Consider the following 53,295-nt stretch of genomic DNA (forward strand, 5'->3'; position numbering starts at 1 on the left):
GAGACTCAATCCTAATAGTGTTTCCTAAGGTGAATCAACCCTCAAACCCTAGTGTTTGTTCCAAAGAGACAAACTCTACACAAACCCTAGATTTGTTGTTGCCTTTCTAAACCCTTGTTTCAGCCCCTCTATCTCTCTCAAAATAGTCTGATACAAGGTCTATATTTATAGTAAAAGTTTTGCTTAAAATTTGGAACAAATCTGCACCCAAAAATACGTTTCTGTTTTTCGCTGCCAGCGCACCATCGTGCCACGTAGAACATCCATCGTGCCACGAAAAAACCAGTGTCTTGCCTCAAAACTGAAACCTCCCATCGTGCCACGTTGCCCAGCCATCGTGCCACGTTTGCTGCAGACTCCTGATTTTAAGTTAACTCTCACAATTCTCCACCTTGACTTCAAATCAGTGATGATGTCAAACCATCATCCACCTTGCTGCTCTTTCCCTTTTTCCTGTAACACCCCGTTTTCCCAACATAAAAATTTCATATTAAATCAGAGTATTTAAATCATAAACGGAATGTCACATACTACTTTAAATTCATAAAATAGATATTAATAAATATCCTTCCAGGTTCAACATCATAAAAGTCTGAAAATACGTAGCGGAAATAGTTCGACATGAATAAAGTCTTGGCACGCAGGCCTTATCAGAAAATCTCATAATTTGGTTCAATACTTATTCATAAAAAGTTTATAAAAGACACGTAAGGAATAGATATGAAAGTAAGTCCCATCCCGTTACGTATCAGAGCACCTAGACACAAGTGAGGAATCCACTCACGAACACTTCTAGTCTTTATTACCTGCAAGTTACCCATACGAAGGGCAACATTTTCAAGCAGAAGGGGTGAGATTTCTCAAACAATAATATTAAACATATAAATCATATAAAGTACATTCAACAACTTAAACATCATTAACATATCTTATACTCCATTAACTAGCATCATTAATCTCCTACATTAGTTATACACTTCATCTTATATCATCTTAATTATAGACGTAAACATCATCATATAACATCAATTACTAATTCATAAACATCAGCATACATCATCAAATATTAATTACAAACATCAACACATATATTAATCACAAACATCAACACATATAATGATCATAAGCATCAACATCTAACACCAAATATAATCATAAGCATCATCATGTATTTCACATAAGTATCATTATCAAAGCATATCATTTATCGAAAACAACTTCATAATTAAGTTCGTAATCAACTTATTAAACAAACATCATCATTAAATCATCATCAAATATAAGTTATGACGACTCTACAATCCAACAACATCTTCAACAGCAACTTAGACAACTTCAACAACAACTTAGACAACTTCAACAACAACTTAGACAACTTCAATATGCATGTGGTACCACCAGGGCATTAAGCCCCCTTCGCTAAGGTCATATTTGGACCTGTCGGGCATTAAGCCCCCATCGCTAAGATCATAAAGAATATGTCGGGCATTAAGCCCCCATCGCTAAGGTCATAAAGAACCTGTCGGGCATTAAGCCCCCATCACTGACTATACAACGACACAATCTTCCTACAACTTGGACAACAACGTGAACATCTTATACAATTCCATTAAAATGGACAACTTCTTAAATCATGACAACTTAGACCGGCTTATACATCTTCACTAAGATTCAGCAGCAACAAACAACAACAATTACATCATATAACAGTGCTAGAATATCATATCATCAATAAGAAATGAATCATATCAACTTAACATCATAGAACATCATAATATTATGTATCATACAATACTCACATAATGTATTCCAACATATCAACAACAATAACCACATATACATTAATCAATTACATTCATATCAAAGTCCAAAACATTCTTCAAAAGCAAATCAATTTTGATCAATGAGACATAAGCCAAATACTCATAAAACACCTCAACTAAATCCCTAATACTTAAGTAGAAGTTGGGAAACCAACCATAAGTTTTTGGACTAACTTGGGATTAGTTATGCTAAGTTTTCTTAAAGTTTTCTGAAGACCCACTTGGACTATTTTCATCATAACTCAAAAATTATGAATCATTTTCATGTCAAACCAAAACCATTAGAAAGCTAACTCAAATATCTACAAATTTTATGTTTACACCGAAAGCTAATTCAACACGGAAAGGGGTGAAAAAGACACAAGAACGCAACAATCGACGTTCTGACAGCACGCAACAAAAACACAACAAGCAGTCACCCATGAGGGGTTGCCTTGCTGCGCCCAGGCGTGGAAAACTGCGCCCAGGCGTGGGAAGGCAGTAGCCCACCTGCAACGCAGCTCTGTGCAGTCCCATTTTTTTCGGTTTCACCGTTTCGTCCGTAAAAACCTAACCGTTACTCCGAATCCGATTCCGTTTTCGCCTACGCGTTCTATCCGACAAATCCTATCATATTTTACAGAAAAATCATATTTTTAAATCTCCAAAACAGCTTATCCTAGAATCACTTATTTCTCAAAAACACTTAAAATCACTTTTTCTCAGAATCTCAACTTTTCATCCATTCTCATGTTTCTAACCATCAAACTACTTCTAATAACATTCTTATAGGATATCTAAGGTTTGTTCATGATTCTCTCATCAATTTTACGGTTCTTCATCATCTAATCATCAAAATCGCTCATAAACCCTAATTCTTAAACTCACCGACTTCTCATCTAATCATATGTTTTAAACCTCAAAACTATTCCAATAATCATTCTACGGATTATCTAAGGACTGTTCACAATTTCTACATCAATCTAACAATTTTCATCCATTAATCCTCAATTCTTCACTCAAAACCCTAATCATTTTAATCTCACAAACTCTCCTCAACTTTTTTAGATGTAATCTAATGATTTACAACTTAATATTAAAGCAAGATAGTCTCACCCTTACCTTAGATTAATTCCTGAATCAGCAGCAGCGTTCTTCTTTCCTAAGATCTTCTCCTCTTCTTTTGACTTTTCTCTTCTCTTCTCTTCTTTCTTGTTCTCCTCTTTTCCAAAAAGCGATTTTTGGTAAGCTCTTTCTAACCTAAGCTTCTCTATTTATAATACTAAAATATTGTTCCCAAATCTATTTAGGCCCAACAACTTATTCTTCTTTCTATTCTAACCTCCAATTTTACTCACACTAATAATTCTCATATTCTAATAAATAATATTTCTCTACTAAATATATAATAATACACCAAATAACAAATATATATCTATAACAATTAACAAATATATTATACTAGTAAATACAAACATATAACATAACAAAATATCACTCAATAAAATATATTAACTAAATTATAAAAAGACATCTAATCTCAACAAATCATATATCCCTCATATACATCATATAAATATATAAATATATTCTAAAACTAATTAAAATAATTAAATAAAAAGGAGGGCGTTACAGTTCCCACTACACCAAGTAGCTCCACAAGTTTACACCCTAATCCCTTCAGTCATCGGAATGTCTTCCGCCTTCTCGAAGGTACTTGCAGTCCAACTACGCTAGGAATTTTAGGTAGTTCCACAAGCCTTTACCTAAACCTCTTCAGCCATCGGAACATCTTCCGTCTTCTCGAAGAGTCCTTGCAGTCTAACTACACTAGGAGTTTTAGGTAGTTCCACAAGCATTCACCATGACATCTTCAACACAGGACATCTCCCGCTTCTTTGAAGATCTCCTTGCATCCAATCACCCTTGGCCTTCTTTTAGAGTAATCTCGCAAGTTGTTTTATACATTCTTCAACCTTATGAAGAAATCCCTTGCTCACCATAGAGCATAGCACCCAAGGTCCTCCATAGTCATACCATTACCGGTGTGTTCAACTCCACCTCAAGCTGAGTGTACTCTACCTCAACTAGCAAATGCGTACATCCCACTATGTCTTCAACCTTGAAACTCCACCTCAACAGGTAGATCATGAGTATTGTTGCATCCGCCTCTCCAGACTGATCATGAGTATTCTTACCACCGCCTCTCCAGGCTGATGTTGAGTGTTTAACGTCTCTCCAGACGAACACCGCTCCACTAGGCATCAATCCCAAGGTAACCAACATCACCTTCATCCTCCAAACAACACCACACCATCAGAGCACCTGCATCCTCATAATCCTCAGTGACAATTTGTGCGGAGTTACCCTTAATCTCCGGACAATCCTTCATGAAGTGACCCATCTTGTGACAGTTAAAGCATTCAGACTTTGACTTCTTACCACTCTTTCTCCGGTTACCTCTACCTCCACCATTCCCTCTTGAGACACTTAGGCCTTCACCGTTTTCATGAACTCTCAAGTCCTTGGACTTGGTCAACTCCTTGGTTCTCAAAGCCGCTTGAACTTCTTCCAAGGTAACAGTGCCTTCTTTGCCATAGAGCATGGTATCTTTGAACGATTCATAAGATTTCGGTAGAGCATACAACAAGAGTATAGCTTTATCTTCATCCTCAAGTTGCACCTCAATATTCTCCAAGTCATCAAGGATTTTGTTGAACTCCGTAAGTTGCTCCATGATGGCCTTTGACTCCACCATCTTGAATGAGTAGAGTTGTTGCTTTAGGAATTGCCGATGAGCCAAAGACTTTGTCATATACAAAGATTCCAACTTTGCCCACATTGATGCCGCGGTTGGTTCCTTTGCTACTTCTCTCAAAACTTTATCCCCGAGGCACAAGACAATGGCACTCCTGGCCTTGTCCACCATCTCGGTCTTCTCCGCTTGTGACATGGTGACCGGTAACGAACCTTCACCCTTCAAAGCTTTCTCACACTTCTGCTGTATTAACACCGCTTCCATCTTTACCTTCCATAACCCAAAATCGTTATCGCCGGTAAACTTCTCAATATCCCACTTCGAACCCATGGTACTTGATTATCCTTTGACCCTTGCCCCACGGTGGGCGCCAATTGTTGCGGATTCCAATGAGAAAACCACACCAATAACAACTTGATGTGTGGAGCAAGGGATAATTAAGAAACCAAAATCAAAGTGTATGGAACAGTTATAATCACAAGCCAAAAGTAGAAAACAACAGCGAGAGAAAAGAAGAAGAGAACACAAAAGAATTTGTTGACCCAATTTGGTCTAAATTGACCTAGTCTGGGGGAGAGAGCAGCCCTCCGTTTCACTATATGATGAGTAACGTTACAAAAGAGATGGATTACAAGAATAAGTCTCCCGCCTAATTCTACCCAAATCCCAGCCTCTTCCCGTAACCAAGAGACTCAATCCTAATAGTGTTTCCTAAGGTGAATCAACCCTCAAACCCTAGTGTTTGTTCCAAAGAGACAAACTCTACACAAACCCTAGATTTGTTGTTGCCTTTCTAAACCCTTGTTTCAGCCCCTCTATCTCTCTCAAAATAGTCTGATACAAGGTCTATATTTATAGTAAAAGTTTTGCTTAAAATTTGGAACAAATCTGCACCCAAAAATACGTTTCTGTTTTTCGCTGCCAGCGCACCATCGTGCCACGTAGAACATCCATCGTGCCACGAAAAAACCAGTGTCTTGCCTCAAAACTGAAACCTCCCATCGTGCCACGTTGCCCAGCCATCGTGCCACGTTTGCTGCAGACTCCTGATTTTAAGTTAACTTTCACAAGAAAGATATCACTACCCTGGTCGTTCAAGGAAAACATTCACCAGACTATTCCTCGTTGTTTTACTTTGATCGACGGTGGAAGTGTTGATTTGATTGAATGTCGAATTCATATTTCCTTTCCTTCACTTTTTAGGTGAAATGGCAAAGAAGCAAACTCAAATCCCAGTAGGGGGTGTGATTATGTCGTGGATTGCGGTTGAACCATTAAAAACTTCCTTAGTCTATGCTAATTCTGATGTGATCGGGTGTCCTTTTATGGACATATATCCTACTACCTCTATTTATGGGAAGTATAGATTCCCTCCACTGACCAAAGGATATGCTCTCATTACAAGGGGAATTTGATTCTTGTACGAGGTTGTTTTCAAATAGATGGGTTTTAGGGTGCGCATTACCCTTTTTCAGAAGGATGTTTATAGTTGGTTGATGTTTACACCTTCTTATTTACACTTGAACTCATTGGCCTTTGTGTGTGCGTTTGAGCTTATCTGCTAGCATCTCAAATTTACTCCCACCATCCCTATATTTTTCTCTATCTTCAACCTCCAACGTAGCGCAAAGTCACATTATGGTCGTAAGAGTTGGCTCTCTTTGAAGCAATCATCCAAGTTATTTGAGATCTTTACAGACTCTGTTCCCAGGTTCAAGGATAAGTATTACCTTATCCGTCCAAACACGTGAGTAGCTTTGGAGAATGTTCTGAGGACCCGTCATTATGCCCAACTTAACGGTAAGTTCACCATTTAGGAGGTCCTTCATTTTTCTTTCTACTAGTCGGAGGAACATTATGAGTTTCAGACAAACATTTTACCGATAGTTATTATGATAGCCTTAACAACAAAGAGCGCGAGGACTATGATAGCCTCTGGACTTGTGAGTCACACGACGCTTACAAATACTACGGGAGAAACCTTGTTCAACAACGAAGGAAATGCAAGAATGCTCTATGGACACCTATAAATTTGTTAGGTGTTTGAATATTGAAGAGGCTAATACCCTTCTTGGTATTCTCGTAGCTTTGCTTGTTTATTTCGTGTTGTAAACTTGGTGCGATTTTTGTTGTTTTTATTTTCATAGAATAGCAATTTATTGTTATGGTGTTACCAACTTAATTATACAACCTGCAACCACGTTTTGTAAAAAACTAAAACCTGCAATCACGTTCTAATAAATACTCTTTATACCTTTTATTTATGATATGCATCTTGTTGTTGAGACCACAAAATTTCAGATTTTTTTTATTCAATTATGTGTTTGGCTTTGGCTAGTTAAGCATGCGTTTATTTTAAGGTCTTTTCCTAATTGGTTTTGCCTATACATTAGTTAAAATGTTGAGTGGCAGATGGTTTTATGCACAACCACATGCTGCAATATCGATATTAATCTTTCCAATAACATGGGACTTAAGTTTAAAAGGCTACATATGCTTCAACAAAAAAGAAAAGTTTAAAAGGCTACACAGCAACTAGGAAAATTAAGTTAACCTCATTTAACATGATTATATGATATTATGCAAACATGATTATTTGTGAAGTATTTTATGTTATGTTGTATGATTTGATTTGTCTGATTGATTTACATTGCCACAAATAATCTTCGAGAGGGTGGCATTACTCTTGCCTTTGTCTGATTTATGCTATCCCCACCAACACTAACTCCATTACGTAACTTCTAGTGCATTTCATTTTCTCATCTTGGAGAAAGAAACTTTCCCGAATGTTCTTTCAAAAAAAAACTTTCCCGATGTAACGTTTTTTTTTTTGTCATTTGGTACATGTTTTTTAGGAGATTTTTCTTTCGTACATAGTATTTTATTAATTAATTAGAGAAAACAAACATATCAATGAACTAAAACAAAAATAGTCTTAAACCAAAAGTCATTAAAAAACATTGAATAAATATATTTTTAAATAACTTTCATGGGTGAATTTGAAGTTTTTTTTGTTGAACAATTTAGTGTTTATTTGTTAAGATACATCTAGGATAAACGAATTTTGAAACATGTAGTAAATAAGGGCATTTTAATAATGTAATCATTTCTTTCAAAAAAAAAAAGTTAATCAGTTATTCTTAGGAATATAAATTACTAACCAAACACATTATAGTTATTCTCAGGAATTTCTTTCTCAAAAAAAAAGTTATTCTCAGGAATTTCAGAAAATCATTCCCTGGAATTGAAAGTATCACAGAAACACTTTTCTTAAATTTTTCTTGGAAAAAGATTTCATCATCATGTTTCACAAGGGAAACTAATTCTGGGAATAAGTTTAGAATCCATAAAAACACCCCAAAAAAAATAGTGAAAATAGAGCTCTTGTGAAGATTAGAGCTAATGTGTCCCTCTTTATGATTTTATTGACAAAAAAATGATAAAACGGTTTTTTTTTGACAAAAAAAAAAAGATAAAACGTTAAAAAGTGATTAAATAAAGGGTAAAATTAGAAGAAAAAATGTTACACACAAAAACATAATATTTTTTATATTAGGTTAAAATAAGTTTTTTTTAATGTGTTCAATATTTTTACTATTTTTTAGGGGAATATTTTTAATATTATTGTGAGGGTTAAATATGTTTTTGTTCCTTATAAATATATCAACGTTTTGTTTTAGTTCCACTAAAAAATTTCTTCAACTTTATAAAATTTTCAATCGCTGCTTTTGAGAAATTTTTTATATCCTCAAAAACATGTTATATCCAGGACTAAAATTTAATAAACGAAATTTTTTATATCCTCAAAAACATGTTATATCCAGGACTAAAATTTAATAAACGCTTGACATTATTTTTTTAATTTTTGCTATATTTTTTTTTGACAAAAATTTATGCTATATATAAAGGGGGTTTCTATTTTATACTATGGTGGGGGATTTCGGGCGAGTTTTTCATTATTTCAATTATACATCTAAATATATTTTTCTATATTAATATTATAGTGTTGGTGTGATTTAAAAAGATAAATTTATATATGTTTGATATATTATTCAAGTCATTGAAAAAGATAAACGTGGTTTCTTAGTTTTTTTTAAGGGTTGTTTGGTTTGTTACCGGTCATAATCTTTTCGTTTGTATTTAATAGAAACATTATATTAATGTTGATATTTTTAAAATAGTCATGAATTTTGAAAATTTTATCAGATCTATTTTCTCATGTTGATACATAAATTTGCTTTCTTAAGGATATAAAATGTACAACGGATGCGATGCAAATACTCAACGGTGTTTTGCTTAAAAAAATATATTTAAAAGAAACATAACATTAATGTTGATATTTTAAAAATAGTAATGAGTTTTCAAAACTTTATCATATTAATACATAAAATTTATTTTCGTAGACAACAAATAAAATCTGCAACAAATGCAGAGCAGATTTAACATATTTTTGCATAAGAAAGAAACAAATATTCAATAGAAACATTGCATTAATGTAGATAATATTTATTTGATCCCTCTAAACATTTCGCAATATTATCAATGTAATCGTTTTTAATATAATTACTACAATATTACTCGACCCATGTACGATCGACATGTCTTTTACTAGTATTCATTTGACTAAATTACATCAGAGGTCCGTTTACATATAAATCATTTAAGTTATTTTGGTCACACATAAGTTCTTTTAAGTGTATGATTTGGCATGTTGATGGATCAAACACGGCGTTTTTGTGATTCGATGTGGCTAGTGTCATCTCCTTAACTACCGCATCATACAAAAATGCAATGTCACATCATCGTTTTTGTAATGTTTGGTTAACAAGAACTAAATTAAAACCGTTTGCAAACTTAAAAGATTTATGCGTGACCAAAATAACATAAATGACCTATTTATTAAAAACTTCAAACTTAAAGGAGCTCTTGTAATTTAATTTATTAATTTATTTTTCTAAGGATATTAATTTTCATACTTTTTGGTACAAAAATTGGTTATTATTTTCATGTGAAACCACATAATGATGAGGTAAATAACAAAAAATTCGACAACCAAAAACTATAAGAAAAAAACCAACCCAAGCCCAAATTTGAATCCTTCTCCAATAGAGAACTATATAACCCCTTTTCCTCTTGTTATTTTCTTCACATCTCTTTCTCTCCAATTTCCCTTAGATCTTCGTGAATGGTAGAAACCCTTTTCCCCTTCGATTTCATGCGCTCCCTTTCACCTTCAACAACGGCGAGCGTTCTTCTTCCATCCCTTTTCCCTTTCGCTTCTTGCATGCAAGGTTGGCATTATCGCTGCCTCGGCCTTGACCCCTAAATCATCCAAACCCTAACCCTAATTTTCAACAATTTTCCTCATTCTTTCATAAAAATTCAATTTTTTTTACACAATTCATCATTCCATTGCCTCAATTGCGTTTTTAGATTCTTGGGTATATACGATTCGTTTGTTTTTTGATTTTGTGATTTGCGTCAATTGAACACGATGTTGTTGAGTAAGCAGAAGAAGAATCAGAATGCGAATAATGCGAAGAGGAGGTTGTTGATTAGCATCAATGTGCTTGGAAGTGCTGGGCCGATTCGATTTGTTGTGAATGAGGAAGAGCTTGTTGAGGCTGTTATTGATACTACGCTGAAGTCTTATGCACGTGAAGGGAGATTACCTGTCTTGGGGAATGATCACAGTGCTTTCTTTCTCTATTGTCCTCATCTTGGATCTGATGGTATTGATTTTTTTATTCAATTGCATAATTTTATTATTCTCTTAATACTCGGTTTATGATTATTTATTGAAATGGAAGATGAAACCAATAGTTTTGTTTATGAAGATATAGAGAGATGAATGAAAATTATAGGTTAAGTTGTAAGAAAGTATTGATGATAAATGATTTATCTTTGGACTAATGGTTAGTGAGAAAACATTTTGGTTGATATTGTTGAATGGTAGAAATTATGTTGTTTACTTTCTCACAGAATGTTGGTTTGAGTGGTAAGGGACTTGGGTGTTGTAGGCAAGTAGTCGATGGTTCAAACCCCGACTCTTGTTTGTTGAAAAAACTTGGAAAACATGGTGCACATCTTGCGTGCCAGCAGGTTCCTAAACTGTGAAATATGTGATTAGGAGCTTGTTTAGTGATCAAGAGTCTTGCGTGTTATGTTAATTATTCAGATATTGATGTTTTATGTTATTGAAACTAATTCAGTCTTTACTTATCTTGTTGTTAGTTCCGAGCTAATTTTGCATTGACATTGCATTGTTTTAAATCTTTTGACTTATTAGATTGTGGTGAAATCAAACAATTAAACATAAGTTTATGGTGAAATCACCATTACTTCCATCATACTTGTTTTTTAATGCTTAGAATTGATTTCTAATCAAGCTAACCCTCTCTCTGGATTGTGGTTTGATGGTGCAGCGGCTTTGAGTCCTTGGGATAAAATCGGATCACATGGAGCTCGGAATTTCGTGCTATGCAAGAAGCCACAGGCGGCTACAAATGAGGCAGCTGCTGAAGATGGAAGTGGGACTTCATCACTTCCACGCAGGGGAAGTGGTAGTTGGAAGTCTTGGTTCAACCTCAACCTTAAAGTTTCTTCCCATTAATTGATCAAATTGAGAATGTGGGGAATCAAACATTTGCTACAATGCTTTATACAATTGTTTGGTTTTTTTACTTTAATGATCCATCTTGGCTGTGTTTGTTTCTAGGTTGTCTCTGTTCACACTATCCAGAGACAACAACTTTGAATTCTGGCAAGAATAAAGTATTTCTGATTTTTTATGTATTTGGTGATAAGCCATTTAACTATTGATGGAATACAATTGAATTGATGTTTTGCATTTTGCCAATTTTTGGCTTGAAGCTTTCTTATTATATCTGGATGTTGTGCGTTGGATTCATCGAATGTAGTTTTATAAAGATTTCCATTCAGTTGACAATGTGGGAAAGAATATAAGTTTTACTTATCTAATCTTATAAGTTAATAAGAAATCAGATATGTAGGTAATGGTGTACAAGTTCTTTGCTTGGACCAGAACACTAATCATTTAATGTGTTACTTATATATTCTGTGGTTGATGGACCAAATGTGGGACAACAGCAGCTGGTTTTTGTTTTTATTCAAATAATAAATCTGCGAACACTTTGGTGGTTAAGAATGTAATTTAGCTCCAATGTTGACCATAATAGATTTTTTTTTTTTTTCGACCCTGTTCCCAAAAAAATTTCCAAATCTGACCCCCTTTGACAATTATAGACAGAAATGACCCCCTTTCTGGTAATTTTTTCGTTCTGACACACACGAAAAATAAATGAAAATTCATTACCGCAATTCCAAACTGCGGTAATGAATAAAAAAATTTAAAAAAAATAGACAAAGCCTGCTCCCCTCTGCCGAGCCTGCCATGTGTGTCAGAAAGGTGGCTCATTACCGCAATTTGAAACTGCGGTAATGAGGAAAACGACAAAATAAAAAAAATACCAGAAAGGGGGTCATTTCTGTATATAATTGTCAAAGGGGGTCAGATTTGGAAAATTTTTCGGGAACAGGGTCGAAAAAAAAAATTCACCATAGAATATTGTTTCTTGGTTTTTGTATAGGACATTTTAGGATTCTTGGTCTTAATTTAGCTCCAGCACAACTAAATGTCTCCACCTATCGACAGAAGCTAAGAATCTTGCAGCACGTGAAGTGCTATCTCCTCCCACTGACCACAATAGGAGCAATACGGCTGCACTATATTCCAACTAGCCAGTCTAGAATTTGTCAGCAACCTGTCATGGACAATCAACCATTTAAAAAACACGTACACGCTCCATGCTGATCTCAATTTGCCAAATTTTGATTAATTTGAGTACTATTCGTAACCAGAATCCCTGCAAGAATATGATAAGCACTGCTAATCGTGAAATCACCTTTTCTATCATCCAGCCAAATTTTTGAGTCTGCGCCAATATTATCATGTGGAGGAGCAATAGCATGGAGTTTGCTAAGAATTTCTGCAGGAATTTATTGTTGCAGCTGTTCTAAGTTCCAATCCCCAATCTCATTAACAATATCACTCAAATTCCAATATTTCATGACAAAACATACACAAGAACTTGACTCCACAGACTTGATTCCCCTTTTTAAATAAAACCTAACTCAGTTTCATTAGGCGAGCATCATTCATGCAATCTAACCTTCTCAAACCCAAATTAGGATTCTCTCAAGCGGAAGAAAAAAAACAGGAAATAATGTGAGAATCTAGACCTTTGAAATATAAAGAGAGGATAACGTGAAAATTGAGAATGATATGGAGAAACTACAGTAGCAAGATCGTGGTTATTATGCATGGATAATGTTAAGATTATACAGTGTATTAATTGCTTATTATAACTGTTTTGGTCGATAAACCATGCCATACTAATACTAATTGGGTTGGTTGATATAAATGATCCTGAATTTGAGATAGAAAGGGATTAATGACCCTAATAAAGGCACTTAATTACTTATGAGTTGTGTTATTTGAATAACCATTTTAATGACAACTAATGGGACAAATAACACTTGGACGACATATCATTTGGTGACATTGGTGACATTGGCCAACCACAATGTCACCAAATACTATGTCACCCAAGTGTTACCTGTGAGTATGAAAAAGAAAGTTGTCATAAAAATTGTTAAAAAATAGTTGTACGAATATCATTTCTCTTTTGTAAATTGACATGATTTTTATTAACAATTCCATTACAAACTTACTGTTGGGAACAAAGTCACTGATAATAGTTCGCTTTTCTAACGATTATAAAGATAACAGTAGGCTTTTCTATCAGTGCTACCGATACAAAACGTTTTTTGTTTTGCACTACAACAATGCCTCATGGTACACAACAAGTGAAAGTTGAGAAACGCATGAGAGGCAAAAAGTGAGATGATCCATTTCCCTCGAACACAGATATATTGATGACGTGAAAGGAGTTGTAACTCCTCATTTAATTCAATTGTTTGTTTTCTTTTTTCGTTAGGTTCTCGGACAATATTCGGATTTATTATAAATGATTGACAACACGTCTTTGAAAACAATTGTCAAAGACTTTTCATAAGTGGTTCAAGATAAACTATACTCCCTCCGTCCCGGAATATCTGACCCATTTTCTAAAAAAAAGTGTCCCAAAATAACCGAGTCATTTCAATTTTCAATACAACTTTCATCATTCTCAATACAATATATTCCACTTTCCCCTTTATTTATACATTTTTTTTAATCTGTGTGAAAAACCAAACTGGCTCAGATAAAACGGGACGGAGGGAATATATTGTATTTTGATGTTGTTTGTCACTTCGTCTATAAAAAAAGGAAAGAAAAAAATATTGTATCTTCTTTTGATGACTACTATCGGATCATACAATTTCACATGATAATACAACAGACCACCCCACTCCAAAAAATAAATCTTTCTATTCTCTTTCTCCTCACTCCTACATCACAGCGATGCCTCTTCCTTCTTGTTCCTTCAAAAACCAAGGCAAAAGGAACACGGAAGGTTAGGTGGGTTCTTAAGAAGCTTGTCTCACATACCTCAACTGGAATGCGCACTAAAACTGGTTTGAATTCAACCCATATTTTAACCAACCCATTCTTTGCGATAAGTATAACAATTGTAAACTACCAGAAGCTACTAGATGAAATTTTTGTTGAACTTTTATATCCAAAAGCCCTTATAATCACAGCTTAAGCAACAGTCATAAATGGTGCTAATTTGCTTAGCCTGTAGAATCAAGTAAGTAAGTAACTTTATCAGGGTCACTAATCCCTTTTTTTCATCCCAAATTCATGACCATTTACATCAACAAACCCATTTAGTGCTAGAATGGCATGGTTTATTGACCAACACAATTCTAATAAGCATAAATAAACAGTAAATTTCAACATTATACATCAACAAACCCATTTAGTGCTAGAATGGCATGGTTATTGACCAACACAATTCTAATAAGCATAAATAAACAGTAAAATTTCAACATTATCCATGCACAATAACCACCAACTTGCTACTATAGTTCCTCCACATTCCACAACCACTGTCAATATTATTCAGTCTTCCATTGCAAACTTACTATTAAGAACAAAATCACTGATGATAGTCTGCTTTTCAAAGAATTATAATGATAACAATTGGCTTTTCTAACAATGCTACTGATACAAAACGTAGTTGATTGGGGTTTTGAACTAAACAGTGCCACAATAGTACAAAAGAAAGCCTCACCAAACAAGTCTGGTTTTTCCTTCTTTGGAATAAATAAGATTCAAATAGTAAGAAAAAAAACCCAATACTCATCTATTTGAATTCATTCATAGATTTTTGCGTTACAGAATTTTCCTTTAAATTAATATCACCTCAGATGCGTGTTTTCAATAGTTTTCAGACGCAAAATATACAGATGTAACATACAAACTGCAGCCCTTCTCTCAACAACCTTTGGAAGACAAAATCCCCGCCCTTCGGACAAAATAAATATGTTACACATAATAGGTAACGAGGAGGACTAGAACAATTACCATTGAAAGCATATCACTACCCACGGATTCAAGATCAAGCGGTATCATTTTGTGAAGGGCTATACTCCAAGTCAGACAGGTACCTAGGCAAGTATACTTTTCTAAACATTCATCTACAACTAGCCTTGGGCGATATCAAGTTCTTCTTCAGGCTCGCACTCCGTTGCTGAGATTAAGGAAGCAGTCTGAATCTTTCCAGCATGATCAAGTCGCATCAAAATAACTCCCCTGACCAAAATTCACCAAATAAAATAGTCATTACAGAAGCAGTAGGTATCCAAGACACTTGTCATAAGCTTATAGCTATAATCTCAGAATCAAATAAGAGGGAAATATACAACATGGACATAATTCAAATTTACCTAGCAAATCGGGATTGAATTGAAATATCCCGAACTTTAATCCTGTTGACTGTACCACTTTGGCTAACAAGAACCACTTGTTCATCACTTTCACCATCCTCTGTTGAGACAATGATTTTTACAATAAAATAATTTTGTAGCAAGAAGTAAAATCGGTACTTCTAAAGGTTCAACTTCAACCCTGGCGAACCAGTGATAATTACATATTGCTAATTTTTCAAATAATATTAAGTAATTATTTAAGATAAATATTTAGACATAGTAAACCTTATATTAACATATAATAATCATATGCCTTCTACTTGTAAAGATATAAATAAATAATCATATAAGTTATGTAAGATGAATAAATAATAGAAGTCATGTGTGTGTCCAGAAAAATCATGTGCGTATGTCAATATAACTTGTTAAGTATTTATTTGGCTAAAAGAAATTATTAATTAAAAAAATCAATACAATTTTTTTTGAAAGAAAAACAACTCCAACTTTAACCAGTTTTTGACTGATTCTTAATGGTATTTTTTGGATAAAAATAATGTACACGTGACCAATTTTCTGCTTAAATCACTACACCATCTAGTCTAGTCCAGTCCAATTTTTTAAACAATGATCAGAACTACAACCAAATTATAAATGATAAACTAAGTTACATTGAGGGAATACCTGCTAATGTGAATCCTACTACAAATACGGCAGCAAGGCGATCTTCCGCAGAAAACTGAAACATAGGTGAGAAAGACAACATATTTATTTTTGAATGAACAGTTTATTGTCAAAAGGATCATGGCAGTGAAAGGAAAAAATACCTTGTATCCAATCAGACCAACTCGATTCAAAGAAGACATTCGGAAACGGCTTAAAGGAACCCGTTTTCCATGACCACTCTCGGAAATAAACAGCAGCCATGGGCCATCGTAGCTCTTTCCACTGTGGAAATAAAGTAAATAAATATATTAAGAACAAATGTAATAAGTTATTCCCAAATAGCATTTATATGAGAATTAGTGCCAAAGGGCACAAAGAATAACAATAATTATAACACCGATGACAATAACTATACAAAGAGATTCCCATCATTTTTATTATATAAATAAGGCTATGCATGCCAACAAGAATATTCAAACCACAATGCCATTTCATAGCTAATATTTTATTTTGTAATTTAAATATATTTAAACCTTCCAAGGAATTCCAAATTTTGAGCTTTAATTAATAATATTAAAACTACAAAATTAATGCCCAGTGCCAATGCAATTCTTGTTGACAGAACATCCCAAAAATATACCAATATCATTTAAAATGAATTTTATATCAGTAAATATACAAAACATTAAACACAGAGAAACGACATGATCATTTTGTTGACCTTAAAACATTAACATTATGGAAAACAGGCAATTATGAGCACATCTGAACAATTAAAAAGACCAAGGACAATTTTCTAAACCAGATCACCCCGAATTCTGACATAAAAAAGCAAGCAAGGTCTCATCATTATTACTTGCTCTCAGGAAGTTTTGATATGGTTTCCAAGTTGTTCCACATGGCCGCTGGAATAATGTCCACACTTGCCATCCTATCCCCTTCTTTGAGTCTCATTGCCAGTGCACCCCTTGTATTTCTTCCTAGTGTACGAATCTGAACTTAAATCAAGACAGAGTATGTAAGAACAAAATTTTACAGCACATGGCAATAAACTACAAACCAGACTCGGCAAAGAAATATTGGCATTTATAGCAGTTTACTTCGATAGAAGTACATCGGATTAGCTTGTTTGAGAGGTTTAAAACATACGATTACAATGTGATTTCTGTTTTTGAAGTTATAGGGTTTACTCCTTTAGAAAGAAAAATAATACCTGATAATAAAATAAAATTGATATTGATGTGAATGATATATTAGGTATTCTTACAAAAGACAAAGCACTAATCTTTATTTATTATACTAAATACTACCTACCAAATGCCTAATATTAACTATTTAAGAAAACATATATAGGGAAAAATGCAAACTAATCCTAGGATATAATCTAAGATTCTCTAAATTACTTTTATGATACAGTGAAGATATTACAATATATTTTACACATATCCCAAAAACAGTAAAAATTTACCTATACTAAGTATCACTCTTTCATAAGGAAATACATGTTAGTTGAAGAAAAGATTACTTTGTAGTCTACCAAATTCAGGGTGCAAATGTCATTATATATATAGTCATTTAGCACGAATGAAGATTAAAGGTCAGTTCTTGACATCAGACATTCAAAACTTACTATGAACTTCGCATTTTTATATTATATCTTTATCCTCTCCTTTCCCCTAATGCCTAATTCTAAATTTTCAAACACCAAAATTATTCTAAAGAGGTAAAAGATAGCAACTTGAGGTAAAGGTTTTAGTGGTTGTTTAGAAATAATAAAAGATAGCAACTTGCCTTACTGCATAGACTCAGTATGACCATTCCATTGTGTGAAGCCATAGCCACAAAGTCATCATTTGTGCAGCAACGGACCCATTTCAGCTCATCACCGGGAACCTTTGAAGTTAAATGATATGTATGAAGATTCATAGACGGATTTTAACCACTAATCTAGTCATAGGACAATAATATGAAAACTTAGCAGTGTAGACAGAACACAAATTTGAGAACAAACCAATTGAATTGCAATGATTCCAGTCGATCTGATAGACGAAAATGAATTCAAGGGTACTCTCTTGATATATCCTTGCATTGTAAGCATCAGCAAGAACTGATCTTCGGTGAACTCGCTCACAGGAATTATGGATGTTATTCTTTCACCATCAGATAAAGATAAGATCTGGCTCAAATGTAGCAAAAGAAAAACAAACATGTTATTTAAGGCAACTTGTGTTTCAATTCCTTTGTTCAACTGTTTTTATAAAGAGGCACAATTAAAAGTGCATATATAAAAATATTGTTTTAAAGATGGTGAATAACTCCATTAAATTTTACTATCTCAATCGCCACTCTCTAAACCATTTTACGTGCCCATAGGTAAATTAAACACACAGACAAATGTATTTGTTTCTCATTTTTCTCCATCATCCCACTTTCAGCTGAACCTTTATGTTATTGCATACAGGCATTGTATACAAGTATACCGATTATTGTGGTATATGTGAGGGAATGTTGGTGTGTACAGAGAGAATAGGAAGAAAGAAATACCTGAACCAGGGGTGTGCCAGAAGCAGTCCGGCTACATTCTGGTATCTTGTAGGCACGAGCTGAGTATACTGTTCCCTTATCGCTGAAAATTGGATTTCACAAGCCAAATAATATTCAAATGTGATGTAATTAAATCAACTGCTAGGCGATAATTTCAAAGACTAACAGTAATATAATCAACCACAACCAAGAAAAGAAACAAAAACTAAGGATTCAAAATAAATGACCAACTCAGATAAAGAACGACTGTTAATAACAACAGCTAAACCGTCCAACAACCCCCCTACATGTTCAGTACTAGCTAGAGAGCATCTCCAGAAACAAGTCAGGACCCAAAAAAAAATAGAGAGCATCTCAAGAAAGAAGGTGGCACCAGAAAGAAGCTAAAACATAAAGCCATTAAATATAGATTTTTTTATATATGTCTCCTAAAAATAGAGTATCCTATATTTTTCAAGTGCGACAAAAAATTTCAATAGGCAGTGAACAAAAAAAATAAAACCAAGTCTCTTCATGTTTTTTCTGCATTGACCAGTGGGTTTGCACAAATTTCAATAGGCAGAGATCAGCTCACTTTAGGAACCACAAAGAAAACATACCTGAAATAAAGGACAAAATCATGTGCACGACAAACGATGAAATCAGACATTGAATCATTCATTTTTAATTTGCCTACTGACTTGCCAATTGTTCCACGATGTTGTAGGTTAAAAGTATTTGGCTTCATACGCTTCAAATAACCTTTTTCACTAAGTGTCTGAAATTAAAACACATTGTCATGAACATAATACTCATTTAGTGACCAATAGATAGAAGAAAGATGCAAAAGTAAGATTTAAACTATAGTTGCCAATACCAATAGCATTTCTTCATTTGGGATAACATCAATGTCTTCAAGTTGACCATTATCAGTGTCCTCCAAAATTGAACGCCTTGGATTAGCAAACTTATTTTTCAGATCAATTGCTTCTTGTTCTATAACCTAAACACGAGAAAATCAATAAAATGGTCAGTCCCAGATAAATAAATTATTTTTCAGCAATGCTAATAGCCTCTCTATTGAGTCATGAGTCGCCCATACAAAACTTAAAGAGAAGTATGGTTCACTAGATCTCCAATATAAAGTTCAACTATAAAGAATTGTAGTCAAACCCAAACTTTCACTTACAGGTTGTTCAGAATTGTTTACGACAAAGGCCTATTTGTGACATCTTTCTTTGTTTTTTTTTTTTTTGTTTACCCTAACTACAAAAAGGACACCTTATTTTCCCTTTATGTTATAGTATAAGGAGAGAAATTAGAGATTTGGGGCTACAGTAGAAGTTGTTACCATGTAACTAAAAAATGACGGGTTTGTGAAAAACAAAAAATACTTTAGTTGTCACTTTGCATGATTCAAAACATTAAAAATAGGAACCAAAGTGAAAGCAAAGTCACATTATTCCAGGCTTCCAGCCCAATCATTTTGGTGAAAAGGATAGATGATGGAGATTCTGTTTGTATTTCAATGCTGTAGTAACCTTCACCAACGTCCAATGCTACAGTACCTGGATGCTGCTGTCCAGTTGCGGTTTCAAGGCCAGTGCCATTAACACTTCTTGCTAAACAAGCCAAGGATATTCCAAACAAATATTAAGTCTAGTGGAAACACACCATTTAAGAGGCATTCCCAGCATTTCAGCTGGACGACAAGGTGGCTTCGTTTTATTTTATTAAAGAAGTGGGGTATTGGTAGGAGACCCCTGAATAGGAAGTTGTATGATGAAAGCAGAATGGCAGTAACAGGGAAACTAAGTACAGTTGGGAGTAAGATTATGTTGGAAAAAAAAAATGAACTGAGTAAGGAGGGATACTATGAAGAATTAGGATGTCTGCGAATTTTTTAATCTAATAGCCTGGATGATTCTTTCAACTCTTCATACTGTAATTCTGTATTTCTAACTAGTCATAACAATGCACCACTGGAGCACATTGGAACCCGGATTGCCTGCAGTCCCGGACTGCAATCACAGTTATGGGGTCATTTACCATCCAGGTTCAGCATATTTGGACCTAGGAATTTCTCAGAAAAATTAATTCTTTTTATAATTTGTGATCCAGTATTATGATCTATTATCCTCTACTTATGCATAATATTTATTTGTTAATTGTAGGAACAACGTTAAAAATTTACTTGAAATTGAAACTAATACGATTTCATAATTTTTCATACCAGCACTTGGGTAATTCCAGTATTACACTGAATAAATAGATTTAATAAGCTAACTCAGTAATTAGCCTAACCAACCAAAATTACTAAGCTAATTCAGTAAGTTTTGAATGAGAGGAATACAGATTCAAATTGATACTATACCTCCAGTATATTTTTCCTGCTGGACAAAAGTTCCTCTAACTTGGAAATCTGTTCGCTCAGAGATTTATTTTCAGCCACAAAGTTGTCACTCTGCACAGTTCAAAGCTTATAGTTCTAAATATGCTCCTAGCACAGGTAAACTTAAAGAAATTTAAATAAAATAGAACAACAATAATTCTAGTCTAGTGAAAGGTATGATTCAAGTGCACCTCACGAAGGGTCAGTCTTCTTAGGCTCATGTCCAAAAGAGCTTCAGCTTGTTTCTCAGAGATATTGAACTCTGCATAAAGATATTCACATTCACATTAAACATCCAAAAGATAGACAATTCCAAGTCATGATTACATGGATTTAATTTCAATAAAAAAGCATTTTTCAAAAGACGGATGAAAAATAGAGTTTCCAACAACGTCTAAGCAGGTAGCCTCTCAATATCATGTCTTGGAATTCCATATTCCAATGAGAAAATTTGGAACAATGAAAATTAATAAACAAGCTTAAAATTAGGAGTTCACCATTCTGTAGCCCGGCTGCAGCAATTGAGTTACTTGAAGCTTCGCGTATTATGCGAATCACCCCATCAAGATTATCAAACCCAACAAGAATACCCTGAATGTCACATAACATACATTTACAGTCAAAAAGTTGATTAGACAAGTGCACTTTCACTAATTAGTCTAATCATTCATTCATCTTCACCTAATTGCTTACGCTTTTGGGATAGTTGATTCTTGACATAATATCAAATGCACATTGACATCGGTCTAGAGTTCAATATTGCCCACAGAAAAAGAAAAAAAAAATCCATATGTCGAACTTGGTAGCTTCGCATTGGGCATTTATTTGAGTAAAAAGTATTTTTTTGTTAAATTCATAACTTAGCACCAGTTGACCCAATTCCTAAAGATTGTGATCAGTACATTTTTTTGGTTGAAGGGACCAAACCGAACATCTTGTGGTTCACCAATTTCAGCCAGACTAGTTTCCCAGCTTTCAACCGAATGATTGTAAACCACTCTACTGATGACATATGTACAAGCTTTATACTAACATCACAAATTGACAGTACAGATACACAAATAGATCCTATGTTTTTTGTGACATACCTCGACAATATGCCTTCTCTGTTGTGCTTTTGATAACTGAAATCTTGCACGTCTCTCAACAACAGAGCATCTGAAGTCTAAGAATGCCTGAAGTAACATTAAAAAGTAAGCCAGGAAAATAAAAAGTAGCACTCCAACTTCAAAAAACAAATGCATCACCTTACACACAAATGACCAAAACCAAATAGGAAAAAAAATAATTACAGGATACACACCGGTATAAGATGCTAAAAAATATCAGTGACTCCTAGCAGAAAGAATGGGTCATCATGGAAAATAGATATTGAGTGTAGTTTTCAAATTAATAATTGTGGCTGCATTACAGGTTAAGTTTAGATGCTTCTATAGCTAGTACAGGAAGAAAAACTGAAAATCCATAATACATCACCAAAAACTCAAAAGAAGGCTTGTTGGCTAGAGGCCTTTTAAAGAGAAAAGAAGTTAAAAGAGCAATTTGATAATGAAGCTTGGACATGGAAAAAGTTACTTTACACCAACTGTGAGCAATAAATTTAAAGATAGGTTGAACAAATTGCAGTTACAGTTGTGATAGCTAATGGTTAGCTATTCAGTTGTTACTGGAAACTAACTAAATTGACTAACATCTGAATAAACTAGGACCGAGAAGATTATTCTCTCACAGATTCATGTAGTTTGGTCTCTCTCTTAGAAATAATCATTTTCCAAATAACCATGGATATGGCACAAACTGTAGACTACTGAGGCCAGTAAGTACTCACCTGCAAAATTTCTTTCAGTCCCATTTGTTTAGGTTTTCCGTTAAGAATGCTACAAAATTAAGGCAAAAAAGGTATGTTCAAATTAAGATGTAAAGTATTAAAAACAACAATAACACAAATTTAACAAAATCAAGAAGTGAGAAAAAATAAGCTAACAAATTAGATAGAACCCACAGAGCTCAGATCATGAACAAGAACAAGCCATATGTATTTGGTTTAGTGTATAAAGAACCAATGGAGCTTTCCCTTTCATCACGAGTAAAAAAAGAACCATCTATCAAATGGAATAAGATAGAGGTCTGGCTCTGGCCTATGCTATTCCACAATTCATAATCAATATGTTTAGTCTAACAAGCTTTTCCTCAAATATCCCAAGTACCAGAAAGACCCCCCATTAGCCCCCAGGGGGTTCAGTGAGTGCAGAACTATAATCATTCCAAAAGATATTTATTTATTAAAATACAATTCCTAGACATGAGGGGAAGTAATAACAATCAAGTGTCAGAATGGCATCAACGATCAGAGTATTTAAATTGGTTATTTTGAAGAAAAGAAAAAGGTGAAGGCAACCAACTTACCCCACCATGTTACAACTAAATGTAGACTGCAGAGAAGTTAAGCGATAAAGATTATTCAAAACAATCAATGGATCTGATCCCCGCTTCAGCTGCAAAGTGGGTGAAATTAGTCATTATCAAATACAAAACAATCTTTTTTTCCATCTCTTTTTGGTTTCTTGCATGTGTCATAGAACAAGAGAATATAGGAATTAGGACTGGCTTATTTATATATTTCACCTCAATGACTACACGCATTCCAGAACGATCACTCTCATCCCGAATATCACTTATCCCATCTAAACTCTGCATAGAAAACAAAAAAACAATAAAAAAAATGCAAAAGGAAATTTTTTAGGTTATAGCTGCCTGTTAAAAAAATGCTTGGCACCCTTCAAAAAACCAAAGAGGGCAGAAAACACCAACAATATTTGAAAACATACCAAGTCGAAACCTCTTACGTATAAACATAAGATAAAGATATGAGCGTATGAGACAAAAATCATATGCAAAGTCAAAAGGTTTAAAAAAGTGTTAGAAGAGGGAAAACAAGAGAAAGTAAAATTGGTATTTCATACATTCATTGAATCTTTTCTAAACTGAAGAATGTCATCAGATTACAAGATCTTTTCTAAACTGAAGAATACAAGAGTTTATATGAATCTTATTCTTCACTCTATTGGGGCTAAACCTGGACTCATTTCTAACTAACTAAGAGGCAGTTAAGACTGTTGGTGCTGATGTAGCACTTTAACAAAACCAACTATTGCCATGTGGCCCTATAACAAGCTGTCATATTGGATATGAACAGCAAACCCTGAAATAACTATCTCAAATACCCACGCAACAAGATACAAGGCCAACACAATATCTCTAAAATATCTACAGAAAATTGTATTACCTTTGAGAAGGCTCTACTAGTGTGTTTCCAACTAGAACTTGGGGTTTATCTATAAGCTTCTGGGAAACGAGAGATCAGAAGTTTGGCTGAAGTTCAAAAGGAGAGCCAACATGAACCAAAGGAACAGGTAGAAGTCGATAAAGAAAAATAATCAAGGGCAGTGTCCAATGAAGAGGCCAAGAATGTGGAAGCAAAAGCAAAGGCATAAAATGGTCAAGAATCAGAGTTATATATGAGCTATCATGTATGGGGATAGGTCATGGAAAGTAGTCTAAAAATGCAAGAACCTGCAGAGCCAAAGGTCATGCAACGGATGAGGGCGACAAAGGTATGTACTTTTTTGTGAGGTACACTGATAGCATCAATGTAGTGTGGGTGATGGCGCGGATAATATTATGCGGGTGTCAAAAATACAAGAGCGGGTGACAACCATGAAAAGGGGATCTTGTGCATGCCGGAAGACCCACCACCACCCCCTAAACCATCTGACTCAATGTTAGCATGTAGGGAAGACACCAATGGCGACAAAGTTGAGGATGTCAAGGGCGATGACTGGTAGAAAGACTTTGGAAAAGTTAGGCTGGGAAAGAAAAAAAGCTTCAAAAATTTTTTTATATAAATAATAATCAGTATTGTCTCAAAAAATTTACAAGCCCCAGGTTTCAAAATGTAAGGTACAAAACACCTTATTTAAAAAGTGACCTCACAGCAGTTAGATATCTAGTTTTAGAAGTCATGGCTATCTTTATCCCTCAGACAGTGCCTTATTTCATTTAAACAGAAGTCTGTTACATGCAATGTCTGGTAAGAAGAGATTTACTACATTTGGATGAAAAAAAGAGGAAACAAAAAAATCTTATTGAAACACATTAATACCTTGCTTTCCACAAGGTCGGCAATCTTCTCAACCAAAGCTGATTTGTTTGTCTGGTAAGGAATCTATTCCAATCATAAAACAGAATTTGTTAGGAATCTTCCAAAGCAAGTATTTCAAATGTCAGAATCTGAAAGAATCTAGAGAACTACCTCTTTAATTATTATTGCAGACCGTTTTGACTTAGAATCAAGCAGTTCAACATCAGTCTTCCCTCTGACGACAACACGTCCACGACCAGTACGGTATGCTTCTAAGATCCTTAAGAAAAATAAGTATATATCATACCAGACATCACATTGCATAAATTTTGGGAAGGCACAAAGTCAAAACAAGGACACAAAAGGATCACAAAATTTGATACACCATACTCGTGAAGGTTTAATATCAAACTTATGGATTAAAACAAGGTCACATAGCTTTCAAGTGCCACGGACTTCTGTAACAGAAATTTTCAGCTTCTCTTCAAGGCTTGTTTTATTTTATGAGTGAAGACCCATTTTGGTCCCTCACAACTTTCTGATGGACCAATTCAGTCCCTGACAAAAATAAAACCCAAATTAGTCCCTAATATTTTCATACCGGGGACAAATCAGTCCTTCTATTGTAATGAATCAGGGACTACTTCGTCCACATTATGAAAATGTCAAGGACTAAATTGGGTTTTATTTTTGTCAGGGACTGAATTGGCCGGTCAAAAGATTGTGAGGGACCAAAATGGGTGTTCACTCTTATTTTTTATTTAAAACCCTAAATTTCTATTATGTAACCAACATTCTTGACTGAAGAACGAAAGAGATGAAAATGCAAATAATGTATTATGCAACAAATCAACTATCCATATACCATCACCAAAATATTTGTCATGTTTATTAATTTGCAACTGACAAGTAATCATAATTAGATTGCACTAGGGGGGCTGGGTAGCTCAGCAGGTTTGAGCTAAGGGTTAAGGAGTTGGAAGTCCAGGGTTCAAGTCTTGGCAAGGAGAAAAATAAAAAACTAACATAACATACTAACATTTGCCATTCAAACAAACAAATAAATAAATAATTAGATTGCACTACCAGCTAAAAGGAATGTTATGAGCAACATATTTTAAGCTTGTATCGACACAGATAATGCAAACTTGTCACAGCCAAAATAAAAAATTAAATCTTTATGAAATATTCATAAAAGGGTTAAATATGTTTTTAGTCTCTATATATATACCAACTTTTCGTTTTAGTCCCTCTAAATTTTTCCTTCAACTTTTAGTCCCTATAAAATTTTCAATCACTACTTTTGGTCCCTATTTTTAAGTTAATTTTTGTATTTTTTTGATGAAATTGTGCAAAAATGTGTAGAATATTGTAAAAATCTCTCCCAAAAAAAATTAGAATTTTTTAACAAAACATAAATTAAACATGAATTTTTAACCGCCAAAAATATAAAAATTCATGTTTTTTTAAAAATTCTAATTTTTTTTGGGAGAGATTCTTATAGTATTATAAATTTTTCTGCAAAATTTTATTCAAAAATATGAATTTATACATATGAGTTTACTTTAAAGGAGGGACCAATGAATTTATACATATGAGTTTACTTTAAAGGAGGGACCAAAAGTGAAGATGGAAAACTTTTGGGGGACTAAAAGTTGAAGAAAATTTTAGAGGGACTAAAACGAAAAGTTGACATATTTATAAGGACCAAAAACATATTTAACCCTTCATAAAAAAAGGGATCCTTCAAAAACTTGATAGACTTACCCAAGGTTTCCCATAATCAGCCCTCCTGTTGGAAAGTCGGGTCCCGGCATGTATTCAAGTAATTCTTGCAGCTACAACAAACCAGGAAAAATTAGAAAGTTTAAAAGGAAAGAAGGGAGAAATTAAAAAGATTTAAAAGCATACAAAATAGCAACTAAAAAGTAATAATAAAATAACCATGCTTTCATTTCTTACGAACTCTGAATTGGCCATTTGTGTTACACAGCTATGCGAATGAACAGTTCAGAAGACAATTCTTAATTTTGTTAACTGGCAAGTTTGTTGTGGAATTAGCTCTTTCTAGTTAGTGGAGAAAATGTGGTTTGTTGTAACAGTGACTTTCTAGTTGTGACAACCACCAACACATTCTTCAATACATTATTATGATTGATCCATTGTCAAAGAAGCTGACAAATTTGACTCATAAATTAATCACAAAGTATAATGTTACAGAGAGCGTCCGGAAAAGTGTAATGCTAGTATTCTTTTTGCAACAATAATGTTAATAAAATCTGAAAGAAAAAAAGAGGTCAAGACTCTGAAACTGTGCTTTGTTAGCGTTTTGTGGTGCATCTGGTTGTCCCTGTGTTTTTTAATGGATTTCCATTTGATCAAAAAAGAGAGTAAGATTTGGCACTCACAGTGGCTTCTGGATTATGTATCATAACACAGAGCACATCTACTACTTCCCCGAGATTATGAGGAGGGATATTAGTCGCCATACCAACCTGGTGAATATAAAGAATACAGAGCTCTACATAAGAAGATGCATACTTTAACAAAGAAAAAATATCAGGAGTTCCAATATGCAAAAGGGGACCGAAAATCACCGCAATCCCAGAAGAACCATTCAACAGTATGGTAGGAAGACGAGCAGGTAGAAGTGATGGTTCTTTCTGTGAATTATCAAAATTTGGAACGAAATCAACCTGCAATGAGGAACAAATACACATAAAAAGTAGTCAATATTAATGTCAAAGTAAATCAGAAAACCCAAAAATTGAATGACAAAGAACAGCAGTGACTGACTGTATCTTGATCTAGATCTGCCAACATCACTGCTTCAGCCAATTCCTGCATATTTAGACCAAGAACCAATTAAATTCCTTCAAACTGTATGCCAATATGCAAATCAATTCAAAGAACATGAAAGAAAAGCAACAACCGCAAATCCAAAACTCTAGTCAATTTGTTTAAGGCTAACAAAACTTCATGACAATCCCATAAAGCAGTGTTTGGACAAGAAAGACTCCTAAAAATCCCCTCCCTTCGAGTATCCAATATTTCATTTTCATATCTATGCATACTAGATTTTTAAAGCAATTAATGGACGAAACTTTTACTTAGAATCTATTATTTTTAATAAAACTCCATACAATATTAAAAAATCTGATAGATAGAAAAAATAGATAGATAAAAAAATATTCGAATTTCTTACCTCGATCTGCAAAAAAGGTATACTTTGTAATTTTTTTAATCTGAACGAAAGAAAAATACAACTAAAGAGGACAATAAAAGAAATTAAAGTAAAATACAAAGTAAAAATAGGATTCTATAGTAGTTTCCTAGACATACAAATTAGAAGAATATATAAAACTTTTTTTTTTATTATTTCACGAACAAGATTCAAGAATAATATTATTTAATATTATTTGATAAAAGGAGAGTAGTATGTCTGGGGATCAGATACCTACTACAGGCCAAGCAGCTAGGAAGAAATGTAAAGAACGAGAATTGTTGAAACTAGCATATTGGAAGATCAATCGGCCAAAATAACCATGAGCCGCTACAATATTATAGGTTTCTTCCTCTTGACCGAATCTGTAACCTTCATTAGCAGATTCATTTTCTGTGGTTTCCCTGATCAAACTAGAAGTTACCAATTTCCATCTAACCAAGAACTATGTAACAAATTCTACCAATCACCAAATTAATATGGAAAAGTACACTTCCACCACCCTCTAGTAAAAATGATTAAAATGGTAGTGAGTTGTTTGGTTTAATTGAACACAAAGTTCTTAAGAAATTGTCTTTTTAACACTCCCTTGCAATAAGAAAAATTAAAAAACAAAGGAATAAGACTCTTTGAAGAAGAGTATTTCAAGACCATAATCATTTGTTAGCAACAAAGATTTAGATCAGGAATATGTATAGGATGTCCAAGCAACACAAATTTACCAAACAATAATCAACTAATAGTCAAGAACTGATCATTCATGTTTAGATTAATCCTGCAAGACCCAATTTTAACAATTCTTTTCAGCACATCATGCAATAGTTTCTCAAGAACAGACCCTTCAGACTTCAGATCTTTAGCTAAATCAAGTACAAAAAACATTATTTTAAAAGCAGAATCATTTCAAAAACGGTTTGATGTACGTTACACGGTCTTTCAATTTACTTCTCCTTCTCACACTTCTGAAAAGGAAACAAATCTCAAGAATATAAAATTTCAAGTTTGGTGACTTGAAAGTTTGATATTTTTCAAACAAACATGGATAAAAAAAATAACTGTTTGTTTACTGACATCAGAACTCTGGCATGAATAAAAATTAGTGCACATCTTCTTTACCAGTAATTAACGAGAACAAACAATTATTGATTGGAGAGTCCATTATATAAAACTTTTTGGCATAAAATTGAAAGATTAATTAACAAGAACAAACAATTATTGATTGGAGAGTCCATTATATCAAACATTTTGGCATAAAATTGAAGGTAAAATTATTACAAAAGTAGAGTTCAGACTTAAAGAGTAAGTGGTTAAACATATACCTCCAATCTGCACTCTGTGTAACGCATGGCAGCAGGAGGGTCAGCATCAATCGACCCAAAATTTCCATGACCATTGACCAAAGGACTTCGTAAAGAAAAATCCTGAAAAACATTGGAAAAAATATAAATATAACAGCAGAAAATAAAATAAGATTACAAGTCTAAGAGAGAATCACAAGGTTACTTGTAAGCTAAAAATAATAGAAGCCTTAGATAAATCATGATAAGATACATAATCTTAATAAGTTTCCATAGACTAGTTATCTTATCATATATAAACTCCCTAAAAGTAAAGAAAGATATAATTTATAAATAACCTAAATAATAATACTATTATCAAATCCCTAAAAAAAAACGCAATCAATCATGGACCAATAGCCATGGTCAACTACAAAATATGATAGCAATTTTATAGTAAAAAAAAAAAGTATGATAGTAATTTAGAGAAGAAAAGCAGTTATTGAGTGTTTGGATTAGCATATTTTACGGATATAAATTATTATATTGGCTCCTTTTATCAACTTTCTATGATACTACAGTTATTGATAAAAAAAAACATGATACTACAGTTAAGTAGTCATTGACCCAGCAATCCGGTATATCTTAAGATGAAGAGAAAATAAAAAAAAATAATGTTTTACCTGGGCCATCCGAACCATGGAATCATATACGGCAGTATCTCCATGAGGGTGGAATTTGCCTAACACCTACAATAATAATGAGGTATAGCAACATATATCAAACAGTAAAAATGGCAGTCGGTAATACACTACCCAAACTTCAAAATCAAACATACTTCTAGATGAATCTATTGAGATCTTCATTATTATTAACTAGTATTTAAAATTTCGATATTAACCTCCCCGACAACTCTTGCACATTTCTTGAATGGTTTTTTGGACGACAGACCGAGCTCGTGCATTGCAAATCTGCATTCCAAAAATTAGTGTCATGCAATAACATCTCAATTAAGAAGTGTCAAATTTTAGCAAACTCAAATTGTCAAAAGTGTGACGCTATTTGCAGTACACTGAATGATGTACAATGGATCCACATCTTGATTAATTACTTTTTATTATAATTTCCTATTTTCCTAAATTCCCCTCAATTCAAAGATTATGTATTTTATATAATATTACAATAAGTGGTTAGTAGGTTTATTTGTCTATTCACATTTGATATTAAGTTGGAAAATGACAATGAAAAGAAATAGGTGGAGAGTGTTAGTAGACAATTAGGAGTTCAAATTACGTTCCCCTAGATTATTGCTGCTTTGCAAACTATTAGTGGCCATCTCAAAATCATCCTATAGAATCAATGAAATAAGGAATGGCAGGTTTGAACTAAACATACAACAAAAAAAAGATTATTACAATTAATAAACCAATGCAAGGAAAGAAGCTTTTGACCGAAAATATCACATGTAACCAAGGGTTGCTTGAATCAAAAGCATCATGACTAGCAAAATGACAACAACCAATAAGTCACAAAATTAAAAACAGCACAATGGCTTGCCAGGCATAAATGTGAAAGACCAATTTGACAGTAAGCTGCAACACAATCACATATACGAACATAAAACACAAATTTGCATTGTACCAAACAAAAATCTCAATGTGCAAATTTAAAAATTGAGATGAGGGTTACTGGAAATTTCTAAAAATTAGAAATTTTAAATGTGCAAACATAAATAATTAGGGTTAAAAATTTTGACCGAATAAATGTGCAAACATAAATACGAAAATTGTTTGAGGGTTACTGGAAATTTCTAAAATTTGAGAAAATATGTAAAAAAAAAAGAAAACAAAAACCAATTCAGTTCACAAATTTCTAAAATTCCTCACAGCAGAAAAATCACTGATCACAGTTTCCATCAAACAGAATTTTCCCACACTCACACAGTCGGTCATCATCAGTAGTCATTCGATCAAGATTGGACGGTCCAGATTTAAGCTCAGTATTTTAAACATAAAATAAAAGTCCACTTTTGTTGGACCATCAGATTAAGATCGAACCACTGCCAATGAGGGAAAATCCATGTCTGCATAAATGCGGAAAAACCCAGACCGCAGGGAATCCAAATCTCAAATATCACATTAATTGTTAAAGTAGTACAAGACATTCAACAAGAGAAAGAAAATTAGGGGAAAAACAATCTAAGCTATTAAAGTTTCCCCCATTTATATTTTAGGTGTGGAAAGTTGTGTTCGTGTCTGACACCAACACATGTGATTACATTCAATTCAGTCATTTTCTCAAATTACTACCAGCGTCAACGTGTCAGTGTTTCACAATTTCTAGCTAACATTAAATAATATAGTGAACAAAAATTCTAAAAATTAAAAAAACATATACTTCACAAAATTCTAAAATCTCTCAAACAAAAAATAAAATACTAACAGAATCCTTCGATGAACAGGCTTTAACCCATCCCTCACATCAGGTAAAGCTCTCCCAAGCAGCACAGACATAGCATACGCCATATAAGCTTCCGTCGCTTCTTTATGAAGCTCCGTAAGCACAATCCTCCCCTCACTCCTTTTGACAACATCACTGCCGTTATCCACAACCGTCACGCTACCATTTCCCTCTCGTTCCGGTTCATCCCGCCGAACGGAAGCAGCGGCAGCCTTGATAGAAGTGGAGGGACGGCGTCGGGTGGAGGCGGAGAGGAATCGGAGGTCGGAGGTAGTGCGGCGGAGAAATGAGAGGCGTGTGGTGGGAGTGAAAGGGGAGAGTGTGAGGAGACGAAGTGCGGAAGAGAATGCCATAGAGGAAGAAGAAGATGAGGAAGGTTGCATAGGGTTTAGGGTTTTGACATTGGAGAGTGTTTTAGGGATTTTGATTTGTGAAAACGATTCTTAAACCCTTTTCTCTTCAGATTTTGATGCGCGCCAAGGTCTGGATTTTTGGATGCAATGGAAATGGAAAATATCTACAATTTCTATCTTGTTTTTTTTCTTTTCAGTTTTTAATTTAATAATAAATAAATGTATGCAATGGGTTAAGTGTTCTAATGAAATTTAATACTCTCTCTCCTTCTCTAAATAATTGTCGTTTAAGGTTTATGCACGATTATTAAGGAAATGATTAATTATGTTGATTTTAATGATAAAATTGGTATCATTTACTAAAACACCCTTATTAATTGTAGTTAGTTGAGTAGTTAAGTTGGATGAAATTAAATAAATAAGGGTATAATAATGGAAAAAATAATAAATGTTGCATTGATATTCTAAAGTGACAATTATTTTGAGAAAAAAAAAAGTGGCAAAAAGACAATTATTGTGAGACGGAGGGAGTATGTTAGAGCGTGATTTTGAATATAGTAGTACAATCATTCATTTATTGGAACATACTTTTTGGATCAGTATTTCTTTTTATTTTGTCTTACCCTTTTCTCTATTTTTTGGAGAATGTGTCATAGTAATTTGGTATTCACCTCGACATATTATGCACATTTATATCTTGGAGCAAACTAAACTAAAACTCGAATCTATCTTTTGGATGTCATTCTACTTTATTCAAACAAACTCACAACCAAAAAAATCATTTAGGGTTTGTTTGGAACCACCGATAGTCTAAGGAAAGAAGCACGTGAGGAAAGAAAGTTTATTGATCTTTGTGATTCCACAGTTTGGTTCCCTTATAAACAGCTAAGGAAAGAAAGATTTATGTGGGTCCCATGCCAGAAAATGTTTCTCTTCAAATTGGTGAGGAAACTGCTTGGATATACTGTTGGTTAAAAAATCATAAAAACCACTCAATTAATACAATAAAATAATTAGTATAGGATTAAAATAATGCAGCTAATATCATTTATCAAAATTTACGAATTAAAAAATATGAAAAGAACATATAAGTAAAAATATCAAAAACTAAAAAAATAAAATATTTTGTATTAAAACATAATTTTATTTAACTTTCTATATATATATAGTATATCGTAAATTTAATATTTATTATGTATGTGTATATATATAAATGTAGAGATATTTATGTCCTTTAATAAAAATAGATCTATCTTTCCTTCAACTTTCTTTCCACTTTCTTTGATACCAAACAACTAAATAATCATCTCACTTATTATGAGAGAAGAAATGAGAGAATAATAGAGAAAATAATATTGTTGTTATTGATCAAATGAGAGTGATTACAACTTATATAGGCATTGTGTAGGAGCACAGTTGTTACAATGGTAATCACATAGGATATAGAAACTAGATTAACTAACTAATATGAACTAAGGAAGCTATCTAGTTAGGTAACTTGCTGCGCAAGTTATCATCATTCTCTTCTTTATCTTCATGATGTAATATCCCCCCACAAGTTGGAGGATGGTAAATATCAACCATGCCCAACATGGATAAAAGAGTCTGAAATGGTTGGGGAAGCAAGGCTTTAGTGAAGAAATCAGCAGTTTGAGCTTGAGAAGTGACTGGAAGAAGCTTCATCCTGCCTGCCTGAAGCTTGTCTCTAACCAAGTGGCAATCAATTTCAAGATGTTTGGTGCGTTCATGAAAAACTGGGTTTGCAGCAATATGAAGAGCACTTTGATTGTCACAATATAGGACAGGCAACTTAATGGTGGTGATCTGCAAATCCTGAAGCAAGTAAAGTAACCACTGAAGCTCACAGGTTGCAGCTGCAAGTGCCCTATATTCTGCCTCTGAGGAAGACCTGGAGACAGTGAGCTGCTTCTTAGTACGCCATGAAATCAATGACTTGCCTAAGAAGAAGCATTGGCCAGATATTGATCTTCTGGTATCCAAGCACCCTGCCCAATCAGCATCAGAAAACCCTAAAAGATGGAGTTCTGAATCTCTAGGGAAAAACAAGCCTTTGCCTGGAGAACTCTTAAGATATTTCAACACTCTTAAAGCAGCAGTGTAATGTACTTGTGTAGGTTTAGTAAGGAACTGGCTTAGTTGTTGAGTGATGAAAGTAATATCAGGTCTTGTGGTATTGAGGTATAAGATTCTACCAATCAGTCTTCTATAGGAAGAAATGTCTTCATAAAGAGGACTGGAGTCATTATGAAGCTTGACTGATGGATCAGAAGGTGTGGAGACAGGTTTTGAATATGTGAGACCTGAATCAGTCAAAAGATCTAAACAATATTTCCTTTGGCAAAAAGAAATACCCTGATGTGAATGAGCAACTTCTAAACCAAGAAAATACTTTAATTGACCTAGATCTTTGATTCTGAAGGAAGCATGCAAAATGGACTTTATATTTGTAAACTCAGTCATGGAGTTGCCAGCAAGAATAATATCATCCACATATACCAAAAGAAGAGTGAAAGCATCAGAAGTGGATTTGGTAAAAAGGGAGTGATCTGAGTTTGCATGCTTATAGCCTTGAGCTAGTAATAAAGCAGTGAGCTTTTCATACCATTTTCTGCTAGCCTGCTTTAAACCATAAAGGGATTTCACCAATTTGCAAACTTGATTAGGTTTAGAAGCTTTGACTCCTGGAGGCAACTGCATGTAAACATCTTCTTGTAATTCACCATGAAGGAAGGCATTGTTTACATCAAGTTGATGAATAAACCAATGATGGATTGATGCCAAAGCAATCACCAATCTGACTGTAGTAAGCTTCGCAACAGGAGAGTATGTGTCAAAATAGTCCAAACCTTCAACTTGAGTGTATCCTTTAGCAACCAATCTTGCTTTAAATCTCTCAATGGAGCCATCTGCATGATGTTTGATCATGTACACCCATCTGCATCCAATTGGTTTGATGTTTGCAGGTAGATCAACAAGTTTCCAGGTTCCAGTTTGTTCAAGAGCAGCAAGCTCAGTCTCCATGGCCTTGTTCCAACAATCAAATTTACTTGCCTCAGCATAGGATTTTGGCTCAGTATGTGTTTGAAGGGACAAAACAAAATGAAGATGAGAATCAGACAATTTATTATAAGAAAGAGAATCTGTAATGGGATAAGAAATACTATCAGAAATTGCAGGAGATGATTGATTGGAAATTTGGCAAACAAAATCCTTGAGATGTGGTGGTGGATTTCTGCTTCTGGATGATCTAGGAAGATCAGGAGGAGGAGTAGGAGGTTGGTCAGAAGAGGTAATGTTGGAAGGAGGATCCAAAGAAGGAGGGTCAATGAAAAGATAAGGTGATGCAGGAGCATCAGAAGGAGGATCAATGGAAGAAGAAGATCGAGAAGGAAAGTACTCCCATTGAGGAGCATGGGAAGAAACATAAGGTAGAATGTGGTCATGAAAGGTAACATGTCTAGAAATGAAAATCTCTCTAGACTGTAAATCAAAAAGAACAAAACCTTTGTATCCTGACTTATAACCCAAGAAAACACATTTTCTTGCCCTAAAATCAAGTTTGGTTCTATGAGATTGGAGAGTGGATGCATAACAAAGTGAACCAAAAACTTTGAAAACATTGATATCAGGGACTGAATCATATAGAAGTTGATAAGGAGAAAGGTTATGCAATAAAGGAGTAGGAACTCTATTGATTAAGAAAGTGGCATGATGTACATCATAACACCAGAAGCTCTTAGGAAGTTTAGATTGGAACAAAAGAGCTCTAGCAACATTCAAGATGTGCTGATGTTTTCTCTCAACTCTCCCATTTTGTTGGGGAGTTTCAACACAAGATTTTTGATGCAAAATACCTTTAGAGGCATAGAAATCAGGAATAAGAAACTCAGGACCATTATCTGATCTAACAGTTTTAGGAACAATGTGATATTGGTTTTCAATCATAGTGATAAAATGTTTAACATGATCAGAAACTTCAGATTTATTTTTAAGCAAAATGGTCCAAACAAATATGCTAAAATCATCTACAATGGTGAGGAAATATTTGTGATTATGGACAGAAGGAATAGCAAGAGGACCCCAAATATCAAAGTGCAATAATTCAAATTTAGAATGAGCATGAGAAGAACTAGAAACAAAAGGTAACCTCTTGTGTTTGGCAAAGTGACAAACATCACATATAGCTTTATTATCATAGGAAATTGAGGGATACAATGTTTGCATGGAAACCAATCTCTGATGAGAGAGGTGACCCAATCTAAAATGCCAAATGGCTGAAGCAGGAATTACATTGGAAGTTTTATCAGAAGAAAACAAAGAACTAGTTGAATTACAAATAGTAGGAGAAACTTTATTGGAATGAAACAAGTGAGAGGGACTTGAAGTAGAAGCATTCACCACCAATCTGTATAAGCCATTCATTTTTTCACCCAAACCAATCATCTTCCTTGTATTCAAATCCTGAATGACACAGCTATTAGAGGAAAATTGCACATAACATGATAATGATTCACATAGTTTGAAAACAGAAATGATATTCAATTTGAATGCAGGAGAGTATAAAACATGAGTAAGATACAAGTTTGGTGAAAATTGAATGTTACCAGCAAAATGAGCTAACACAGAAGTGCCATTTGGAAGGTTAACACTAACAGGTTTAATTTTGTGAAATGAGGTAAAACTAGACAAAGAACAACATATATGATCATTAGCACCTGAATCTAAGAGCCAATAATCAGAATCAGTTTGAATGGAACATGAAATGACACTATATATACCTGTCTGAGAAGCAACACCAGATGAATGACCTGGAGAAGCAGTGGTAACATGATTTGAGACAGGTCCAGAAGGAGGTGAAGCTGAGGAAAGTAAATTTGCTTGTTGCAACTGTAACACCCCATTTTCCCAACTTAAAAATTTCATATAAAATCAGAGTATTTAAATCATAAACGGAATGTCACATACTTCTTGAAAATCATAAAATAGATAATAATAATTATCCTTCAAGTTCAACATCATAAAATCTGAAACTACGCAGCGGAAAATTGTTCAACATGATAAAAGTCTTGGCACGCAGGCCTTATTAGAAAATCTCATAAATTTAAGTTCACTACTTATTCATAAAAAGTTCATAAAAGACACGTAAGGAATAGAAGTAAAAGCAATCCCCATCCCGTTACGTATCAGAGCACCTAGACACTTGAGCCAACCAACCTACAAGCCATCAGTACCTGCAGTTACCCATACGAAGGGCAACATTTCCAGCAGAAGGGGTGAGATTTCTCAAACAATAATATTAAGCATATAAATCATAAACTACACTTAACAACGTGGACATCATATAATTCAATAATTATATCTAACATCTTAAACTTCATTAACTAGCATCATTAATCATCTTAATCATAGACATAAACATCATAGCATTATCAAACTTAGCATTATCATAACAACTTCATAATCAAATTCATGGACAGCTTCATAATCAATCATCAACATCAATTTCATATTCAACTTATAAATTAATCTTAACAACTTGACATCTTAACCTCTTAACAACTCGACTCGACTATGCAACTTCAACTTCTTAAAATCATCTTAAATCATCTTGATATGCAAATGCATGTGGTACCAATCCAGGGCATAAGCCCTCTTCGCTATTGAGCATAAATAGGCTCCAGGGCATAAGCCCTCTTCTTTAAATGAGTATGCATGGACTCAATAATGCACATCTTTAAATAATTCACAAATTACACTTAGTCAAATAATTCATAAATTATACTTTGTTAAATAACTAATTAATAAATTATCAGCATCGTCAAATAAATTTACTCATCAATATACACCATCAAATGATTCATCATTGATCATCATTAAATTATTCATCATAACACTAATAAGTATTATTTTAACTCTAATAAAATATCTAGTAGTACCTACCTACACTCTCTCGTCTCTAATTGTCTTTTTAATATCCCTTTTTAAGTATAGAACCCAAGGTTGAACTGTAATGAATATGACACTATTTGGATCACGTATACACATATAATAAAGCTAAGTTCAATTCCTAAATTGATCTTATATAAAATTAAACAAAATCCCTATCCAACAACTCTTAGTAGTTCAATCCTCTTTTACTTCTAAAAAACCTTCTGACTAATAAAATAACCATAAAACTAACTTATGTTCCCTAAAAATGAAGTCTGCATATTTCTTAATTACATTATTCGGTTATTTTAGCATCATGTACTGTAATCTTCTACCTAACTTTTGTACCAAAATTTTCAATGTATAATTTCATATTTTATAACAGTGTCATACTAGTTAAACATCTTACCCTTCAAAACTTATTCTATACCTCTAATTCTCAAATTCTCACAAACTAATCCTACAACATGTTAATTGCAATCTAATGATCTACATAATTAATATTAGTGAAAGATAGTCTCACCCTTACCTTATGTGCTCGTTACTTCCTAGCAAAACTCAAACAACCTCATCGACGACTTGCAAGAGAAAGAGTTCAAAGCTTTACATCATACGAAAAATGGAAAGAAGCAACTAGACTTGAAAACTATTTGATGAGTGACCGTTAAAGGAATATGTATGATTGAAATGAATGGCCCTGGATTTGTTTAAAGCCGTAAGGTAAATCAAGAGGTTGGTGTAGGATATATCAAGAGAGGGTCATATAATTAAGGAGAAAAGTGTTAGAGATTGAAATACGAGGCCATGGAAGAAAACGTGAGGTACATGCACCAACATAAATAGGATGAAGAGGCATTAGATAGGCACTAAATAAGGAGTATTATATATGTGTTTAGAGACATAGGAATTTTGAGAGATAGTGGTGTGTGAACTATCTTTACGTTGGTAATCAAAGTGGAAGCATACTTGTTTTCTCCAACTAGCTCTTCATATTTTATTGTTCCACTAATCCTACCCCAATAATATAACGTGACAACACAATTCACAAATTAAGGAGATACACTTCATCACTAAAGTAAAACTACCCCACCATGAATTTAGTCACATTTCTTATTTCCACAATTTAAGGAACAAAGTGGCCTCTTGAGACAACAAAATCTGCACTCACGTTTTTCTTTTCTTTCTTTTTCCTATTCTTCTATTTCTATACATATATATTCCATTTCCTATACTTAATGGAATAGTGGAGACATTCCTTTTTCTATTAATTATTCTATCACCTATACATAATGGAATAGTGGAGACATTCCTTTTCCTTGCCTCCATGATATAAGGATTAACATAAGGACCACTGTGTATTATTATAATAGGAAAAGGACCACTATCATGTTTTTCCTCTTCTCTTCTTTCTCTTTCACGTTTTCTTTCCTTCTTTTCCTCTTCTTCTATTTCTTTATTCTATTATAATATAGTCCACACACAATAGGGCTACTCACTTAACGGTAAAATAATAATAATAACAACGGTCACTTACCGGTTCACAACCAATTAGAAATATTACTACTCACTCAACTTAGTAAAATGTCTAATTATCTAACACCGAATTCTAATAATCCCAACCAAAAATACACACAGAGACAATTATTCACATATGAGCACATTTAAAACATCACAATTATTCAAATAAATTAACAAAAGACACTAAACTCGATAAAATAAATAATTAATGGTATTACAACTCTCCCCCACTTAGAATATTTTCGTCCTCGAAAATGTACCTTATTCAAACAACTCTGGATAAGACTCCATCATCTTACTCTCTAGCTCCCACGTCAAGCTTTCACCAGTCGCTCCGTCCCAAACGACCTTCACAAGAGGTATCTCTTTGCCCCTTAACTTTTTCACTTCACGTCCTTCGATCCTCACAGGTAATGTCTCAACCGTAAGGTTGTCTCTAACTTGAACATCATCTCTCTGGATCACATGAGATGGGTCTGAAACATACTTCCTCAGTTGCGACACATGAAACACATCATGTAAATTCGATAAATGCGGTGGTAAACCAACTCGATATGCCAATGTTCCAATTCTTTCTGATATCTGATACGGACCAATAAACTTCGGAGTCAACTTCTTTGATTTTAATGCACGACCAACACCGGTCATCGGAGTAACTCTCAAGAACACGTGATCTCCTTCTTGAAACTCAAGTTCTTTCCTACGCTTATCATGGTAACTCTTTTGTCGACTCTGTGATGCTTTCATCTTTTCTTGGATCAACTTAACCTTCTCAGTAGTTTGTTGAACGATATCTGGCCCCAAAACTACACTTTCACCTGACTCGAACCAACACAATGGAGTTCTGCACCTTCGACCATACAAAGCTTCGAATGGTGCCATTCCAATACTAGAATGATAGCTGTTATTGTATGTGAACTCTATCAATGGTAGATGACTATCCCAAGTTCCACCTTGCTCAAGTACACAAACTCTCAACAAGTCCTCCAACGACTGAATTGTTCTTTCCGACTGACCATCTGTTTGCGGATGATACGCCGAACTCAACCTCAACTTAGAACCCAAAGCCTCTTGCAAACTCTTCCAAAATCTAGAAGTAAACCTTGGATCTCTATCTGACACAATGCTCGACGGAACACCATGTAGCTTCACTATCTCATGAATGTAAATCTCCGCCAACTGAGATACAGAAAAACTGATGTTAATCGGAATGAAATGAGCCGACTTCGTCAGTCTATCCACAATCACCCAAATAGCATCATGCCCTCTTGGAGTATTCGGTAAACTCGTCACAAAATCCATGGATATACTATCCCATTTCCACTCAGGCACATCTAACGGTGTCAAAAACCCAGCAGGTTTCTGATGCTCAACCTTCGACTTCTGACAAATCAAACAAGAATACACAAACTGTGCCACGTCACGTTTCAACCCAGACCACCAAAACAACTTCTTCAAATCATGATATGTAACACCCCGTTTTCCCAACGTAAAAATTTCTTAAATAAAATCAGAGTTTTTCATCATAAAACGGAATGTCACATTTCTTAAAAAAACGTAAATGGAATAATAATTTATCCTTCAAAAATATAACAACATAATCTTTAAAACTTCGCAGCGGAATAGTTTGACAACTTAAATAATCTTTGGCACAAGGGCCTCAATATAAAATTTCATAAAACTTAGTTCAACATCAATTCTTGAAAGATTCATAAAGTAATACGTAAGGAACAGAAAGTAAAGACATAATCCCATCCTGTTACGTATCAGAGCACCTAAGACACACTTGTGAGGAGTCCACTCACGACCGCAACTAATCCTGGTTACCTGCAAGTTACCCATACGAAGAGCAACATTTCCAAGCAGAGGGGTGAGATTTCTCAAACAATAATATAAAGCATATAAATCATATAAAGTACATTCAACAACTTAAACATCTTATAATTCATTAATCATATCTAATAACTTAAACTTTCTTAACTAGTGTCACTATTCTTCCTATATTAGTCATATACTTCATCTTATATTATCAATAATATCACATACATCATCACATATCATCATTAGTAAACATGTAGCATCATATCATAAATCACATAGCATCTTATCATAAACAACTTCATAATCAATCATCATAAACAACTTCGTAATCAATCATCATACACATCATAATCATTCATCATCTTAAGCATCATAATCATTCATAAAGCACTTCATTAATAGCTCATCAACTTGACATCTTAACATCTTAACATCTCGATAACTTGACATCTTAACAACTTGACCTGACAATGCATCTAGACTCGACTATGCAACTCTTAACGTCTTAAACCATCTTTGATCATCATGAAAATGCAAATGCATGTGGTACCATTTTAGGGCATAAGCCCTCATCATCGTGGTTGAGCATAAATATACTCCTAGGGCATAAGCCCTCATCGTCGTGGTTGAGCAAAAGCTCCATCGTCGTGGTTGAGCAAAAAGCTCCATCGTCGTGGTTGAGCAAAAGCTCCATCGTCGTGGTTGAGCAAAAGCTCCAGGGCATGAGCCCTCATCTTTAAATGAGTATGCATGGACTCAACATCTTACGTCTTAGAAACTTTATGAACATCTATGACATCCTAACATCTTGATATCTTGACAACATAACATCTTAACAACTTGATGACTTCATAACGACTCGACGACTTAACAACTCTTATCATCTTAACGTCTTAACATCTTAACATCTTGACAACATATGGATCACATAAATAATTCATGTCATATCATAATATAACAATATCAAATGATAATAAACAACATCTTAAAACATCATATTCATCAATCATAAACAACTTCATATAACATCGTATTTAAACATCGACAATAATTCACCATGTATCTTTGTAAAAACATAATAAATTATCCACAACATATTTTCATGTCAAACCAAAGCTACTGGAAAGATATCACAAATATCAACAACTTTCATGTTTAGAACAAAGATCAATTCAAAACAGAAACATATGAACAAAACGCAAAAACATGAAACAGAGAATGCTGTCACCGTACAATTTCGCTAAGACCTCCCTGTAGTATTTTAATCATAACTCAAAGACCAAACATTATTTTCACGTAAAACCAAAGCCACTAGAAAGCTAACAAAATTATCTAAAACTTTCATGTTTACGCCTAAGACCAATTCTGTACCGATCAATACCAGTTTTTATTTTAAATTCGGAAAAGTTGTGCTGAAAGTCCATAAAAATTCACTGTGACCTACGTGCAGTAATTTGACCATAACTGAAGTTCTATAAATCCTATTGATGTGAGACCAACGGCATTAGAAAGCTAACATCCATACCTACAACTTTCGTGTTTACACCTAAGACCAATTCCCCACCGATAAATACAGGTTTTAATATCAAAATTCGGGCAGAATGCAGATTTTCTCCAAGTTTCACCTAATCTCATGGTTATAACCTCAAAACTACTTCCAATAATCATCCTATGGATTATCTAAGGTCTGTACATAATTTCTACATCAATTCAACAAGTTTTCATCATCTAATCATCAAATCTCTCTCAAAACCCTAATTCTCAAATTCTCACAAACTTTCCCCAACTTGTTAGATGCAATCTAATGATTTAACAACTTAATATTAATGCAAGATAGTCTCACCCTCACCTTAGATTAATTCTTGAATCAGCGGCAGCGTTCTTCTTTCCTAAGGTCTTCTCCTCTTCTCTTGACTTTTCTCTCCTCTTCTCTTCTTTCTTGTTCTCCTCTTTTCCAAAAAGCGGTTTCCGGTAAACTCTTTCTAACCTAAGCTTCTCTATTTATAATACTAAACGCTCTTCCTAAATTTATTTTGGCCCAACAACTTATTCTTCTTTCTATTCTAACCCCCTTCTTATTTCTCTTACACCTCAAAACTACTCTATTCCTCATAATCTTATTTATTTCTAAATTAAATATATCTCTCCCCCACTTAATAATAATAATACACCAATAACAAATATATCTCTAACAAATAACAAATATATTTCTACACCAAATAACAAATATATCTATAACAAATAACAAATATATTTCTACACCAAATAACAAATATATCTATAACAAATAACAAATATATTTCTACACCAAATAACAATTATATTATGCTAGTAAATACCAACATATAACATAACAAAATATCACATAAATCATGTAAATCATACCAATCATATAAATATATTCTAAAACTAATTAAAATAATTAAATAAAAAGGAGAGCGTTACATGATACATCTTCGTAGCTCCGGGATGAATACTCAAGCTACTTCTATGACTCTCTTCAAGAATCATCTTCTTCATTTCCTCATTGTCTGGAATACAAATCCTCCCTCGAAACCTCAATACTCCTTGATCGTCAACTTTAAAGTCACTATCTTCAGCCTGATTGTTCCCAACCATTAAATCTACCAACTTCACATCTACCTTCTGAGCTTCTTTGATACTATTCAAAAATTCACTGTTGATCTTCAACATTCCCAACTTCACACTCTGAGGTGACAATTCACAAACTAAACTCAGGTCTCTAAACTGTTCGAGCAACTCCAACTCTTTAACCATCATAGCAGACATATGTAAAGTTTTCCTACTTAAAGCATCTGCAACAACATTAGCCTTACCCGGATGGTAATTCAACCCGAAATCATAATCCTTCAACAATTCAAGCCACCTACGCTGCCTCATATTCAATTCCTTCTGATCAAACAAATACTTCAGACTTTTATGATCACTGAATACTTCAAATCTAGAACCATATAAATAATGTCTCCAAATCTTGAGCACAAATACAACTGCAGCTAATTCAAGATCATGAGTAGGATAATTTCGTTCATGAATTTTCAACTGTCTTGATGCTAGAGCTGTCAAAATGGGCCGGGCCGTACGGGCCGGCCCGAAAGCCCGAATTTTTTGGAGGGCCTGGGCCGAATAATTGCAGCTCGAATTTTTTCAGGGCTTTTTAGCCCGGCCCGAAAAAGCCCGTGGCCCGTTAGGGCTGGCCCGTTCGGGCTTCGGGCGGCCCGCCAGCCCGCCAAAAAAAAACTTTTTTTTTTGTGTGTTATAGTATATGGTCTATGAAAGGTAAGCTGAATTTGGGTGATTGTACTACTAGTACAGAATTTATTTGCTTATTTGCTAATTATGTGTTGTACAGAATGTGTACTACTAGTACATAATTTGGGCTTATTTTGGTTATAAATTCTTATGGATCTTTTTATGTAATATGTTCTAGCTATAACTCTCCATTTCATGTCATAACTAAGCTTATCTCTAATATGCACAAACTATGATAGATCTGACTTATGTAAAGCAAGTTCTTAACTTACTCCAATAGTACATCAGAATTCTAAAACTTCCATATACACAAACACATATTGAATTAAATTGAAAACTAAATTGTACTTAAAATTAACTACTTCTGCATTATCACTTATCAGGGCTTGAAGTACCAGTATAGGGCCGGGCTGCTTAAAACTTCCATATACACAAACACATATTGAACTACTTCTGCATTATCAGGGCTTAAAATTGTACTTAAAAACCTTAAAGAATGATGAAGAAAAAAAAACACATGCGGGCCGGGCTGGCCCGTTAGCCCGGGAGCCCGTATAGGGCCGGGCTCGGGCTCAAATATTCCAGCCCATATTTAAATCGGGCTTTTTAGCCCGGCCCTAAAAAGCCCGTTGCCGAACCGGGCCGGACCTATACGGGCCGGGCCGCCCGTTTTGACAGCTCTACTTGATGCATCAGCAACCACTTTACCATCCTGCATAAGCACACCACCTAAGCCCAACTTGGATGCATCACAATACACCACAAAAGGTTCATCGGACTTCGGCAAAATCAAGATTGGAGCCGTCGTCAAAAGCTTCTTCAATTCGTTAAAACTGTTCTCACAATGAACATCCCACACAAAGGTTTTACCTTTACAAGTTAACTGCGTTAACGGAAGTGCCAACTTAGAAAATCCTTTTATAAATCTTCTGTAATAACCAGCCAATCCCAAGAAGCTTCTAATCTCTGTAACCGACTTAGGAGTCTCCCATTGTGATACTGCATCAACTTTAGACGGATCAACTGCAATACCACTACCAGAAATCACATGGCCAAGAAAACTTACCTCCTGCAACCAGAATTCACACTTTGACAATTTAGCATATAGCTTCTTCTCTTTCAGCACTTGCAAAACGATCTTCAAATGCTCAGCATGTTCTTCTTCAGACTTGGAGTAAATCAAAATATCGTCGATGAATACAACCACGAAGCGATCCAAAAATGCATGAAAGATGCGATTCATATACTCCATAAACACACCAGGTGCATTGCTAACACCAAAAGGCATCACTTTGTACTCATAATGTCCATAACGGGTTCTAAAAGCCGTCTTCTGCATATCTTCATCTTTCACTTTAATCTGGTGATAACCCGATCTCAAGTCAATCTTGCTGAACACACGTGCACCCACTAACTGATCCATTAAATCATCAATTCTTGGAAGTGGATACCTATTCTTTATCGTCACTTTATTCAACTGTCGGTAGTCAATGCACAACCTCATGCTACCATCTTTCTTCCTAACCAACAATACCGGAGCTCCCCAAGGTGAAACACTCGGTCTTATAAACTTCTTATCAAGCAAATCCTCCAACTGTTTCTTCAACTCAGCTAACTCAGAAGCCGACATACGGTAAGGCGGCATAGACACAGGCTTCGTTCCTGGAATAAGGTCAATTGAAAATTCCACTTCCCTCTCGGGTGGCACATCAGGAATCTCGTCGGGAAAAACTTCAGGAAAATCGCATACCACTTGTAGCTTCTCAATCACTGCTTGATTCTCAATAGACAAAGATGCCATTAATGAAAACATCAATATTCCATCACGTTCTAACTGCTTCAGCTGCTTAGTAGACAAAAACTCCGTTCCACTCTCTTCTTCAACAGAAGAGAAATACACCGACTTACTATAACAATTAATGTGAACATGGTTGTACTCTAACCAGTTCATACCAAGGATTACATCCATTCCCGTCAAAGGTAGACAAACCAAATCAATTTCAAAATCTAGACCAAACATAGACAAGGGACATCTTAAACAAACAAGAGAAGTAGTCACCGAACCCTTAGCTGGAGTTTCGACAACCATTTCTCCATTCATATCAGACATAACAAGACCCAACTTAGCAGCACAATTAAAAGCAACAAAACAATGCGTAGCACCAGTATCAATAATAGCAACTAAAGGAGTATTATCAATATAACAAGTACCTCTGATCAAACGATCCTCATTCTCTGTCTGAGTACCAGTCAACGCAAAAACTCTCCCAGTAGTCTTAGTCTTCTTCGGCTGCTTGCATTGAGACCCAATGTGTCCTACTTCATTGCAATTAAAACACACAATGTCATCAAACTTGCATTCAGTAATAGTATGCCCCTTCTTGCCACAACGGAAACACCGTTTCACCTCTTCAGTACAAGCATTACTCTTGTGGCCTTTCTCACCACAATTACAGCAGATAATTTCAGTAGGAACTTCTTTCTTCTTAGGTCTCCTCTCATCATTAACTTTTTGCTTGCCCTTATCAGCAGGAGCACTATAAGGCTTAGGACGACTCTGCTGACCTTTACCTCTCTTCTCATTCACCACCTTGTAATGGGCTTTGGTGTCTTCCTCATAGATTCTGCACCTACTCACCAAAGCAGAAAAGTCACGGATTTGCTGGTATCCAATGGCTCGCTTAATATCCGCACGCAAACCATTCTCAAACTTTATGCACTTAGAAAATTCAACATTGTCTCCAGTATAGTGTGGATAGAACTGAGCCAGCTCCACAAACTTGGCTGCATACTCTGTCACCGACATGTTTCCTTGCTTCAGCTCAAGGAACTCGATCTCTTTCCTTCCGCGAACATCCTCAGGGAAGTATCTGTTTAGGAACTCCCTCCTAAACACAGCCCAAGTAACAACCACATCACCTTGCTCTAATTCAGGTAAGAGGCTCACCCACCAGTCATCAGCTTCCTCAGCTAGCATGTGCGTACCAAAACGCACCTTCTGGTCATCAGTACATTGCATAACCCTGAAAACTCTTTCAACCTCTTTGAGCCATGTCTGTGCTCCATCAGGGTCGTACCTTCCTTTGAAAGTAGGAGGATGATTCCTCAGAAAAGCCTCCAACATTCTCACTTCAGCATTAACACCAGCACTAGCGTTCTGTTGTTGTCCTATGGCTTGGGCCACAGCTTCCAATGCAGCAGCCACCGCAGCATCGTTTCTTCCAGCCATTCTAGTTCTTTTATAACAGATTAAATCTGCAGCCTCCAGGTCTCTACTCTACATAATAACAAAAATCAGCACAACTAAGACAATATAAATTGTCAAACAACTCTACATGGCTCGACACGACTCTACTAATTGGCCGGACGGACCGACTCGCTCTGATACCAACTGTAACACCCCATTTTCCCAACTTAAAAATTTCATATAAAATCAGAGTATTTAAATCATAAACGGAATGTCACATACTTCTTGAAAATCATAAAATAGATAATAATAATTATCCTTCAAGTTCAACATCATAAAATCTGAAACTACGCAGCGGAAAATTGTTCAACATGATAAAAGTCTTGGCACGCAGGCCTTATTAGAAAATCTCATAAATTTAAGTTCACTACTTATTCATAAAAAGTTCATAAAAGACACGTAAGGAATAGAAGTAAAAGCAATCCCCATCCCGTTACGTATCAGAGCACCTCGACACTTGAGCCAACCAACCTACAAGCCATCAGTACCTGCAGTTACCCATACGAAGGGCAACATTTCCAGCAGAAGGGGTGAGATTTCTCAAACAATAATATTAAGCATATAAATCATAAACTACACTTAACAACGTGGACATCATATAATTCAATAATTATATCTAACATCTTAAACTTCATTAACTAGCATCATTAATCATCTTAATCATAGACATAAACATCATAGCATTATCAAACATAGCATTATCATAACAACTTCATAATCAAATTCATGGACAGCTTCATAATCAATCATCAACATCAATTTCATATTCAACTTATAAATTAATCTTAACAACTTGACATCTTAACCTCTTAACAACTCGACTCGACTATGCAACTTCAACTTCTTAAAATCATCTTAAATCATCTTGATATGCAAATGCATGTGGTACCAATCCAGGGCATAAGCCCTCTTCGCTATTGAGCATAAATAGGCTCCAGGGCATGAGCCCTCTTCACTTTTGAGCACAAGGCTCCAGGGCATAAGCCCTCTTCTTTAAATGAGTATGCATGGACTCAATAATGCACATCTTTAAATAATTCACAAATTACACTTAGTCAAATAATTCATAAATTATACTTTGTTAAATAACTAATTAATAAATTATCAGCATCGTCAAATAAATTTACTCATCAATATACACCATCAAATGATTCATCATTGATCATCATTAAATTATTCATCATAACACTAATAAGTATTATTTTAACTCTAATAAAATATCTAGTAGTACCTACCTACACTCTCTCGTCTCTAATTGTCTTTTTAATATCCCTTTTTAAGTATAGAACCCAAGGTTGAACTGTAATGAATATGACACTATTTGGATCACGTATACACATATAATAAAGCTAAGTTCAATTCCTAAATTGATCTTATATAAAATTAAACAAAATCCCTATCCAACAACTCTTAGTAGTTTAATCCTCTTTTACTTCTAAAAAACCTTCTGACTAATAAAATAACCATAAAACTAACTTATGTTCCCTAAAAATGAAGTCTGCATATTTCTTAATTACATTATTCGGTTATTTTAGCATCATGTACTGTAATCTTCTACCTAACTTTTGTACCAAAATTTTCAATGTATAATTTCATATTTTATAACAGTGTCATACTAGTTAAACATCTTACCCTTCAAAACTTATTCTATACCTCTAATTCTCAAATTCTCACAAACTAATCCTACAACATGTTAATTGCAATCTAATGATCTACATAATTAATATTAGTGAAAGATAGTCTCACCCTTACCTTATGTGCTCGTTACTTCCTAGCAAAACTCAAACAACCTCATCGACGACTTGCAAGAGAAAGAGTTCAAAGCTTTACATCATACGAAAAATGGAAAGAAGCAACTAGACTTGAAAACTATTTGATGAGTGACCGTTAAAGGAATATGTATGATTGAAATGAATGGCCCTGGATTTGTTTAAAGCCGTAAGGTAAATCAAGAGGTTGGTGTAGGATATATCAAGAGAGGGTCATATAATTAAGGAGAAAAGTGTTAGAGATTGAAATACGAGGCCATGGAAGAAAACGTGAGGTACATGCACCAACATAAATAGGATGAAGAGGCATTAGATAGGCACTAAATAAGGAGTATTATATATGTGTTTAGAGACATAGGAATTTTGAGAGATAGTGGTGTGTGAACTATCTTTACGTTGGTAATCAAAGTGGAAGCATACTTGTTTTCTCCAACTAGCTCTTCATATTTTATTGTTCCACTAATCCTACCCCAATAATATAACGTGACAACACAATTCACAAATTAAGGAGATACACTTCATCACTAAAGTAAAACTACCCCACCATGAATTTAGTCACATTTCTTATTTCCACAATTTAAGGAACAAAGTGGCCTCTTGAGACAACAAAATCTGCACTCACGTTTTTCTTTTCTTTCTTTTTCCTATTCTTCTATTTCTATACATATATATTCCATTTCCTATACTTAATGGAATAGTGGAGACATTCCTTTTTCTATTAATTATTCTATCACCTATACATAATGGAATAGTGGAGACATTCCTTTTCCTTGCCTCCATGATATAAGGATTAATATAAGGACCACTGTGTATTATTATAATAGGAAAAGGACCACTATCATGTTTTTCCTCTTCTCTTCTTTCTCTTTCACGTTTTCTTTCCTTCTTTTCCTCTTCTTCTATTTCTTTATTCTATTATAATATAGTCCACACACAATAGGGCTACTCACTTAACGGTAAAATAATAATAATAACAACGGTCACTTACCGGTTCACAACCAATTAGAAATATTACTACTCACTCAACTTAGTAAAATGTCTAATTATCTAACACCGAATTCTAATAATCCCAACCAAAAATACACACAGAGACAATTAGTCACATATGAGCACATTTAACACATCACAATTATTCAAATAAATTAATAAAAGACACTAAACTCGATAAAATAAATAATTAATGGTATTACAGCAACAAAGACACAAGATGATCATACTTCTCTTGAGTTAAACTGAAACTGGAACCTGTTGATACCACATCAGAAGAATGTGTAGGCTTGCTTGCATCAGAAGTTTCAGCATTAGCAACTTGTGAAGAGGAACCACCCTTGTTGAAATTAGGGTGACCATGCTTTTGGTAACAAAATTCTATGGTGTGATTGTAACGGTTACAAAAGGTACAAAACCTACTATTGCCTTTGTTACCACCATTACCAGTCTTGCCCTTATTACCAGCAAATTTTCTAGAATCAGAAGCATTAACAGAGATGCTTGATTCATCAAGAGAGATAGGAGAAGGAAGTAAAGCATTCTGACTTTCTTCCTGAACCACTAAAGAATATACTCTGTTGATTGATGGAAGAGGATCCATGAGTAATATCTGAGTCTTAACAACAGAGAAAGATTCATTCAATCCAGTCAAAAATTGAAGAATTTGATCCTCAACACGATAAGATTTGGCAAGACGAATAGAGGCACAACGGCATTGATGAACACAAGTGCAATTAGGTATAGGCCTATGAGAATCCAATTCATCCCAAAGAGAACGAAGCTCAAGAAAATATTCCAAAACCGTTTTATTACCTTGCTTGAGGTTGTTAATGGTGGAACGTAAGGTTGAGATACGAACACGATCAACCTTTGCAAACCGTTCCTTCAAATCAAGCCACGCAGAAATAGCAGTATCATGGAAAACAATAGTCTGAGCAATAGAGTCTGAAACAGAGCTCAAGATCCATGAATGAAGGAGATGATTGCAACGTTCCCAGCAACTACGATTGAGATCATCAAGATCAGGAATTGGAATAGAACCGTCAATGAAAACGAGCTTGTTCTTGGCTCCCAAAGCACGCTGCATGGAACGACTCCATGCAAGATAATTGGAACCGTTTAACTTTGGTGAAATTGTGAGGGAATTAGGTCCTTCACTAGGATGAACGTAGTATGGTGAATCAGTATCAGAATTGGGAGAAACATTGCGAGGCGCCATGAAAACAGAGGCAAGAAATCACAAGAGAAAAATTGTGAAAAGAACGCAAAGAGAAGAAGGAGAAATTGCGATAATACGCAAGGAAGAAGAAAGAAGAGAAACGAGCTTCACGAAGGAAGCAAAGAAAGGAAGAAGAAAGCTTCAAGGTGAAGCTTTAATGGCGGAAGCACCGTAACTGAATCGTAACTAACTTTCTCAACCAATGGAGAAAGTTATCTGATACCATATTATGAGAGAAGAAATGAGAGAATAATAGAGAAAATAATATTGTTGTTATTGATCAAATGAGAGTGATTACAACTTATATAGGCATTGTGTAGGAGCACAGTTGTTACAATGGTAATCACATAGGATATAGAAACTAGATTAACTAACTAATATGAACTAAGGAAGCTATCTAGTTAGGTAACTTGCTGCGCAAGTTATCATCATTCTCTTCTTTATCTTCATGATGTAATATCACTTTCCATTCACTTTCTATTCACTTTCATTCCTTCAACAATCTTTCATCTTACTATCTTTCCTTTCACTTTCTTTGATCATCCAAACCTACCCTTAGAGCGTACTGTTGAAGTTCACGGTATGACCTCCAATCTCCATATAACCTGACATACGAGAGTTTTGTTAGTGTATTGTTATTGACTTTTAAAAAAAAATGAACTATATTAAAAAGTGAAGATATATTTCTTGGATGTGTTCTATGTGGTCAATATATGCAGCATGTAGCTCTTGACGCTATGTTTTGGGTTTTTATAGTAAGTTTCACTATAAAATTAAACACTAAGAATACACATGGCAATTTATACTCATTTCTATCATAAACCGAGAGGTCTAGTCTAGTCTCCTTGCATTTCTAATAGATTTTTACTATAAACACTAAGATTATAAATGTTCAAGCACAAAAGCAAGATACAATCACAACTGAAAGAGATTTCTACAATCAAACATTATCAAATAAAAGATTTTTTGGGTTTTACATTTAATATACAATCAGAGGTGTAATCAATACAATTTAGATTGG

At 34.5% G+C, this 53,295-nt stretch overlaps 3 protein-coding genes across 6 annotated transcripts; 1 reads left to right on the plus strand and 2 right to left on the minus strand.

Moving 5' to 3' along the window:
- Window positions 1–9,709: 9,709 nt before the first annotated feature.
- LOC146953269 (uncharacterized protein At4g22758) lies at window positions 9,710–11,419 on the plus strand. The gene is made up of 2 exons (XM_085708460.1): window positions 9,710–10,292; window positions 10,986–11,419. Exons 1-2 carry the CDS (start codon window positions 10,055–10,057, stop codon window positions 11,171–11,173), a joined length of 426 nt encoding a protein of 141 aa, XP_085564586.1. The 5' UTR covers window positions 9,710–10,054; the 3' UTR covers window positions 11,174–11,419.
- Window positions 11,420–14,801: 3,382 nt separating this feature from the next.
- Window positions 14,802–32,635, minus strand: GYRA (DNA GYRASE A). Its single transcript, XM_085708461.1, has 27 exons — window positions 32,121–32,635; window positions 30,580–30,649; window positions 30,362–30,427; window positions 29,721–29,822; window positions 27,975–28,019; window positions 27,776–27,874; window positions 27,587–27,673; window positions 26,946–27,016; window positions 25,350–25,458; window positions 25,200–25,262; window positions 23,663–23,728; window positions 23,444–23,532; window positions 22,866–22,914; window positions 22,126–22,212; window positions 21,535–21,628; window positions 21,229–21,299; window positions 21,020–21,109; window positions 19,523–19,648; window positions 19,266–19,423; window positions 18,667–18,748; window positions 18,134–18,298; window positions 17,919–18,015; window positions 16,979–17,120; window positions 16,284–16,404; window positions 16,141–16,195; window positions 15,478–15,577; window positions 14,802–15,343 (listed from the first exon to the last, which is right to left on the minus strand). Exons 1-27 carry the CDS (start codon window positions 32,519–32,521, stop codon window positions 15,235–15,237), a joined length of 2,814 nt encoding a protein of 937 aa, XP_085564587.1. The 5' UTR covers window positions 32,522–32,635; the 3' UTR covers window positions 14,802–15,234.
- Window positions 32,636–37,449: 4,814 nt separating this feature from the next.
- Window positions 37,450–51,205, minus strand: LOC146953271 (uncharacterized). Of its 4 annotated transcripts, XM_085708463.1 has the most exons (4): window positions 50,049–51,205; window positions 47,261–48,784; window positions 40,219–40,434; window positions 37,450–37,743 (listed from the first exon to the last, which is right to left on the minus strand). In XM_085708463.1, exons 2-3 carry the CDS (start codon window positions 48,276–48,278, stop codon window positions 40,220–40,222), a joined length of 1,233 nt encoding a protein of 410 aa, XP_085564589.1. In that variant the 5' UTR covers window positions 48,279–48,784; window positions 50,049–51,205; the 3' UTR covers window positions 37,450–37,743; window position 40,219. The 4 variants fall into 4 exon arrangements, 3 of the variants coding, with proteins under 3 accessions (XP_085564589.1, XP_085564588.1, XP_085564590.1); XM_085708462.1 differs by having other exon boundaries at window positions 47,261–51,205; XR_015008669.1 differs by lacking the exons at window positions 40,219–40,434; window positions 47,261–48,784; window positions 50,049–51,205 and adding an exon at window positions 38,970–39,744.
- Between the last annotated feature and the right edge of the window lie 2,090 nt (window positions 51,206–53,295).

Source organism: Medicago sativa, chromosome 1 (assembly GCF_051527215.1).
Source record: "Medicago sativa cultivar Bolivia chromosome 1, Bolivia_mono, whole genome shotgun sequence".
In the NCBI taxonomy this organism is placed as follows: domain Eukaryota; kingdom Viridiplantae; phylum Streptophyta; class Magnoliopsida; order Fabales; family Fabaceae; genus Medicago; species Medicago sativa.

What these genes read in the sequence shown, in the direction of transcription:
- LOC146953269 (XM_085708460.1), top strand. Translation starts at nt 10,055, where the DNA reads ATGTTGTTGAGTAAGCAGAAGAAGAATCAGAATGCGAATAATGCGAAG. An exon ending in TCCTCATCTTGGATCTGATG is followed by an intron (nt 10,293 to 10,985) that starts GTATTGATTTTT and finishes TTGATGGTGCAG; the next exon opens with CGGCTTTGAGTCCTTGGGAT.
- GYRA (XM_085708461.1), bottom strand. Translation starts at nt 32,521, where the DNA reads ATGCAACCTTCCTCATCTTCTTCTTCCTCTATGGCATTCTCTTCCGCA. An exon ending in GCAGGAAAAATATACTGGAG is followed by an intron (nt 19,649 to 21,019) that starts GTATAGTATCAA and finishes TCTCGTGTTTAG; the next exon opens with GTTATAGAACAAGAAGCAAT. An exon ending in GAATCATTGCAATTCAATTG is followed by an intron (nt 18,016 to 18,133) that starts GTTTGTTCTCAA and finishes TTAACTTCAAAG; the next exon opens with GTTCCCGGTGATGAGCTGAA.
- LOC146953271 (XM_085708463.1), bottom strand. Translation starts at nt 48,278, where the DNA reads ATGGCTGGAAGAAACGATGCTGCGGTGGCTGCTGCATTGGAAGCTGTG. An exon ending in TGAGGATCGTTTGATCAGAG is followed by an intron (nt 40,435 to 47,260) that starts GTACTTGTTATA and finishes AGTATGTTTCAG; the next exon opens with ACCCATCTCATGTGATCCAG.